This window comes from Peromyscus californicus, unplaced genomic scaffold (assembly GCF_007827085.1).
Source record: "Peromyscus californicus insignis strain IS unplaced genomic scaffold, ASM782708v3 Scaffold_5__1_contigs__length_169319896, whole genome shotgun sequence".
In the NCBI taxonomy this organism is placed as follows: Eukaryota; Metazoa; Chordata; class Mammalia; order Rodentia; family Cricetidae; genus Peromyscus; species Peromyscus californicus.
The window spans coordinates 70310349-70382437 of NW_026294573.1; the positions used below are offsets into that span (position 1 = coordinate 70310349).

The 72089-nt window shown below is 40.1% G+C and overlaps 1 protein-coding gene across 1 annotated transcript; it reads right to left on the reverse strand.

Moving 5' to 3' along the window:
• Positions 1-17204: 17204 nt before the first annotated feature.
• On the reverse strand, positions 17205-59882 carry Lurap1l (leucine rich adaptor protein 1 like). The gene is made up of 2 exons (XM_052717519.1): positions 58770-59882; positions 17205-17948 (listed from the first exon to the last, which is right to left on the reverse strand). The coding sequence occupies exons 1-2, from the start codon at positions 59058-59060 to the stop codon at positions 17574-17576; spliced, it is 666 nt and encodes a 221-aa protein (XP_052573479.1). The 5' UTR covers positions 59061-59882; the 3' UTR covers positions 17205-17573.
• Between the last annotated feature and the right edge of the window lie 12207 nt (positions 59883-72089).

Genomic DNA, 72089 nt, shown 5'->3' on the forward strand with positions numbered 1-72089 from the left:
CACAATGAAACCTAATGGATTGGATGTAATTGAAGACCTTAATTTTTCAAAAGGGAAAAAGATAGTTAAATGAAATAAATGTAGCATGTGTCATTTGGTTTCTAATACCTAATTAGAGTCAGTTCAATAATCTAGCTGCTCAAGAGGTACACAGTTTCTTGGCAGAGCACAGGACTTCAAACTGACCTGTGTCCTACGGCTAGAGAAAGTGCAGGAAGCGATGTTTGGAGTGGTGTTTGGAGTGGTGATACTGTCTGAGTGATACCGTCTGAGTCTAGTCATCCTGTCAATTTTGTCATTATTCTCTGATAATACACTCTCTGCATTCACAGCCTATTTTTAAATCAATTTAATTTTAGATGTAAACCAGTTGCTTTTATGTTTTTAAGCTGTGTATTAAGTTTGTCTCAAGGAAAGTTTAGATAGAACAAACATAATTCATCTCCTTTTTCCCCTGTATCCATTTGCAGAATGTCTGTTTGTAGAAGGGCATGTGGGATGTTTGCTACACACTGTTGCTACAGCAAACGCAGAGCTATCAAAGGAAGATCATGCTTACAATATAACAGGAACAGTTTGTGTTATTGGCAATTTATTACAGTGCTCACTACTGATAACATGTCATAGGTACTTTTTATTTGCTTAAAATAAAAACATGGCTCATAGACAATAGCTGTTGGATTATTTACAAATATTTACTAATTTACATTAGGACATAAATTTCACTCCCTGTTTCTGTTTCAGTCAAGCTGTATTACATAATGTTTTGGCTTCTGCAGACCTCTTAGTGAACTCGAGTTGCGGCACAAATTGCTTTTCCATTGTCTGTTGGACAGTGTTCCTTGTTAGAATGTAGGAAATGGACACAAGTCAGTGTGTTGGGGAAATTACTTCTCTGGGGGAGACATAAACAACACCTACACCCTCTCCTAATGTCCTAAAAACAAACCCAGATACAATTGCACCGAAGTTGACTCTGGGGAGCCAATGAGTTTATTCTTCTTGCTTATGGAGCAATAGATGACCTGTTTATGGTCAGGAGCACAACTGTAATGCAGCCATACTTGAAGGTCTGCATGCAGCATGATGATGAATACTCAGGGTTCTATCAATAGAGCCCATTCTCCTAATTCTTTCCTGTCTGTCTACATACTCTGGCTTTCACTGAGGCTCTTACAGGGGCCTTAGGGTGAAGAATGGTCATATAGCCGATCAGCTGAGATCATTCCATGGGAAAAATAAAGGATCAGTCTTGGACAAAGCCAGAAATGTGTAAGCAGCAACAGCAGCAGGTGCCAAGAAAGTAAAAAGAGCATAATAGACTGAGCAGGAACAGAAGACCCACCTACAGGTCTGGGGAACTTGAAGGAGAAAATATAGGCCTACCTGGTGCCTTGCAGTTCCAGGCAGATAGGCACTATTATGGTAAGCAAATGTATGGTGTGTTATGGAAGAGAGAGACAGATGGTTCATGTCCTGTGTACAGAGACATAACTGAAGAGGTGAAAATGGTGAGGAGTGGGCTGATAAGGCAGGCTTGACTAACCACCCAGGGCTAGGGTGATGTCTGGGCCTGAGCTATCTGGGTTCATCATGGTCCAGATGCAGCTGCAGTCTGTGTTGATGTCCAAGGCTCCTGATACCATGGAGGATAGGAGGGCTGTACAGAGTTGGCCCTGCCTCTCACCTGCAACACAAGGGAGAACTGGTCCTGCCCCTTATTGGCTGAAGCACTCAGGAGAGAAGTTCCACCTCACCTAGGAAGCACAATAGAGCTGACCCTGTTCACAGTGGCATGGGTGAGCTGGCCCGAGGGTGTGAGAATGGGAGAGCAGGTTGCACCTCTCTCGTCTGCGATGTGGTGGCACGGATGAGGGAAAGATGCCCTCCTCCCCTCATCCCTCACTACACTAGCAGGTGGGGTATCTGACCCAACCCCTCACCAGCTGCAACATTCAGGAGAACAAGACCTGCTCCTTGCCTAGGCCACACAGTAGAGTTGATCCTACAGACAAGGGCACAGGTAGGTCAGCCCTGAGGGCATAAGAGGGCATAGCTGCTGCCACCTCCCTCATCTGTGATGTGGTGGTGGAGGCAAGGGAAAGATGCCCTCCCCCTTGCCCCTACTACCTTCAGCTGGCAAGGGAGTTGACCCTCCCCTCTACTTGCTGCAACACAGGGAAAGCAGGCCCTGCACTTTGTCTGCGTAGCACAGTAGAGCTGACCCTGTTGATGTGCAGGTGAGCCAGCACAGAGAATGTGAGTGTGGGAGATTGGTCTCGGCCCCTCATCTGCCATATATCGGCATGGGTAGGGGAGAGATACCCTCCCTCAGCCCCTCTATACCTGAGACAGGTGGGAGAACTGGCCCTGAAATTTTAAGAGTGGGAGAGTATTGATTAAAATATTAAGGCAACTCCACGTAAAAGGGGGGTTTATTTTGTGAGGTAACTTACAAGTGAAGGGATAGGTTACAGGGTCTGGGAAAGGTGTAGCACAGTCCAGCGGTGTTCTCTGGAGAACTCTGCTCAGTCTAACTCCAACGTCCAGGGTCCAGGAACCAAGAGAGCTCCCCCATCCGGATCCCGGGTCTTCAGGGGTCCTTTCTCGGCTCTGCCTTGTAGGCATGACTGTTATCAAAGCCTCAAAGGGGGTGGTATTTTCAGGTCAAAGCTGGAATGTCTAGCCACTATATCTCCCCCTTTTGTCTAAATAAGAAGATTCTAACCTAATACAAGACTATATACAATAGGAATGATTATCAAATATTGTCCTGGAGTAATAAGGGATAATGACCTAGATAGATTGGAACTACAACCAACGCGAACAATATCAAACAAGAGAAGTCTGAAACATAGGTAAATGGTATGTTGCAAAGATCATTCCAAAAGGTGTCCTATCCTAAAGAACCTAAATTTAACACTTAATAAGTTCTATCTAAGATATTATATATATATATATATACTAAGTTGTAACTATAACTGCTAGTCTTCAATCCCATCAAAGACCTGAGAAGGAATATAATGGTACCTGAGAAATGGGAGAAGGACACAAGCAACTTTCGGCAGTCTTGCAAGAGTAGACAGAGACAGCTGGCATCCTGGACAGTCACCTAATGTTTCTCAGCATTGTTGGTGCATCCAAATTGGCTACAGGCCTAGCGTATCTGACAGACCATTTTCAGAAGCAGCAATTCTGAGAGACCATCTTACAGAAGTCACTTTTCCTTGTGTCCCGCTTGTCCAGAAGGACAGCATTTGTGCTGTCAGCAGTTGAGGCAAGGGCAATTCTTTGCCCAATAGGCCATTTTGTGCTGAGAAGACAAACCCAAATGGAAATGCCTCAGAAGCAAGAACGTTGGTTCTCTCAGTATCAAATTGGTGCTGCCAGGAGCAATTGTGTCTCACATCAACAGAATTCTAAGTTATTTAAGTGCCATATTCTCTAGGTCTATAAAGTGTTTGAAGATTACCTGTCTGTCTGACCTGTGTATCTGTAAATCTGGATAACCTAACTAACATAACTACAGAGATGACAAGCATAGGTGACTATAAATCTATAAGTCTTATCTACCTAAATAACCTAAGGTCTAAGGCTTCATGTAAACACCGTAAACAGTCTATAAGCAAATGTACAGTAAAGAGTTGCCCCAGCAGCTAATCAGCGGCAGCACTTGGGAGAACAGGCTCTGTACCACCTTGCCCAGGAAGCCCAGTAAAGCCAACCCTGTCGGCAAAGGAGTGGGTGAGCCAGCCCCCAATTTGTGAGCATGGAGCACTGCCCCCACTACTCGTCTGTCATTCAGTGGTGTGGGCAGGGAAAAGATGTACCCCCTTACCCCTCACCCTTCTCTGCCTGTGACAGACAAGAGAGTTGTCCCTCCCCCTTGTCAGCTGCAGCCCTCAGGAAAGTGGGCCCTGCTCCTCGCCTGTGCAGCACAGGAGAGCCGACCCTGTTAGCAGAAGCCTGGGTGAGCTGGCCCTAAGGGTGTGAGAGTGGGATAGCTGGCCACGCCCCCCTCATCTGCCATGTGATAGTGAGGGTAAGGGAAAGATGCCCTCCCCGCCTTGCTCCTGCCACATATGGTAGGTGAGGAACTCTCTCTCTCTCTCTCTCTCTCTCTCTCTCTCTCTCTCTCTCTCTCTCTCTCTCTCTCTCTCTCACACACACACACACACACACACACACACACACACCCGCCAACTGCAGCACTCTGTGAATCCTAAACCTATGACCTTTCACTTAATTTTTTTTGGTACTCATCATATATGAGATGTATTCAAATGTCCTTAGTTGTCTCAAGAAAAGTTTCCATTTCTCCAGAGTGCTTCTTGAAGGTATCCCTCCCTACATTTCTTTTACTGGGGCTGGAACCCAGTGGGTAGAGTGCTGGCGTAGCATGCATGAAACCCTGGATTCAGTCTCCAACACCACCCAAGACTGGATGTTGTGGCACACACTTATAATCCCAGCACGTGCAGAGACATAGGTAGGAAATTCAGAAACTCAAGACCAGCTTTGGATGCTTAGGATTCTCAAAAATAACTTGTGTGTCATATTTGTCTGTGGTACCTTAAGTCACCCTGCTCCTCTTTGGCAATTCCTTCTCTTAACCAGGGAATCTAGCCATTTGTCCTACAGAGTTCTGATATGGTTCTGCGTGGTTGTACTTTCATTTGCTTTGAAGTATCTTTCTAATCCACATATGCTTTTTGCAGAAGTCGTTGAATGGATGCTTGGTGAGAACACAGGGTTCCGACTTTTGTAGGAACTAAAATTTTGGTGAGGTTGACAGCCTACTTCACCTCACCATCATACTTTTAAAATAAAATTACCCCAACACAGGCTCTCTTTTCAAAGACTGCATATGTGAGGCTGTTCCCATGTTCTAGTCACTCATTTACAGAATAAGTGACTCCTTCATCTTTACACATGACATTGAGGGTATCATCCACACCAGTGTTGTGGACTGTGTGGGCCAGTCAGCTGCAATTAAGTCTAACCTCATATGTAGATGGATCTTGGAAGACAGATACACAAATGCAGCCAAAAGAGTAAGTGAAACTCAACTTTCCTTTTTACAGAATGTCACAGGGGAGACCATGCAAGCCTGTAACCCAGCGAAATGTCCAATGTCTGAGTTTGAGTTCCTCTTTCTTTACCAGACAGTCATCATTTGCTCTTTATGACACCTTCCTCTCAGAATCTGACTCTGGACTTCTGTATAACACCCAATTTTGACTCTTCTTTTCCAGATTCTGACTTTTGGTCATTGTCCCAACTGTCAAACTTTCTCACGTTTCCTCTCCTGAAGCTTCTATCCTAATTTCAAAGCTAGTCAATGTCTTGGGGCTCACTGACTCTCATAGTCCAATGACAACTTTTCCTAGCAAAATAATCATTATTTAATCTGGTTTTGATTACAAATACACAGTGTGCCAGCCTGAGAGAACAGTGGACACCTGGATCCCTTTCAGTACTGGCACTGTCATTTCCACCAAAGTCACTTTAGTCTGTACACCTCCTTACAAGAGAGCAAGCTGTTTGAAACAAGAGTCAGCTGTTTCCTTTTTAACTCCAACAAAGCATTCATGCAGTTAAAGGAATACCATAAGGATGATTGTAGGGAATGACTGCTTGTAAAGGTGAGACATACCATCATAAAACTATTTCTTTTTCACATACTCTGTCACTCTTCTTTTACGAAAAAAAATTATTTCTTTGTTTCATATGCATGTGTTGAATATGGGAGTAATTCTTGCCACAGTGTGTGTGTGGAGGTCAGAGGACAACTTGGAGAAGTTAGTTCTCTCCTACCGTGTAGGTACCAGAAACTGAAATAAGAGGATCACACTTGGTCAAAGGCACATTAACCACTGAGCCGTTTCACAAGCCTCCTGTCACTATTCTTACCAAAACAGGAATACAATAGTTTTGTGATACTCAGTGTTTATTCAGAAATTTTTAAATAATGAAACTCTTTAATTTATAAAACCACATGCAGATAGCTCTCTATAGCGCCTCTTTTATTTGTGTATAAATGTATTTCTTTTCTTCTCAAATTAAAAAGATCCTAGTGGTATCCTTGCATTAAACCAAGGTTTTCCTGGGTTTTTGTTTTGTTTTCTTTTGTTTCGTTTTGATTTTGGTTTTTGTTTTTTTGGGTTTTTTTTTGGGGGGGGGGGGGAGGTAATTGGAGACAGGGTTTCTCTGTGTAGTTTTAGAGCCTGTCCTGGAACTTGCTCTGTAGACCAGGCTGGGGTTTTCCTGTCTTTTGTCAGAATTTAAGTCAGATTAAATAAGGATGTCAAAGTGACAAATATTAATAATCTTTCAGTTAAGCTAGCAGACAGAATCATCCATCCATGAACAGCCATGAATGGATGTTCTCAAAAGAGTGGGATGAGACACATTTCATTCAGAGTTTCCTTCTGAAATCAAGCAGAACCCTACATATGTAATGGTCAGGTCACAGACTCATCTTAAAAGATTGCAAAGTAAAAAATCTGACTCCAAACTCAGGTGATAAAACACATTATAAATTTCATTGAAAACTATTTAAAGAATGTTGGAAGGCCTCCTGGGAAATAACTTATTAGTGGGCAATCTTTCTGGTACTGGTCATATAATCCATATGTTCTTCAGTGTCAAGTCCAGAACCTAAAACCAAAGCTCAGGAGCTAAGTCTCAAGAGCAGCTAAGAACCGTATCCACATTTCTTATCCACATTTTTTTTATTATGATGCCTTTTTTATAGAATAGTTTACTTGAAAGCCTTTTGGATTAGTCATTAATAAACATCACAGTAAGCAAACAGTACCAAATAATTACCAGAACTTTCATACAGAGCTGTCTTCTATGCAGGGCTCCAGGTCACATCACAAGTGAAGAAAGAGGTGCCTTGTAAAAGTCTGCAGTTTGTAATGCTGTCTAATCTGTTCCTTCCTCCATCTTGAAAGCTACGTTTTCCATTTTATCCATGAAACAAACAAACAAACAAACAAATCAACAAGCCAGGCTTGCTGATGATTCTCAGCTCAGAAGCAGAACTGCTTTAATCCTAGTAGAGTTAATCATGAGTGTAAAAATTTTTCAGGTTGGAGAGATGGCTCAGTGGTTAAGAACACTGGCTGCTCTTCCAGAGGTCCTGAGTTCAGTTCCCAACAACCACATGGCGGCTCACAACCATCCGTAGTGAGATCTGGTGCCCTCTTCTGGTCTGCAGGCAGACATACAGGCAGAACACTGTATACACAATAAATAAATAAATCTTAAAAAAAAAAGAATTTTTTATTAGAGTGAATCTCAAGCTTCAAATAAGAGAAGTTGAACATTTCCAATAATAAACTATCTAAAATTTAATCTGTTAAAATGGTGTGTAAAAATAAAAATTTGAGTATCTTAAGTCAAAGTAACTAAGAAGTAACTAATGAAGATATGTATTTGCATGTTCCAAGCAAAGATCAAAGAATCAACAGATAACACTAAGTCTTAGAGCCTTTCCACTTCAAAGAGCATTTTAGAAGCAAGTGATAGGGCTCAGTTTGGAGACTGCTTTCTTAGCATGCATGAAACTGTGGGGTGGGAGGTGCATACTGTATTCCCAACACTTGGGTGGTGGTGTCTGAAGTACCAGATGTTCAAGGTCATCCTAATCTATACAAAGAGTTTGAGGGTAACCTGAGATAACACGAGACTGTCCAAAAAAAAAATCACATTATTAACGATACATGTTATTTTTTTAGCCATTGTATATAAATGTATTCATATAATTGTGAAAGCATCCCTTAAAAACCGGCTAAGGAAGGGCTGGGAAGACGATTCAACAGGTACACTGACCACCACCCTTGCATATGCTGAGTATGAAAGCCTGCCTGTAATTCCAGTGCTCGATTGGGAAGTAGGAATTCTAGGGAGAGAGGATACCCTTATTTGTGTGCTCTAAGTTCAATTGAGAGACCCTGTCTCAATGAATAAGGTGGAGAGGGGCATAGGAAAATTCCTGAGGACAGTCTCTGACTCGCACATGTGCACATGCACGTGCGTGCACGTGCACACACACACACATACACACACATGCACACACGCACACACACAAATGCAAGCATAAAGATACACATGTGTGCAAACCACACAAACACAAATTAAAAATTAATTAATAGCAAAAGGGAGTCTATTCATAGAATACTGAAGGGTGAATAAGGAAGGACAAATGCTCGATATTACCAACTGGGAAAGAAAATACAAGGTAACAATAGGAATTAATTTGTAATTAAATTAGCAAAGTTAAAGGGATATATAATATTTAGAAATCATGATAGTACTAAAAACTGGTTCTCTACTCAGTATGGACAGACTGCTACAGCATAATTAGAAGGCAGTTGGCAGTATGTTTTAAAATTATCTTTTTAAGATTACTTAGTTGTATCATTATTGTGAGCATATGGGGTGTGTGTGTGTGGATTAAGGTCCGACAACTTTTGGAAGTCAGTTCTATCTTCCCACCGTGGAGCCTGGGGATTGAACTGAGGCTTCTAGGCTTGCCCTGGAGTACCTTTTCCCCCTGAACCATCTTGTCAGCCCTAAAGTTATCTTAAATTCAATGTATGTATACAATGCTCCAGTATTTCATAAAAAATGAGCAAAATATCTCAATCTGCACTTAATTTAAAATCCTGCGCTGTAGAGATAGTTACATGGTTAAACATGCACAGTGCTCTTGGAGGGGACCTGAGTTTGATTCTCAACACCTACATTATGCAGCAGTTCACAGTTGCCTGTAACTCCAGCTCCCAGAGGGTCAGACATCTCTGCCTTCCATAGCCACCTGAACTCAGTGCACATACCTATAACACAGACACACATGCATACACTTAATTAAAAATGACAAGTCTTTTTTACAGTTCACACAATATGCATTTATTTCCATAATTATAATAATTTTACATAAAATATAAATACTTATTTTATATTTAATCAAGCATTTCTATCTTATTAATATTCATGCTTATATGGATTTAATTTATTCCTGGGCACATAGTATAGTTAAATAACATTCTCTCTCTCAGTAAATATTTCCATGATTTCTGGCTTTGTAGTTTAATGTGGTAAACACCCAGGAGCTTTTGTTTTCCAAAATTTTAAATTTAGATTTTTTTAAATTATAGAGAATAATACATATTTACTACAGCGCTAGGAATTTATACATACTATATGTTTTGGAAGGTTTAGAGAATTTGAGAAAAATGGAACTTACTGTAGTCAATATTCAATACCAGGGTTTTGTTGAGATGTTTTATATTTCAAACTTTTCACATTTTTTGTTCATTTAGTTATGGGCATACTAACAATATTCTTTCCAATGATATTCTATTCACTTAATTTTTCATAACCTATTTTCTAAACGTCATTTTCTAAACGTCTTTGACTTTTACAAAAACATTTTTTTGGTGATGTGGCATAGAATCCATGACGCTCCTTCTTGAGTCACTGAAGCCCTGGGACTGCAGACATAGTATAATGGCTGTAGAACTATTCAGTTTGTGTTTGATACTAACACTGGGTTATCTGGGTTTTGCTGTGTATTGGAGGTATATGTGTTAGTTTGTTTTCCATTGCTGTGATAAAAGAGCACGACCCAGTGTCAGTTGGGAAGGAACGAATGTGTTTGACTTATGAATCCCAATCACTGTCCATCATGAAAAGAAGTCAAAGTAGGAACACAAGGAGAAAACTGGAGGCTGAAACGGAAGCAGAGGCCATGAAGGAATGCTGTCTGCTACTTGCTCCTCATAGCTTGCTCAGCCTGCTCTCTTATGCAACTTAGGACCATCTGCCCAGGCTGGCACTGCTCACAATGGGCTGGGTCCTCCCTCGCCAATTAATAATCAAGGAATTCCCTACACAAGATTCACAGGGCTTGCGCAAGTCCGATCCACATGGGTTTCCCGCGCTGAGATGGCAAAATTAACATATATGAACTCCTAAACCCAACCAAGAAGCTATTTCCAGTTGATAACTGGCTCACAAAGGAACACTTTGTTTCTTTAACTTTCTTTTTTACTGTGTATTAAAAAAGACACACCTAAAGATAGACCCCACACCCAGCAGTAGATGGCCAACACAAAACAAACGCAAAGGTATTTTTAGAGATTTTTCTGTCTTATGTGTTATGATTCCCAATTTTGTATTTTAAAGAGTTTTTTTTTGTGTGTGTTTACTGTTCTCTCTTTGTTTCATTTTTTGTTTGTCTTGTTTTATTCTTGTTTGTCTATTTGCCTTTTTGTTTTCTTAAGAGAAAGAGAGAAAGAAGACACGGAGTTGGAAAGGTGGGGAGGTGGGGAGGTGGGGAGGACCTGAGGAAGGGAAAAACCATGATTACAATATATCGCATGAAATGAACTTATTTTTAATTACAAAAGCAAAAACAAAACAAAACAAACAAACAAGCAAAAAGAAAAGAAAAAAGAAAAGGCATACCCTCACAGACTTGCCTACTGGTTATCTAATAAAGGCACTTCTTCTGTTAAGTTCCCCTCTTCCCAGACAACTCGGTTTGTTTGTCAGGAAGACGAACACCAACTCGCACAGTGTACAATACACTGATTTCAATTTCCTAACATATTCTTGGTGCTCTTGAGCAAATGACTATTTTCTCCATTTTTTTTTTTTTTTACATTTTTCAAGACAGGGTTTCTCTGTGTAGCTTTGCACCTTTCCTGGAACTCACTTGGTAGCCCAGGCTGGCCTCGAACTCACAGAGATCCGCCTGGCTCTGCCTCCCGAGTGCTGGGATTAAAGGTGTGCGCCACCACCGCCCGGCTCCATTGTTTTAATCCATTAAGTATGTCTATGTGTGCTTTTACCAGCATGTTCTTTCAGGTCTCTTGTTTCACTAGAAATGTGTTCTGAAAATCAGTTATCCAGTAGAGGATTTTTCCTCTTTTCTAATTTTTGCTAAACAAATTAAATTTTTGTTTAAAAAAGTTTAATTTAGAATATAATTACATCACTTCCTCCCTTCCCTGTCCTCTCTCAAACCCATCCCTTGTCACCTCCCTCACTCCCTCGCAAATTGATGACATATTTTAGTTATTACTGTTATAAATACATAAATGCATAGATATATAAATATAACTTGCTTAGTTCATTTAGTTTTGTTTTTGTGTATGTGATTTTAGAGTTGACCATTTTGTATTAGATAACAAATTAGACAGATTTTTGCTAAGTCATTTGGTGAACATTTAAAGAACAGAATGATTCCCATGATAAACACTAAATATGACTATAAATGATGTCACCAGTCCTTATTTCTTTGCCTATAATTTTTTCACAGATTCATTTTATAAAACTAATAGGAAAAAAGAACTCCATTTGTGTTTTAATTACTTCATTTTAATCTATATAAATATAAAAATATGTCATTATAATTTATTTATTGCCATATCTGGAAGAGAATGAAAGAAGTTGACACATAAATGTGTACCCATTTTTAACATAAATTAAAATAAAATTTGATACAGCAAATTGACAATACTTTAGAAAGTAGTAATTTCTAAATTTTATCTGTACATTTGTTGGTTTCTAGAAAACAAATTCAAGAAAACACAATCTAAGTTTAGTGCTTTCCTCTGAGGTTGATTACTCAAGTTTTTTTTTAAGCCCAGTTATATTAGTTGTTTTATAGTGGTCTCAAAGACAGAATGGAAAAAAACTTCATTCAGTTTTTTGTTTTTTTTTTTTAATTTACTACTGGCACTGTCTTCAAGAGTTTTATAACTTCCATAGAAAGTTAGGATGTGAAAACTACAAAATATTGAGTTCAAGAATAGTTTATGTAAACAGCTCAAAGACAGCAAGAGTTTTTCCAGAAGCCTGTTTCATGTCTGCCCACAGCTTGCTGGCCATAACTTTGTCCCGTGGTCATGGCTAGTTACAAAGAAAGCTACAAGGATGACTTACTTCTGTGGTATTTGCAGAGGATGTCAAGTGATAACTTGGTTAAATAATTCCTGGATTGAGCTCTCTATACCCTATGTTGTTAAAGTGTATGAAATTTGATGACCAACCAACCAGGATATCTTAGATGTAAAATCTCCCTTTATGTAGATGATAGTCACATCATTCATTAAGCCTTTGTGTGTGCCAAGGGTTACACCGAGCACATTGTTAGTTGTCCAACAATTCTGTATCAGGGTTCATTACACTCATTCTACAGACAAGAAAACTGACATACAAAGAAGTAAGGTTCCTTTTCCTTAAGTTCACAATCTAGTATAGGAGAAATAGAGACACTTTCAAATCAGTCTTTGTGTTTTATACCACCTTTAGTTGTAAGTTATTCTGCTACTTAATTCCTTAAATATTTTATTTTTACATTTCATTATTTGAATTTTAAAATAATTTCATTTATTTGCTTTATTTTGCTTTGCATTATTCTTTCAACCAGTCATGCTGTTCTGTAAGTGTGGATCAGATAATTTTCTGAAGAGTGATCTACAAAGACAATTTAGCTTGTGTCCATCAGATAGTAATAGTTGCTTTTTTTTTGTTTGTTTCATTATTTATTATGTATACAGTGTTTCTGTATGCCTGCAGGCCAGAAGAGGGCACCAGATCTCATTACAGATGGTTGGGAGCCACCATGTGGTTGCTGGGAATTGAACTCAGGACCTCTGGAAGAGCAGTCAGCACTCTTAACCTCTGAGCCATCTCTCCAGCCCATAATAGTTGCTCTTAAATGTCTTATCCTTCTTGATTTTCAGAAGGATATTAGTCCAGAAGGTCCTTAAGCGACCTTCTCTGACTTAATGCCACATAGTTTCAGAACTTTTTTAAAAAAGGTTTTGAGAGTTGAAGCAGAATATACACCATTATATCCTCTATCTTTTTTACAATGGAAACAACTTTCAGGGAGTTTTTAAAAAACAATATATACTAATAATTTTTCATATAATGTTCAATAAAAACCACAGTGAAAGTGATTTGGAGAAAAACCAAGGGACAACAACCTGAAATGCTTTATGGGTAAAGGAAAGGAGGATCTTCCAACTTCTCAGACCCTCCTCTGCATCAGGGGGAAAGTGCAGAGCTCAGTGCCAGAAGTCTATTTGACTTATACGTGGATTTGGTTGACGTAAAAATAATTGTTAAAAATTACTCTGAGAACAATCTAAAATCAAGAATGCATGCATTGCCCTAGTAGTGCAGGCTGCTCATGGGTAAATCATGAAATGTCACAAAGTTCCTCCCACATTGGATAAACAGATTCTGCACATGCTATTAAGAACTTGAATAAATGCCAACTTTGGGAAATGTTCAGAATTTAATTCGTGGTCAAATACAGATAGATGCGATTCCAGTGCTGGCTCTGGTTTGGCTCAACTAGACCTTGGGCTAATCATGCTACACGAAACAGTTCATAGTGATAGGTGAGAATATTAAAATGTTGGTTGGTGTTTAAGTGTTTAATGGAAATGATTTACCGAACATCAAACAATGGTCACTGTAATTATAAAGAGATACTGTAAGGCTGATGCACCAATCAATACAATTGGCACTGCAGAAAAGAAACTGTTCTTTGTTGAACATTCTTTGGTTCACGGCCACTTTGGGCCTCCCAGCTATCAGCATAATATTTTAAAGTACTTCTAATCTCTTTCTCATCTACCCTCCCTTTTTAAAAGCCCCATTTAGATCAACCAGGACGATTGTTCATCTTCTCATGGTCTTCAACTTCATAGTATCTTCAGAATTCCTTTGGCATGCAAGGTTTCCCACTCAGAGGCTTCACAGATTAAGACATAAATGTTTTTAGGGATAGGAGTAAGGACATTTTTCTTCACTGCAGAGAAACATACTAGATGGGTGGTTTCGTTGATAGCAGTATTACATCTTATTTATCTTCTCATCACTCCAACAGAGCATAGTCATTGTGTGGTGCTTCCAGAACACAACAAGCAAACATGTAAAAGTGCTTCAATTAAAGTATTTACTGAGTATCTACTATGTGAAAGACACTCTTGTAGGTGGTGGGAAACATGACAGTGAATAAAATATCATTCATGTTCTCATAATCCTTATCTTTGGTTTAGAAAAGCAAAGAATGCACACAAAAATGAGAATTATGTGATGGAAAGGACTATGAGTAAGAAATGCAACGTGTTCTGGACTGCTACAGAAGAGGCCCTTTTATGAAAAGGGCCATTTGATTAGAGACCACAGGGAACTATGGAAGTAGAAGAAGATGCACACACACACAAAAAAAAGAATTGAGAAGTACAAAGATTCTGAGATTGAAATATATTTTGAAACTATTCAGGGAAGAAAAGTGATGCCTGTGAGGTTTTGCAATGAAAGATAAGCTCTAAGAAGATGAGGTCAGGGAACAGAAGAGTGGCATGGCTCACTTCATAGTATTTTATAGTCCTTGGTAAGGATTTGGATTAGACCCCAGGTGTCTAGATGGAGCTTATACAATCTGGATCCTGTGTGAGGAAAGAGAGTAACTAAGATTGACTAGAAGGATTTGGGCTGAGAATTTTCGCTGAGAATTTGACAAGAAGGAAGTACCACTTACTTAACTTGGGAAGATTGTGAAAGGTTCTGGATATGTTCAGAATGAGTTACATATCAGAAATTAAGTATAAAACCTATGCAGGCAAATGGACATGGGAGAATAGGGTTCTAGAAAGAGACTGGGGAATGTGGTATTTGTTTAGAAATCTCAGCATGTAGAGGTCATGTAAAACTGTGGCGTTGAATAAAACTCCCAGAGTGATCTCTGAAAAAAACAGCCCAGTGCACTGGGGTTTGGAGACCGGGAAAGGAGAAGAAGGATTAACAGCAATGGAATCTGAAGAAGCAGGCAGTGTAGAAAAGGGGGAAAGTAGCATTCTAGATCCAGGCAAAGACAGACTTCCAAAAAAAGTGACCAAGTGTGTCAACTACTGCTGACATGTTAGTAGGTTCGGTATCTCCAAACTGTCATTTGTTTTATCATCATGGATATGACTGTATTTTGCTGGAGTTGTGGGAGCAAATGCTTTAAGGGAAGTTATTAGTGGTGATCCAAATGTCTTATAATCCAGTCAACTGCAAGGAGTCTATGCTGCACCTCTGAGCATTAAAGAATATTTAGAACTCTAAACTCTGACCTTATGCAGTGGAAAATAGTACCAAAAACATATCAGTATTGGTTTGTCTGAATTGCTTTTGTTCAACTATTTCACTTTTATTAAAAGACTAACAAACTCATAAAAATAGACTAACATAACTCAGGCACATTTCAATTTCTGTGGCAAACTCAGTGTAGGCAGAATGGTTTGGAAAACATTGTTACTTTAATTTCTTAGCCCATTTCCTCATGGTGCTAACAAAGACCAAATATCAAAGGCTCAGGATCAGAGATTGGTAACAGGAACTCCTTTGTTGAAAAGGAGACTTCTATGCATTCATTCTGGAAAACAGTTGGTTACATTTTTATAATTGTGGGCTTATATTGTCTCTCTCATCTACATTTTATTATTTAATGTCAGCAAACAGTAAAAGTACAGGGGGAGATTGTTAGTGAGTGTAGTCTTTAAGAGCAGCAGAGACCTCAGCTCAATTCAAGCCCTAGGCTTGATACTGGGGGAATCTGACACCCCCTTTCATCACTTATGTTCTATGTGCCTCAGTTTCCTAAACATAAGTTGGCATTGGTCCTTACATCCTTAGACTGCTGTGATGATACTATAAGCATTACATGGGGAAAATTTATAGTGCAAAATATAAGACCTGACAGACTTGAATTGGAAATATAGTGATATGTCTTCGAAAGAAACAATAAATTTGACAAGTATGCAATGAGCATGTACAGAGAGAAAATATTTCTTGAAGGGGGACATTCCTTGGGTGCAATGCAAGGTCTTGTTGACTTATGTTGTCAAATGTTTAGTGCACAAACATGTATTATTTTTTAGGATACTTTTAAATCTTAATAAATCTGCCTCACTAGAAATCATAAAGAAAAAATGTATAGAAATAATAATATGTATATGAATAGTATGTATAAGAATAACAACACAACATCAAAATTAACTGGGGTACAGAGATGGCTCAGCTCTTAAGAGCTTGGGCTGCTCCTTTAGTGGACCAGAATTTGATTCCCAGCACCCATGTTAGATGGGTCATAGTTGCCTGTATTTCCAACTCCAGAGAACCTAACATAGCTGACCACCACAGGCACAGGTATCCATGTGCACATACCACACCAAACCCACACATATAAAGTAAAAAAAAATAAGTATCAAAAGGAAAACCAAATGTTTTAATTCATTACACAAATGAAAATATATCCAGGTATTATTTCAGAAAATATTTTTCCATCCCAGGAGGAAAAAAATAACATGTTGGGCTTTATAGTTATAGCATAATATTTCTGCTCCTGTCTGTCTGTCTATCTGACTGTACATGTTTATACCTTCTACTAGCATGTCAAAATATATACAAGAAAATATTAATAAATCTCAAACTATCTTTAATATAGGGCATTTTTAAGTTTCCTGTTGAAATGCTATACTTCTCAGCTTCTTTGCAACCAGGCAAGGCAACTCCTGAAGGGAGAGGACTTTGAGACGGACCTTACTATACACGTGGTAGTCATTTCTGCCCCTATAAAGGTTGTAACCATCTTTGTCCTGTGGAAGGTTTCTCATCTGCCTACCTGACTCCACCATCTATGACCCTGAGACGGTGCCCCTCACTGTGTGTCTACCAACAAACATGGTCCTGCCTTAGATCAGACTCACTTCTCTTTCAGTCTTCCCATCTCTCTTTTAAGCCACTCAGGGAAATCTGTCTGCGCCTGTACTCATCTTGAAAACTACTGCCCATTCTTCTTTGAAATCTAGCAGTGTAAAACACATTGTAACTCAAATAAACTTAAGATTTGAGTTAAACTCATTGATTATAAAATGGTAATCTACAATGTTAACAGCAGAGTGGACTTAATCAAGTCTACGGTGGTTAGTCTTCCAAATGTTAATCGTGTTGATGAATGTGACCAAGAGTGCTGCTCATTATGCACTAACATGTCCTGCCTTTGAATTAATGTCTAACTTGAACCAAATATTTTGTTCAACTTATTATACAAACAGTAAAATGTCTTCATATCTTCTGGCACATAGAAATATCAAATCACTTAAGAACACAAGCAACAAAAATGTAGTTATCAGACTTTGGTTTATTGTAAAATTTAGCAAAGTTTTCCTTATAATCCCTGACCGACCCCTTGCTCTGAAAACATAAGCGGAAACAATTATTGCTTATTCTTTCCCCTCTACTTGTCTGTGCTACTATGAAAGAGGGGAGGAAGCTTATTATAATAAATAAAAATAAAAATGTAACAGAGAAAAATAAATCAGTCTAGATGAGAAATATTAGGAGCAAAAGAAATATCATTAAGCAGTTTAAAAATAAGCTTCTTTAAAAAGGTTGCCTTATTAAAATAAATCACACCAAAAATATAGCAGCAGAGAAGAAGGATACATACAAGTTAATTGCACACCAGTCCCATGCAAAAAACTGGGTCATTAGCCAAAGCAGTAGTACTCAGAATCCAACTTGGGATGCTTGTGCAGAGCCTGGGAGTCCTCTATGATGGAGCTGTCACTGAACTGATCCAAGTCCGAAGGGGTCTGATGGCCCGGTACATCATCTGCCAGAGTGTCCAGATAGCTCCCCACAGAGATGCCATCCAGCCCGTCACTGCCATCGTGGAGGCTGTTGTAGCTGCCATGTAAGGAGGTACCCTGACTCTCCAGCAGACTGCACAGGCTGCCACTGAGACTGCTGCCTCGGCTGGTGATGGTGGCCTTTTCCTCAATCATCCACTTGATGGACTCGATGCTCTCATTGATGAGGAGCAACTGGCGCATGAGCCTCACATCTGTGGCTCTGAGGTTAACCTATGGCAGAGAGGAGGAGAAGAAATACATGCCAGTTATTTCACATTCTAGAAAAATCTCAAATTTGCTTATCCTGTGTACTTCAGTCCACAATTTCAAATTCATAGAATTTTTAAAAAATACTCTTGTATCACTCTCTTTGAAAACTGTTGACTCCTGATAGGAGTCAGACTCAAGAACTTACTTCCTGGCATATACATCAGCCTCCTAATTGGCCAATAAAAGCTTCATTGTGTTTCCAACCCCAATCAAGCTCCTTGAATACACCCATCAAATGGCAAGTTGTCTGTTAAGAAATGTATTCTCTTTCTGGGTAAACTAATAACTTATCTATATTTATATGGTACTGGGCTAACAAAAAAGTGGAGAAATGAAAGAATCTTCATTAGTTTTATAGAAACCTCTGCTTATTAAATGATAACATGCCAAGCAACATTATAAAAAAAAAATCAACATTCATTTGAAAAACCTAATTACACTGCACTGCAGGCTGTATCACTTTCTTCTTCTTTTATAAACACCTGAAAACTTCAGGGAAAAATTTAAGAATACAGTAGAAACGGGCAATCCTGACTGTTTCTCCATAAGGAATGCTCGATAATACATTTGCTTCCAAGGAAAACCAAACTGGGAGGCAGGGACCTGTCTGGCCACAAGGGGGCCTACTCACATTGATTACAGTTTGAAAATGGATACCCATTCTCCCACTTGGAATAGTAAGCCAAAAACGCTGGCCATGTCAAGTCTCTCTTTAAGAAACAGGACTAATTCAGATATGTAGGTTTCTAGACTTCTCAAAAGCATTCCTTCTTGAGTGGCTCAAACCACAAAGAAAAAGAAGTCTATTGTCATCAGAAATGTGCTTTCATCCAAAAGGACTTCCTGCTCGGGAGTTCATCCATAACTGAAGGTGAACTTCAGCTGTTGAGTGTGTAGACAAACAGGGAGGGATAAAATCTCCACCAGAAAGCAGCTGGGGATAGTGCTCCATGAACAGAGCACTTGCCTAATAAGTGCCCTGGGTTCAACCCAAAGAGACAGACAGACGGAGACACAGAAAGAAGAGAAAGAGACAACGAGAAGAAAGAAAAAGTTTCATTCTAGAGTACAATTTTCAAAACATAATGAAAATATAAGTGTAAATACAGGAAGTACAAAGTGCACTTTTAAAATACCATGGAATCACTAAGATATTAAAGCAACCTCTGCATCTTCTCAGTGAAAGGCATAAACAGACAGTAACAGGTTGAAATTAGTCTCCCATGGTATTTTCAAATAGAAGGATGTGAACTCAGTAGGCCTCAAACTGCTTTTTTTTTTAATGGTGTTTCAATAACTTTGCAATGACTGTGACCAAGAAGGAGGCTTTCTGAAAGTCTTTGTGTTCCAGTTCACCCACATACCTTAAAGGCCATCAAGACATAGTTCAAATTACAAATAATACAAATATTTACAAAGCACCAACAATGTACATGGGTTCACTGGTGAGCACAGAAAATCAGTGGGTAAAACTTCTACAAAATTCTTCAGTAAGTCCCGGAAGCTGAAGACATTTCCCATGCCTACTAGAGGCATGGGGCAAGATCTGTGTGGCCATTTCCCAAACAGTCCCCAAATGGACAATAAATAGATGCCCGTTCCCACGAGCATGCTTCATCCCAGGAAAACACACAACTGGGTCCAGCAGTGGACCATCACTGCTCTTCATTTCTCCTTCCTTCAGGTGCACTGGGCCCAGCTTACTGACTACTTATTCTCTTCTGCTGATCCACGAGCCTCTATGGCACTTTCGTGTTTCTATCTCACAACATTGCTGAATTTTGTGCAGTTGCATACTATGACTGATTGGAGATACATATCACAAATAAATATGTATATATTGATCTTCTCAATTTAGCAATAAGTCCCTTAAAGAACTAATTCTTACCATTCTCCTACATTGTAAAATCTTTCCTAAGCACTTTTTTTAAAATTTTAGTCATATTTTTAGATCTTTGAAATACCTTAAGATATTAATAAATTCACACTTAACAGAAATTACGTCACTCAAGGGTTAATATGTACTAAGAATATATTTTCTTTCAGCAATTATGGTCTTGTATAGTGGTAACATCTAATAGACATTTTATCATTTTCAATTTTATAAGCAGTAAGAATAAAAAGAAAGTAGGCTATGTAGAAACAAAAGTTTCCTTTGACCGTGAAATGATTTAAATAAGGAAATCATTGGCTTCTAAAAGCAAAACATTCAGATGTTATTGAGTCATTGTTGGGGGGTGGGTTATGAAAGTAACGTGGTTAAAGCCTGTAGATGCAGATAATGATTATAGATGTAAGTGCGTGTAACCCCATGTCCTCTAGGACAGTAAACAGTGTCTGCCAGATTGCTGGGTGTGCTGGCTTCTATGACTGACTGCTGCTAGTCTGTTCCAGGAGTTCTTGTCTGTTATGCAGGGCCTTGTCCCAGAACTGAGGTGTGGTTATGGTATTGATGAACCCTGGGTGTATGAGCAATCAACCAAAAACTGAATCACAGTGTTACTCCTGTCTCCAGTGGTTGCCCCACCTTTCCATGCTGTGATTCATCTCAGTCCTTGGGATGGCTGCATCAAGAACAGAGTAGCTTTACCACAGTGGCTGTTGTTCTCTCAGCCAGAGTCTCGTAAGCCCCTTGATTTTTTCTGAGTTTACTGAGAGTTGGGACCCTCCTCAAGCTCTGAGCTTCAATGTTACCATAACCTTAGAGAGCCCATTCCTGATTAATCATGCCCAGTCCTCAAGCCCAGTTACAGATTGAGTTTCATGACTATTGTTTCCTGCATATTTATGACTTGTTAGAATCAATTTGCTTATTACTTGTGCATGAAGGAGTTTCAGAGTACAGGCAACTTTGACTGCCTAATCACCACTGCTTGCTAAGACCTAGAGGAGTGCTTGGCACACAGTATCTACTCAACCAAGATCTGTCCAATGACTGAACACTAGTTATGCTTCAGATTGGACCCTCGGTTCAGCAGCCTGGAGCTTTGTGTAGGCTGGTGGTATAGGACTTGAAAGGAAGGGAAATCATCAGGAAGAAACACCCCAGGACTGAAGCATTCCCAAGCATATACTCCTGTTTCTATTCATTCACAGGACTCTGGCACTGAGTCACTGGCATAAATTCTCCCTTGCTTAAATTTACAGAGTGTAAGATAGCATCTCAAAGGGAAGCGGACTTCAAGCTGTGAGTCACAGTGCACACATGATTTTGTTTGCTTAGGGGTGATAACTTGTTCTAGCACAGCACAGGTGTTCTGCAAACACCCAGTGAAAGGAATTGAACAAAGAGACCAATCAAACCACATATCTTTTTCCCTAATACAAGTGTCCGTACTGACTCATTCAAAGTCACTTCAGTATATTCCCTTTCCTTCCTCACTTCCCACGCCCTATTCTGATCTTTACAATTCCTGCTGTGTGGTTTGCCTTCACCCTGAGTCTGAGTCTTCCAACCTTTAGGTTTGCGCCAAACAGGTTTTTGGCCTGTGGGGAAAGTGCTGAAACTTCATGTCATTTCTGACAAGTGGTGGACTGAGTCTGTACAAAATTTGAAATGAAGGATCTAGAAAGAACAACTATTTTCAAATAGTTGCTAAGAACAAAATTTTCAAGATCTGTTCTCTTATGAGCAATTCCTTCTAAAACCGTTTTTCAAATTACATTTATTTATTTATCTATTTATCTGTGTAGAGGTTGGAGGTGTACAGGTGTCCTAGACATGAATACAAGTCATTGTAGAGTCAGTTCTCTCTCCACTGTGTGGATCTCAGGGATCAAAGTCAGGTCATTGGGCTTGGCCAAAGTAGATTTACTGACATATACCAGAGTCATCTCATTGGCTCCACACAATCCTTTTCATAAGAAAGAATGCAACAGTTATGAATTAGCATGATGGAATCGAAGGAAGAATACAGTTAAATTTTTAATTAACCAAAGAACTGAGGCAGCTGGAGAGATGGTTCAGTGACTGAGAGCACGGGCTTCTCTTCCAGAGGACTAGAGTTCAATTTCCAGCATCCACAGGGTGATTTACAATCATCTCCAACTCCTATTCCAGGGCCTCTGAGGGGATTGGGCCAAAAAGTGGTGCACAGACATTCATGCAGGTAAAACACCCATTCACATAGATAAAAATAAATAATTTTTTTTTAAATCAGAGAACTGATATTCAAGATGGTGTTGTATGAGGAACATAGTACACTGTACAAGTCTGACCTTGACATGTTCTGCTTGTGATCTGTGGATAAACAAGCTTGGTGTGTAGGACTTCAGATTCCCCCAAAGAAAAATCATGAAGTTCTGTTAAGTTCTCCATGAACCATGGGGCTTAATAAGGACAGCAAAGTGAGTTCTATGAAATAAAGAAGAATCCTCATCACTGAGACTGAATTGAGCCTGCCTCATGTACTTGTCTCCATCCCCACCAAGGTTTCATTTTAGGTATTACTTTATAAGAAAGCATTACTGATCAGATGCTCCCTGGTTTTCCTTCCGTTCTGACATAGTCTCTGTCTTCTTTGAGGCCGTGTGATCACTAAGTCACTTTTGCTATGAGGAAATCATATGGGCCATAAGGAGACAGACAATTCCTGCTCAACAGCTTCAGCATGAAATGTTAGAAAAAAAAAACCTTGTGGTTAAAACTGAAATTCTATGTCACCATGAATTATAATTAGCTTATCAGAAATTGTGTGATAATCTGTACAATTGTGTAATTGAGAATAATTTGTATTCTCACCATTTGAGTTTAATAAAAATCATATTTATGTTCCAAGGCAAACATGTTTTTTTATTTACTATTGTCTTGTCAGTGTGTATGTCTGATGCATACATATAAGTAAAGCCATGTGCTTGTCACAGCATACATGTGGAAATCAGAGGGTAACTTTCTGGAATCAATTCTTTCCTCCCACAAAGGGATCCAGGGATTCAACTCAGGTTTTAAGGCCTGCACAGCAGTATTTTTACCAGCTAAGCCTCTTGCCACCCAAATAATGTCTTTAAATTAATCAACATGCACATGAGCTATTGAATGTGTCTTCCAACAGCTGTTTCTCATGTTGTCTTGTTGTACTTGAGGACCAGGTAAGATACTTCTCACAAAGTCCTCTATGTTTTTACCCTTTTATTTACTAATGTCAAGTTGAGTAAACAAATAAAGCATGCCATGTCCAAGTTACACATTCCGACTATAAACCCACAATATAAATCCCAAATGTGCCGAAAGCAATAATAGGAATTTGGAAAAGGAAAGTTCTTGGCAAGTCCATCATGAAGTTCATGGGATAAGAGAAAGAGGTTACATATGCCTCTTAGTGCTGTGCTCTATGCCTAGTTTCCAACCAGAAGAAACAATGAACATCTATTTCTTTTTTTTCCCCTCCCAATTACAGTTAGAGAAAGTCTTTGATGCTGGACAACCCTCTTTTATAGTCATATTTATTTCCAACGTTCTTACCATACTTATTTTACAGGTATTTAAATTTCAAACATGAATTGGAGGGATATTGGAAAGGTGCCTGAAATATTACTTTTTCAGCAGCTTATCTTAGTTTATACATTGTCTTTGTTAAGGTTTCTATTACTGTGATTAAACGCCATGACCAAATATCTTGGTGAGGAAAGGGTGTGTTTTTGCCTTACACTTACACATCACATCCTTACACAAAGGAAGTCAGGGCAGGAATCAGAAGGCAGAAACAGAAGCAGAAGTCATGGGGGAGGCTTACTGGCTTGCTGCTCATGGCATGTTCCTTCTTATACTCCCCACCCCAGGACCACCTGCCCAGGGGTGGCAGCCTCCACAATGGCCTGGGCCCACCTACATCAGTCATTTTTTGATTATGGTCCCGTTGTACCAAATTACTCTAGGTTATGTCAAGTTGACATAAAAGTATCCAGAGAATGCACATCCCCATTGTGTAACCTCCTGGTATCCAATTCTGTTTCTTCTCTGAATTCACCACATAACCATTTGATGATCACAAGACATTTTCTGCCTACTCATGGTTGGATCCTTCACAAGTTTTATTGATAGCTGTATTATACAGCATGTCTCTCTCTATTTGCCTTTCTCAGCAGATCCATGAGGACACTGCTGTCTCTCTGTCATCTGGGAAGACATTATATGATGTTTCTATTCACTGACTTCGATATAGAACCTTCAGGAAAAAAGCCTGTGATCACACACATCTTTCTCATTTGGTTGAAATTTTAGAGCAAAGTTAGTTTCTAACTAAGAAATGGAGGGTTTAATTTTTATATCAGTCAGCTTTGACATCCTTCATTATGTTGCTTACTGGTAGAACTGAACAGTAACTGCAACAGTTTGCTCTTTTCCCAAAGCCTTATGGCTATGTAATTTCCCCAATAACCACATTACTGACAAAAACACTGCCATCAGTACAGCTGACCAATAATCCTTTTGATGACGCAGAAAGCAGAATTCAGTTATTTGAAAGAGGTACATGTGACTTCACTGACTCTGAATCCAGTTCCAGCATGAAAGCAGCTTGTGAGTACATATCAGCTCCTTCCAGTGAGTCTTCCCATGGCTAAAGTGAGCGACACAGCTTGCTTTTCTTTCTTATCCCATCAAGTTGTACCCAAACTGGTACCTTTTTCATGTTCTAATGGACTGACTGAAAGTCAACTTTTTCTATGTCTGAAGCATAACTGACATTAATACAACCAAACTGAAAATTACCTGAGCCAAGATTTATTTAGAGTGAGTTAACAAACATGTCTCACATTCCCAACAGAGGAGCTGGTCCACAGAGAACATAGACCAGAAGTTTGACCACTAACATAAATTATTCTGCATATCTATCTCTCCAAGTTAGACCTTAAAGCAGTATTTCCAGATTAGGTTGAGGTCACAGCATGTGCTTCTCTGTGGCTGTAGTGATCAGGTTTCTGTTTTAAGAGGAGGATGAAGGGAAGTATAATGCCAAGTGTTCAACAGCCAATCACTAGTCAATGCATACACACTTATTTACTGCTTCATTGTTGACTAGTTTATGTCAACTTGACACAGGCTATAGTTATCTGAAAGGAGGAACCCTCAACTGAGAAAATGTCTCTATAACAACCTGCTGTAGGGCATTTTCTTAATTGGTAACTGATGGGTAAGGTCCCACACAATTGTGTTTGGTGCTACCCTGGGCTGATGGTCCTGGGTTCTATAAGAAAGCAGGCTGTGTACAGGACCAACCTAGGCCCTCTGCATGTGTGTGACAGTTGTGTAGCTTGGTCTGTTCGTGGGGCTCCTAGCAGTGGGATCAGGACCTGTCCCTGGCACTTGAGCTGGCTTTTGGGAACCTGCTCCCCAAGCTGGGTTGCCTTGCCTAACCTTGATGCAGGGGGAGGAGCTTGATCCTGCCTCAACTTGATATGCCATGCTGTGTTGACTCCCATGGGCGTCCTGCCCCTTTCAGAATGGAGATGGAGGAGTGGATGGGGGGGCGAGTAGGAGCAAGGTGGGGGGAGAGGACGAGAGGAGAGGAGGGAGAAGAAACTGTGATAGGTATGTAAAATAAATGAAAAAAAAAAATGAAAAAAAAAAGCTACAGGGAGCAAGCCAGTAAGCAGCACCCTGCCAAGGCCTCTGCATCAGCTCCTGCCTCCAGTTCTCTGCCTTGTTTGAGTTCCTGCCCTAATTTCCTTCAAGGATGGACTGTGATGTGAGAGTACAAGCCAGTAAACCTTTTCCTCCCCAAGTTGCTTTTGATCATCATACTTCATCACAGCAATGAAGCAGTGACTGAAACATCCCACCACTGTGTTGAAATAACTGAGCTAATCAATTTATAAGGTATAAAGATTTATTTTGGCTCATGTCTTCACACAGCACACTTTGAGCATGTGGTAGAATAGTACCTCACAGGGAGAATGCGTGTGAAGGGGGCCTGTTTAACCTGCAATGAGTGAGAAATAGAGAGACAGGCTGGAATCCCACCATCAAGACATAATGTCCAGCAACTCAATTTCCTTCCAGAAAGGTGTACATCTGAAATGTTTTAGCACCTTCCAGTTCTGTCCCAAAGTCAGAAATCAAGCCTTGGACACATGGGCCTTTGCAAGGCATTTAAGAGCCAAACTCTACCATATAAATAAATGCAATATAAATTGGGCTAGTAAGGAAAGTGTGTGATAGATACACTTTCTTTTTTTGTTGTTGTTTTTTGTTTTTTTCGAGATAGGGTTTCTTTGTGTAGTTTTGGTGCCTGCCCTAGATCTTACTCTGTAGACCATGCTGTCCTCAAACTCACAGAGTTCCACCTGGCTCCCGAGTGCTGGGATGAAAGGTGTGTGCCACCACCACCCAGTTTAGATACACTTTCAATAACATATAAAGTAGCCTTTACTATAAACTTCTGATAACCAATTGATTCTCAAAGAATGCCTTATTCATTCTTGCTGAACTCTTGGATGTATGGCAACAGATAAAATTGCTCCCACCTCACTGATTCTTCTTGATAATTATTTATCCATAAAAACACAGTTACATGTGGTTAAACTTTCTCATATAATACAAATTATGTGTATTAAACTGAAGCCTGTGTTAGCCTTACATTGTTTGTTACTGGTTTATCGATGGTGTCAGCAATTTCTTTGATGAACTGTATAACTGATTTTGAATACACAACAAAGATTTCATTTCCCTTTTCACTGTAAGCAGAGTAACAGGGACATTTCAAAATGTACTTATTTTGGATTTTATGTGTACAGATTTTTTTATCTGCATGTATATTTGTTCACCACTTGCGTGCTGGGGGCCTACAGAGTTACAAGTGGTTGGTTATGAGCTGCCATGTAGGTGCTGGGAATTGAACAATGTCTTCTAGAAGAACAACCAGTGTTCTTAACCATTGGGCCAACTCTCCAGCCCTATAGAGACATTTTAAAGTTTAGTCTTCAGTATTAAAATCATCTCTGACTCTTTAAAGTCTAGAATCAATGAATTAAAACATAGGATTTATTTATAGAGTTTTCCAGTTTCTGTGTATGAATTCTTCTATCATGGCTAATTTCTAGTTAGCAATGTGATCTCAGCAAACACAACTGATAAGTGTTTAGAACATCTCATATACAGTATTTTCATCTCTTAGATACAAACAGAAATTTTTTATTTTTGGGGAGGATTTCATGAGTACTATATTTACATCATTTATACATTTTGTCTCCAACTCCTCTGGCATCTGTACCCTCACCTTCTCAAATTCATGGATTCTCATTCTTTAATTATTAGTATATATATATATATATATATATATACACACACACACAAACACACACATACATATACACATACATATAAATTTATATATACAGCCTGCTGAGTCTATTTAGTGTTAGTGTTGTCACATGTAATCTGTTAAGGGCTGATCATTTGGGATTAGATAACATATCAGAGAACTCATCCCTGGGGAAGGCTTGTTCTTTTTCTCTCAACATCCACTGACTGTTCTTCATCTAGAGAATGGGGCCTGGTGAGTTTCCCCTATCCACGTTGGCATGCCAACTGATCTTTTCATTTTTTAGGTCTTATTTAGGTAACCAAATTATTGAAATTTCATGGGTACAGCTTCCCTGTCGTGTATAGAAGACAGTTGCCTTAAAACCAAACAAACAAACAAAAAGACTGTAACTGATAGTAAAACAGTAAAATCATCAAGAAGTGGTTGAGTACTTGCTACCTTTGAGTATTGATTTGTAGGCTTACATATAAACCTAAAGTTTTAATAGTGAGTCTGACAAGATGTTCCCAAAGCCCCTGAAAGTTTAATAAGCAGCTCATGCATCTCAATAGGTGTTGGTTTCCAAACCACTGGGAAGATATAGAAGAAGGCTTTGCCTACTCTATTGTATTTTGTGCTAAGAATATTTAGGGACTTTCATTTTATACCTTAGGATTTTTATCTCTCTGTATATATGTTTTAAAAACAGAATGTTCCTGTCTCAGAAACAGAAGAAGAAGAAGAAGAAGAAGAAGAAGAAGAAGAAGAAGAAGAAGAAGAAGAAGAAGAAGAAGAATGTACCTTTATCTTTCCCACTAATCAGAACTTTAGATAAATGTAAAACATAGTGAAATGATTAATATCAAGGTAGGCATGGTACTGAATGCTATAATCCAGGCATTTTGGAGGCTGAGGCGAGATGATGGTGTCACCTGAGTTACACAGCAAGACACTGCCTCAAATATAAGAAGTCATTTATGGAAATGGTCAAGTTCAGTATGTAGACTATTGTTTTAGTGTTGTTGGGACATAAAGTAGATGAGAAGGGATAATCAAGGTCCTGAAACTCAGTTGAGCATTTAATTTTTATACTGTGATGATTTAATGGCTATATTTTTAAAATATGCTCAGCACTTCTGTGTCTTGGGAGGGTAGAATCAAATAAATCCAAGAATAAGGGTTGGTTACCATTATAAATAATATGCTGCATGTTGTAGAGTCATTCAAGAATGGATTTAAGCGGTGTCAAAAAAAAACAGGACTATAATGGAAGCATTTTATAGTTAATCTTTTTAATTTTTAACATTGCTTTTACATTTATTTGTTTGTTTGTGTATTTATTGTTTTTGGTATGTCAATGCTTTGCCTGTTTGTATTTTTGTGTACCATGTGCATGACTGGTGCCCATTGAGGTCAGAAGAGGGTGTCAGATCCCCTGAGACTGGAGTTACAAACGCCGTGAGCCAGCCACCATGTGGATCCTGGGAATTGAGCCCAGATCCTCTACAAGAGCAAAAAGTGCTCTTAACCACTGTGAGCTGGCTCTCTAGCTACCTCTTTAATATCTTAATGCCACCCATCATTACATCTTTTGGTCTCAGTCCTTATATCCTCTATACATCTTTCTTATTCCACCAACACTATCCTCAGTCTGATAACTTTGTCCAAATCATGAGTGCTCTAATGACATTTGCTTTTCCTATACTTGTTGAATAAGGGAGGAGGAAATTATCAGAAAAATTGATCTTTGAGTTTAATAGAGTAACCAGTAAGTAAGTAAAACTGAGAAAACAGCTTCTACAACAGAATAAAGCAAGTTGGCCACGCTCATGGGGAAGGCTCTTGGATGGCAGGTGTTAATGGTCAACTTGACAGAATCTAAATTTAGCTGGGAGATGGGCCTCAGGCATGGGGCCAATTACCTGAGGATAACTGAGTTGGGAAGATTAGCCCATTGTGATACTACCATTCCCTGGACTGTGGACCTCTGACTATAAAAAGTAAAGAAAGTGAAGCGAGCCACAACATGCATTTGTTGCTCCGTGCCTCTTGACTGCCAGCTCCAGTAAGCTCCTGTTCTTGTGACTTCTCTGCCATGACAGACTATAACCTGGAACCATATATGAGCAAAATAAGCCTTTTCTCCCTCAAGCTGCTTTTTCAGTGTATTTTATCACAGCATTGGAAAAAGAAAGACAGCAAGCTTGGATATGTACACGGACCTCCCAAGAATCTTGCTAATATATAGATTTGGCTTACTAGTTCCATGATTCTGCATTTCAAACATGGTCTCAGTTGATATTAACTCCTAGGAAGCCTGTAAAGTATATCTCCATTATTCCTCCTCTTGATGTATATCCTTTGGTAGTCCTTGCCATGCACTGTAGATCAAGCCTATTGCCTGGTTTCTAAAGAGTGCTGGAACAACCCTTCTGAGAAAGGTTGCAAAGAGCACGGCTTCTGCTCAAATATAGCCCCCTTCCAAGCTGTAGAATGCCCTAATCTGAGATCCACACGGTAAATAAGTGAGTGCCAGGCAATAGCCAGCAAGGGGGAGGACCTATCCACCATCCCCAGGCATCTCAGTGAGCCTGGAAGCACGTTCTTGCAAAACTGAGCCTAGAGATGACTGCAGCCCTCACCCTCACCCCTGCCCTGCACCTTGATGGGAGTCTGCTAGAATCTCTGAGCCAGGGTCACTCAGTTAAAATGCACACAGACCCCTGACTCACAGGAACTCTGAATCAGTTTGCTTTTTGATGATGCTGATTTTGGAGGAGCACAGATCGCTCATAAATAATTGCTGTGACAACCCAGCCACACTTTGATCAGCAAGGGCCTGAAGGTCTTTCAGCTTCTGGATAATTTGGGAGAATGGCAGACCACTGTGTCAATGGAATGTTACTCATCTAATATCTAACAGGTTGGTGTTTAACAACGAGTAAGTAGTTAAGTATTTATTGGTGGGAACAAAGAATATTCTAGGTAAGACAAAGTCAATATTTAAATAGCTATCTTGATTTCCCATGAGGCATACTTTCTTCACCAGAGAATGCTGTTTCTTACACTGAGGAATGATAGTAGGAGAAATGTTTGATAAGTAGTATCAGAGTAGATACACTCAATGGAGATAACTCACATAACTCTTGAGGGAAAATAAAATGTAAATAATTACACTGATTAGCAGATCTAAACTTAACATCATAACATTCAGACACAATGTGAAGAAGAATTTGGAACAAACTGAAAGATTAACAGTGACATTATTGAAGTTTCGATATTTATAATTTTCTTCTATTGCAATTTTTCTTTTCAAAATTGTGCATTTAAGTTGAAAATATGCTTTGAGTTGTCCTCAAAAGAGGAAAAATGGAAGGAGCATAGGATGGGAATAACAGTTCTCTGTTGAGAAGCTTACTATAAACCAGAATGTATTTATATGTTAATTCATTGTCTTTACAATGGGTCCCCTGTAAAATGATCCCTTTGGATAGGAAACATAACTGAGCCACTGGCATCTTATTGTGATACTCATTTTCAACTGCTGTTAGTGATTTGGCCACATCTGCCATCCGTTATGGAACATGAGTCTCAGCCTTGTCCTATTTTCCCTACAGTGCCCAACACTGACTAAGTATTGTCACTTGAGATTTCAGGCAAGACTCTCCAGACAGGAGCAGTGATGTAAGCCACTGGGTGGAGGCAATGATGAGAAGAGCAGCCCATAAACAACACCTGCAATATTCCAACACTCACTGCAGTACCTCAGCTTTCTGCTCTCGTGATTTATTCAGTCTCAGCTTCTAAAAGCAGCTTTGGGAATACTAAAAAAAAAAAAAAAAAAAAAAAGTATGCCATTCATTTATCATAAGCTTCCTATGCCCTGTACTTAGGTAGCTGCCGTAAATATCAATTTGTCAGTATGTCGTCACACACACACACACACACACACACACACACACACCCCAATTGCTGAAGCTGATTATTCTCATGGTGGTTCCAATCTGACAAGTAACAAAGGTCTTTACAATAAGAAAACAACTGAACAAACTGCATGTCAACAACATCCTTAGAGAACTGAGGTCACAAGGCCAACTGCAGCCTGGGACACAGGTCAATAAAATCAATGCGGCCAGGAGTCCAGACGCAGAAAGCCCTGAGCTAGGCCCAATGTCAGTTAGAACTGTTTCAAAGGGCAATTTGTGAGTTGGTGGAGGTTGCGTGGCACCGGCCTGGGAGCTAGGAATGGCTTCAACACTCCCCACTTTCAGTTTCACCTCCAGGAGTGCTGCTGTGTTCTGATCTCCTGGGTTTCTGGCAGGAAGAGGGATGCTCTGAAGTATGTACTCGCACACCTTTCTGGTCTTCTTATGCAGGACTCTCCTTACAGGAGGTTGTTTTACAAAGACTAGTAAAGTTAGGTTTTCCCTAAAGCATATCCTAGTTGAGAGAGGGAAACCATTCAGTCAGGCTCACTAGAGAACACTCTAACTTGGGCCGCCATCCAGCAAACCAGCTACTCCTGTGTGACGTGGGGAAAGTTAAGACGGAAAGTGCTTCAGGCCTTTGATCCTAGTGAAGATTGCCCGAGAAAAGTGAGAGATCATCGAGTGCCAAAACAGGAGTCCTGGAGGAAATTTCTGTCGATGAAATCCATGGCTAGATAAACAGTAAACAGCCCACCGCTGACTAATGCTAACAGGGAGCCGCACTTAAAGGCCTCGAAACCCAGCTCCTTTTTCATACCCAACAGCCACAGAAGACCAGAGAAAAGTCTAGAAACTGCCTAGAATAGCATAAAAACAGAGACAGACAAACAAAAAACTAACCAAACAGACAAACAAAAACAAAACAAAACAAAAAAACCAACTCCACAGAGAACAAGTATAAGAAACTACTTCTTTGCACACTATTTAAACTACATAAATACTTTTAAGTCCTGAAGGGAAAGGGGGAATCAAATCTATCACAGGAACTGCATATCCACAGCATCACAGTGAAGGAGAATCAGGCTGAAGTTTAGTCAAGTATGGCCTGTTCTTCCTTCCCTTCAAGCTGTATGGAAAGACCTTCACAGTCCAGGTCCACACAGTGATCCCCTCCCACAATCCTCTGGTAGTAGACCACCTCTCCGACTTTGGTTGTTGATAGGAGTGGCATAGTGTGGTTGAATAGTAGCCAAAACAGCAAGCTTTTTTGTTTAGTTTAGTTTTGTTTTGTTTTTTTAAGAGCTATTAACAAGCTTTCCATCAGTATTGCTGAGAGAGTGGGTGTGTGACACTCTGGTAATACCCATAGAGAGAGTAGAAATTATCTCCCCAACGGAATAACTTCACACTCAAGAAACAAACTTCATTTCCTTAATTTTTGTTCTCTGGGCCTATCAGAAAAGATTAAAAACAAATTAATATGATAATTTTTACCATAAACATCTAACTTTTGTTGAAAATAGACTTCTGAATCTAAACATAAAATTTTGTAAAATCAGCCGGCGGTGGTGGCGCACGCCTTTAATCCCAGCACTTGGGAGGCAGAGCCAGGCGGATCTCTGTGAGTTCGAGGCCAGCCTGGGCTACCAGGTGAGTTCTAGGAAAGGCGCAAAGCTACACAGAGAAACCCTGTCTCGAAAAACAAAAAAACAAAAAAAAAAAAAAAAAATTTGTAAAATCAATATATCCTCAATGATACCCTAAAAGAGATTAAGGGTATGACCTGATGACCTAGGCTGATTTTTTTTTTTCAGGTAATCTGCTATTTACTACCAATTTGGCTCAGACTTACAAAGTCATAAGTGAACTTGGAAATTTGTGCCTCAAAGATGTGCAAACAAATGGCTTATGTTAGGTTGAGGTAAAAATGATAATCTCAAAAACTTAAGTTTTATTGTTCTAACAGCTGTTTAACAGTTTGAACTCTAAATTAGGAGTTTGATCTTACATTTTTCCTGAGAAAATATATAGCCACAGCACATTTATCTATTGGTTTTCTAACTAAATGCTCCATCAATTTTCGACATATTCCTTCTAAATTTCTTGTGAAAGTCGAGGTTTCAGCTTGCTGGTGTCACCGTCAGAGCCCTCCCTGAGGAAGCACCATGGACTCACCACAAGACCTGCTCATACACAATGGCTTAAGCTGTTCCTGGGCCAAGGAAAGCATAGGAAGGGGACTTCACCTTCCAGGAACTTGGTTTCTTCTCTTTGTTTCTGGTTTGTTTGCTTTGCTGTTCCCAATCCTGACTATGTAGCTCCATGTTTTATTTAACTCTGTGATCATATCATGTCCATTTCACAACTAGATAATGGCAGGTTTTAATTACACAGCCAAGTATGCCTCAAAAACAAAACGTGTGTAAACAGCCACCTCCAGTAGCTAATGAACATTGAGTCTCACCTTCTATACATCTTTGGGGGTGCCTAAAACTGACAATCTGGTTTCATGATGGGATGACTTCATGGTCCCTGTGAAAAGTTGGAAATCTGTCCGTATAATCTGGGAGGCAACAGTGGATATAGCCAGCTGCTCTCTATTGTCTGCTTGTCAACTTGCTAAGGTCTGTGAAGAAAACATTCCTTTTCCACTAAAGTGGAAAATAACCCTTTGAAATTGGTAGCCTGTGTTTTCTATTGTCCTATGTTCAAGATCATGAAACTGGGGTTTCAATTCCTGTAGGTGGCTATGGACTAAAATGAAATATCTTTTACCACTCACAACTAAAATTATCACATGCAGGAGCAGCAAGATGGATTAGCTGGTAAAGTCCCTTGTTACATAACAACTGACCCCAAACCCACATGAAAGCGTGGATACATGTACACACACATACAATAATGATGATGATGGTGATGATGATGATAATGATCACAATAAATGTTTATGGAAAAATATGAGGGGGCTGGAGAGATGCCTCAGTAGTTAAGAACACTGGCTGCTTCTCCAGAGCTCCTGACTTCTATTCCCAGCACCCACATGGCAGCTCACAACTATCTGTTACCCTAAAATCAGGGGATCCAAGACTGTCTTCTTCTGACCTTCAAGAGCGCCAGGCACACATGTGGTGCATTTACACACATACTGGCAAAACACTCATGCACATAAAATCAAACAATAAGCACACTTTTTTTTTAAGTGTCCTAACTTCAAACTATAGCTATTTATTGTTTTCAAGTACACATGGCAGTGTTTTAATAAAATGACTAAATCTACTTCAAGAATCCTTCCAATTTTCCCTTCTAAATATAAGCCCAAACTGGGGGGGGGGATAGATTAAAAATGTCTTTCATAGCCAAATACTTCTTGCGTTCTCTACAAGGCTCTGGGTAAATGACCCTCCATAAAGACAGCTAGACCGCAGCCATAGAAAAATCATGCTGTGATCCAACAAAAGTATTTGCAAATAACAAGAGAGCTAGATGTAGGTACTGGGTTGCCCAAAGCTTCCATGAATTAAAAGAAGAAGCAAAAAAATAAATAAAATAAAAATTTAAAGACAAGACACTTCCTGGAGAATTTTGCTGCGAGCTTTTCTTCTGGATCATTGGAAGTCTGGCCTCCTTTCTTCATGCACCCTTTCCATCCCAATGGCTGCCCGAACTGAACTGTAGAAGTCCTCAGCAAAGGCTTGTTTTATGTCTGTGTTTCCTGTCCTTTGCCTCTTTTGAAGAAACACGTTCTTCCATGGTACCAGCTGATAACCACCGAGAGGAATCTTCTGAGAACCGACACAAACGCAGGTGGTTTCAGGACCGTCTAGATAACGCAGCGGAAGCAGATACCGAGGAATCGTGGCAGCAGCGTGGCAAGTGTCCACTAAGTTAGTGTCTCTAGGCCTTCAATTCATTGTTAATATTAATTGACTCATTCCTCACCCTTTATTCCACATAAAAAAACATTTCATTTGCCCAGCACAGGCATACACTGAATTTAACATTTCAAGAGTAACTAAGTAAACACATCTTTTAGGTAAGAACAAGATGAATTCCATGTGGAAAAAGTGGATTGCTTTTACCTTTTTTGGATTTATGTCTGACTGTCTCTAAGAATACAGAGAAAATGTCAGAACAAAGTGCCTTTCTTTACAACCAACACAGGGGACAAAAAGGTGTGAAGTGGAAGATTTTCCACGTAGGTTCAAGCAAGCAGGGCAGTCTGAAATACATCCCGCTGCGTATACTCAGTTTAGCTCAGTTCAGGTGCTGTGTCTGAGCAGATGTCACCAGATCCCCCAGGTTAAGGGTTTAGCCTCACTTCTCATGTGAGCTCCAGGCTGTTTTCCCATGCTTCTTACCAACCAGCTCCATATAAACCAGGTTCCTGGGATTCCCCTCCTTGGGTGCATAGTTTGCTAGCGCCTCGCACAGAAGTCAGGGTACCACCTTCCTTAGATTGACCTGTGTTTTATAAAGGATACCACAAAGGATGCAAGGCAAGAAAGAAGGTCCATAACTTCCCATGCCCTTTCTAGTACTCCACTGTCCAGGAGGTGTCACAGGCACAGCTAACTGAAGCTTTCCAAGCCCTGTCCTTTTGTGTTTTCTGGAGGCTTCCACACACATAGACTTCATCAATTATATCACTGACCAACCTAATCTTCATCCCCTTTACTGGTCCCAGAGTTGGGTGGTTTGGGCTGAGGTTAGCAATCTTCTAATCATGCTGTTTATTGTCTTGCCATGGTGACAAGTCCCCATGTGGAAACCACCAGTGGACTGATAGTCTTCAGTCAGCTCAGTGCTGTACAAAACACATTTGTTACTGAGGAGGTTGCAAGGATTTTGGGAGCTTAATGCCAGAATACATAAAGGAAGACCAACCATAGATTTCACAACAATGTACTGTGACTCAACATCTATCACGTATTAAGTGTTGTGATGGTTCTGCAATAATCTTCCTTAGCTGCTTACATTATATTTCTACAAATAGCTTAATGGCACCTAAAGCACAGAATATCAATGACCCCAGTCATATACTCCCACCTCATCTTTTAGATGTATTTAAGCAATACTTTTGCATGGTTCCATTTTGGATAGTTATGCTAATTCTAAATGAATTTGGAGTCACTGAACTAGTTGTGCCCCAAATACATTCTTTCTTTCTAATTTAGTTTTCTTCAAGAATTTCACATTTGTTCATTAAAACATGGTTATTGGGACACGTAAGAGATTGCTCATTTTTAAATTGGATAGAATGTGGCATGTGGCTATCTAGGCAGATGCATTTCCAGTATAAATAACATGTAAATAGATTTAAAATGCAAGTGATAGATGCTTTGCTATTTATTTACTGCTATGATGCTTTGCAACCCAAACATCCACTGATAGTGTAGTTGAGGGATTTGCTGTGAGAATACAACCTTGTTTTAGCTTTGTTGCCACTAGTGGCATACTCTCGACTTAAATCAGCTGGTCTTCTCATGCTTTCGTTGTCTTCTTTGATAGATGAGAATATGGAAAATCATTCTTAAGATTCCCTCTAGCCCGGCAATGCCTTGGCTCTCAAAAAAAAAAAAAGCTTGTTAGAAGTACATGCCCACTGTAGAGTTTACAAAGAAAACTCCAGTCGCTAAAGACATCAGAATGAACTGCCATTGCTTCTTGAAGAGACTGCATTGGAAGAAAATTGATACATGAATAACGATTTTCGGAGGTATGAATTCTCTAGATAGGAGAAGCAAAAACAGCGAGGACGGTCATTCACAGAGAAGTGAAAAAGTGAACTTGCAGCATGTGTTCACCCTGTCGGTTGATCCCAGGGTAGGACACAGACAGCAACCCGTGCTAAAGACGTGGGTGAGAAAGAGCAGAAAGGCAGCATGCGGGCGTGTGCCGAGAGTAGTAGACTCGCTGTCCTTGGGCAAAGAACTCACGCAGCCGTGAAATCATTTGAGTTGAGAATAAGGAAAAGAACCATTTGCCCAGAAATAAAAATATCCCTTTGTGCTTAAAGCTGACAATCCACCTGGAAGGGCTAGGCTGCAGAGTGTGGGAAGGTGTGTCATGGAGGGGCTGAGGTGGGGAAGGCCCCTAACCGCACATTTACATGGAGAAGCTCCGTGCATTTTCTTAGACAGTTCTTGAGCAGAGATTTGACTTCGCTGGGCTGCAAACTGCTGAGTGAACTTCCTCAGCAAGTGCGTTTCACTGTGCAGGGTTTTATGAGCATCCGAAGCCCATTCTTTCTTATGGGCAAATATGCACCAGTAACAATAGCTGAGGATATTAGAGTAAACTGATTGGGTCATGTAAGAAGCCGATTTAAGGACTTCTGTTTAAATTGACACGGGCCTAATTTAGTCATGTCTCTATAGAGGGGGTGCAGACTCTTCAAGCGTTGTCTTCCAAACTGCATGTAATTACCTCAGTCTCCCGAGTTCAAAGCGGCAGGTCTACTCTGGAGGAATTGTGATGGGGATGAAAAGAGGGCTAATTTGCACATGAGAAGCACAAGCAGGCGGCTTCCCCTTTCTCAGTCTGAGTTTTAAAACCAGGGCAAAGAGCTTTTGGAGGATGACACCAAAGGCCTAGACCACTGACACCAAATTCTTCTTCTGATCTCCGTTTCCTCCCCATAAACTCAGTTTTGCTGTTCCTACATTCTCATGGAAAATGTTTGTCCTCTGGGGTTTTGAGTCTTCCTCCCTTAGTGGGGGGCCGTTCTTAAGTTGCTCCAGCTTACATCTTAAAAAAAAAAAAAAGACACAAAGGAAATTGTCAAGACTTCAAATGCGTTGTTCCCACTTTTAATTTCCAATTACATTTTGTGCTTTAATTTTTGAAAGCTCTTCTTTGTTGGGCACGGTTATGCACGCCTATAACCCCAGTTACTTAGTCGGTTGAGGTAAAAGATGCTGATTTGAGGACAGTCTTGGTACTACAGCAAGATCTAGTTTCAAACAAAAAGGTAAAAGTAAGATGTCCTTGGGGCTGGAGAGGTGGTTCAATGGTGCTGGGTTCAATTCCTAGCAACCACATGGTAGCTCACAACCATCTGTAATGGGATCAGATTCCTCTCTCTGGTCTGCATGAAAACAGAGCACTCATATACATAAAATACATGAATAAATAAATCTTTAAAAGAAAAGATTTGCGATTTGCTCTTAATGTGGCATCCTTATGGCAGTCTAATTAAATGGATACAGAAAAACGTTTTTAAATCATCAGAGGTGAATTTAGGAACACATTTTCTTTTGAGAGGGGTGGGGGGTGTTAAGTACCTATGCTGGCACTCCTCTAGAAGCCATGGGGGCGCGGAGTGCTCTGTAAGCTTAGGAACGGTTAATTCACCAATGCCTATGGGCATGATTCTCAATATTCTCAACCACATTTGAAGTCATAGCCTGATGTGAGGTTTCCTCCAGGAGCACAGCTGTTACAGCTTGTGGAGTTGTTCAAAGTTTTTGGATGAATGGGCCAACGGGGATGGCTATGCAATAATTGTAATTAAGAGACTACATTTTCTACTTAAGCAACTCATTAGAAAAATATTTTAGTGCTAAAGATAAGAATTATGATCTTTATCAAGATGTAAAAAGCTTTAAAATTTTTCTGTTGCTTTATGCCTTAGAAGTCACAATTAACTTTATGCCTAGAAATTATCTAAAATAAGAGGTTTTAATTTCTCTTTGAACTTGACAAGAGAGACAGCTACCGACATTATTTAACTGTGGAAATTACTAACATATCAAATATTCCAATGATTTTACTAAGGCATCGTTTCCACATTTTTTAGGAATATACATAAACACATCCTCAAAATCTAAACTCAGTAAGGGGCAATAGATGATTTTTTTACTTTTGGATTCCATGATTTGCTATTATTATTATTATTATTATTATTATTATTATTATTATTATTATTGCTAAATCCTTGTGAGTTTCCAAATGTAGATGAGCTAAAACATAACCTCAGACAGCTTTACATCATATTAAAACAAATGGACATGCCTAGTTTTGACTTCAAAGGACAGGTTAAAATATCATTCTTCCATGAAGTGGTTTTTGCATTTCTGTCCATTGAACAGGTTACTTAATACTTTCTCTACATTAGCTCTCTAACCCACAAAATGACGGCATGGTGGTGGAACTGCATGAAATATTGTATGCAGCCTGTGCTCAATGGAATTTAGATAACTCTTTTACTTTTGAAATAGGTCAAACTGTACTGAGTTGCAGTTATGTGGGACCAATAAACCCACATATTTAATGTACACAAAGACTACAGTTAATAATGCAAGATGGCTTACTAGAAATTTGCCAAGAGTAGTTTTAGATGATCTTGCCACAAAAATATCAAAAAGGGTAGCATATGAAATATGTTAACTTGCATAACTATGTAGTTACTTAACTATATAGGTACAGCATCCTGTTCACCTTAAATGTAAACAATAAAAATTGTTATGGCAGCCGGGCGGTGGTGGCGCATGCCTTTAATCCCAGCACTTGGGAGGCAGAGCCAGGCGGATCTCTGTGAGTTCGAGGCCAGCCTGGGCTACCAAGTGAGTTCCAGGAAAAGGCGCAAAGCTACACAGAGAAACCCTGTCTCGAAAAACCAAAAAAAAAAAAAAAAAAAAAAAAAATTGTTATGGCATAAAATTTTAAAATGCTCGCCATATTCAAGGAAGTTAGAAAGTATGCATTTATTTATTTAAAGACTGGCTCTGGGTAGACCGAGCTAGCCTTCTGTGATTAATGGTCCACACCATCGCATCTGGCATGAAAACAAATGTGCTAAATTTTATTTCTGACCAAAATTTGGTTATTCATTTGATCAAAAGTGTTATTTAAACTGACTTTAGCAATAGTAAATGTATCCCATCAGCTGTGCATCACCACACCTTTAATCCCAGCACTTGGCAGGCAGAGGCCAGTGGATCTCTACGAGTTTGAGGCCAGCCTGGTCTACATATCAAGATCAGGTCAACCAGGTTACATTGTGGGACCCCATCTCCAGAGAGAGAGAGAGAGAAGAAACAAAAAAGAAAGAGGGGAGAAAGAGAAGGAGGAAGAGAGGAAGGAGGTGAGAAAAAAATGCCTAATCCACATACTTAAGTGACTATAATTTTCATTTATAACATTTGAATCTAAATGTCTGGTACCAGTGACACTATATTACTCTGAAGGTTTTTATGTTTGAACTGGGTTGATAAATTCCTGAGTGTTTCAATGAAACAATGAAAAGATAGCCTACAGCTAGGCATAAAAATTATAGATTACTAATGTTAAAAGAAAGCACAGGCTGGGCAGTGGTGGCACACGCCATTAATCCCAGCACTCGGGAGGCAGAGCCAGATGGATCTCTGTGAGTTCGAGGCCAGCCTGGTCTACAGAGCTAGATCCAGGACAGGCACCAAAACTACATGGAGAAACCCTGCCTTGAAAATCCAAAAAAAAAAAGAAAGAAAGAACGAACTCAGGATTGACTATACACTGGCAAGGTAGCTTAAATTTCTCCAATATATTCTGATGATACCTTAATATTGGATAAAGACAATATATTCTTCAAAGAGAAACAACTCTACAGCTTGAACGTAGAACATTCTTGTACGATCCTACCCTGTCATATTATGCTGTGCTGGCTTTAAAGGAAACTCAACAAATAACAAGCAAATAACAAGGACTCACTCCTCACATTTTAATGATAAAAAGGGTAAGGACAAAGGCTTTAGAATTACTGACTCAAAAAAAAAAAAAGGTGGCTGAGAATACAAATATACTTCTGCTTTCTATTCTTAGCCTCTAATATTGCAATTTCTGAAAATTGCTACTGCCAGATTAAATGCCTTGCAAATAGCTGTTCTAGCACTACAAATTAGCATATATTCAATGTTAATTCATTGCCTCTAGTTTTGAAGGACCACAGATGAGGATGATAAAAGCAGATGTCTGACATATGGCAACAGATGGGTCAACACATTTGAAAGAGCTGCTGGGAACAGAGTGATTCACTTTTCTCAATTCCTATCAAAAAAGGTGAATGGAATGGAGCAGAAGCAATCCAAGCAAGACGGGCTGAGCAGGCTCCTAATTTACCCACAGCTTTTATGTGTCCTACAAAAATACGAGACTCTCAGTTGGCAAGGGTGTTTCATGTCATAGTGTTGGTCTTCTCCAGGTAGAAAATTCATAAACAAACATCAGAGAACTGTAGACAGGAACCTGCTACACTACTGCAGAATATGTCAGTTGGTGGCAAGAATTATTAGAGCAGATGGCACATAATGTATTCATCAAGACATGTCCAGACCTCAGTTCCTAATTCCAAGTATACAATTCTTGCTCCTGTGATTCCCTAGTCTAATGTGACCTGAAATTTTTCATTTGCAATTTTATATTTTTACATGCCTGTTATTATAATGCAGACATAGGGGAAATAACTAACGTGTAAAACTCTGACTCAACTATGAGACTGCAGAGACACCTTTAGATCCAAGTCTGCTCATTTCTGTGGGCATTAGTAACATTAAATTACTGCTCTGGAGTAATGGGAATTCCACTATCACATGGAGGTGGTTCCACAATAGATAAAACAGGTGCCCACACAGTGAAAACTGAATGGCTGGATTTTGTTATGTAGCGTTCTTCATCACATAGTGTTCTTCATCACAAAATTATATGTTTTCTCTAGGGTATACATTAAAAAAAAAATTTGTTAGGTTGATTTGATTTCTCTCTGCTAAGTCAAATAAAAACTCTTACACAAAAGTCCTTACACAAATTCCTAATTTAAAACAAAACCACCACACTTCCCCTCCATTTGAACACAGGAACGAAAAGACAAAGTCCAACAACAAAAGCTCATCTTTCACACAGCTGCTCACAGGAATAGGAGTTGCATTTATGCCAATTAAGATCTTGGAGGACACAGTTTTGGAAAAAAATCTAATCTGTATTGCATCTAGACTCCTCTAATGTCAGTAAAACAACCTGGTTCTGTGGCCAGGGTCTTCGCCTCTGCTTCAGGAGCATGATTACAAACTGAATGTGGAACTTGTCTTGGTTTTGGCTGTGCTGCATCTATACGGCAATCAGACTATGATTCCCATTGCTTTTTTTTTTCTCTCCAGTAACAGCAGGCTCAGCTTCCTTGCTGATTTGCAATTATCGGAGTCCACTGCCAGGGAAGCAGGGTAAAGGAGCACCCGCAGCGATGTACTGAATTCTGCAGAGGCATAGTTCCCTTCAGTACAGCTCCAGCTGATGCCAGCCATGCACTGCAAAGACAGTGGAGGGTTGGGCTGTCTTCCTAGTAGTTTTGTTTTATAATGTCACCGAGAAATTTCTTTAATTTTCAAGGTGGCTTTCATGCTGACTGGGATATATCCCAACAACAATAAACAACAGGACAGACAAAACAAGTTGTCTTTAACCAGCTTTAGGATCATAACTACAACTAATACCTCAATGCATTTCCTCCCCCTAATCTTAAATCACTAAATGGTAGAAATTACAACTTGGAAGAAGTCATTCTCCTGTGCATCAGTGGGAATGAGACTCAGGTCTTATTCTCGGTGGCTCTGAAGCTTAACCTGCTACTCTGCCCTATGAAAGAACTCTGGAAACATGCTGTACATGCATGTACTCTTTTATAGAAAAGATTCGATGTGACAAGAGAAAACTCCAAGAATTTGAAAATCATGTAGAAGCGGTGACATTGATTCCTTGAGCTAGGAATTATTTGAACATATGAAATTTAAAAACTATTCATCAAAATGAAAATCTAAGAAACAAGTTAAATATGTAGTATTATAGGAATGCACACACAAGAGACAATTTTTCAGGTCACACAAACGATAATGTTTAAGACAGTCACATAGAGAGGCCGGAGAGATGGCTTGGAGCTTAAGAGCACTGGCTGCTCTTCCAGAGGACCCAGGTTCAATTCCTAGTATCCATAGGATGGCTCACAACCATCTGTAACTACGGCTCCAGATCACCCAAACCCACTCTTGACCTCTGTAGCCACCAGGCATGCCAGTACTGCATAGACATATGTGCAGGCAAAACATTTGTACACATAAAATAAATCTTTTTTTAAAGGACAGTTACATGGGGAAAACTTGTAAAAAAAAAAAAAATCAAGCAAAGGACTTGGCTCCCAAAAAGGTAAAGATAGACATGACGAAACATATCTTCTACAATAAAAACAACTACAGAGGAAAAACACCCAAATAAAATGAAAATGCCACTAATAAAATGATGCAGTCTGAGCAGCATAATCATCTTTTTGCTCCCGCTATTAGTGGAGAATTATGAATCTACATCATTAGGATGATTGAAACATTTAATTTTTCTCTAGAAAACTTTAATAAGGTAACCTGGGCAACTTTAATTTATTGACATCATATTATGAAACTACAAAATCATTATAATAGTGGGATTATAGTCAATAGGAAGAAAACAAATATTTTTGAAATATTTGTATCATATAAAAGTTTAATAGTCCTATTTTGCTTCTATTCTTGTTCCAAAAATATGCTGTCATGTTTTACTTTACTGCACATTTTATTCCTCAATAATCAACAATGTTTTCTTGTTATGGAAAGTTCAAAGGTATGTCTTTTCAAGATACTAGATACAAAACACATGGAAACTGTTTTTCTCTGAAGAAAAGAAATAAAAGAAAATGAGCAAGCATGCAAAAACACCCCATCTGAATTGTATAAATTCTCTAAAACAGCAACTATAATTGGTCATTGTCATCTATTCAGCCATACAAAAACTTCTTAGTCTGGCACTCTCTCATTTAAGATTATCCCACCTTTTTATTAATCTCATTTTCATTAACTCTTAACACAGCCATACATCTGTCTCGGTCATTAAGGTTTCACAGTTAATTCATGCTTCCCCCTACCTCCAATTTGCTCAAGCTATTTAAACAATCACACCTCTGAATCAGCTGTTACCCTTCCAAGCTCCTCCTCAGAGGGGTAATCTAGCAAATGAGCTATTTTATTATTAATCTGTTTCTAATACTGAACTCTTGTACTCTGTTAAATTCTAAAGGTGAATAAACTAAATGTGGTTCTAGCTGTGAGAGAATGTGTCATCTATTGAGAGATCCAAAAAGGAAGAAAAATCAAAAGCAATACTAAGTAAAATGTATTGAATCATCTGACCGTCATTATAATAAGTTGGAATTAACTACCTGTAAGGTGGGAGTTAAGATGGGAAGGGAGTGAAGAGCCAGCCAGGCAAAGGGAGCTAAGCCTGCAGATGACAAGAGGATAGAACACTTGGAAGGGGCTGAAGAAGAGAAATGGGGCTCCAGTTGCAAATTAAGATACAGATGTATAGCTCCTGGGCCCAGCATCAGATAAACAGCTATGAAATAATTTTCTTTATAAAAAACATACACTTTATTACAAATCATGAGACCTTTGAGCTTTGACACAAATTTTCAATACCATAGAAATTAAATTGTTTAATAGTAGCCCCACGCCTTATTACCTGATTCACTTGTAAATTACTTGAACCTTATGTCTCCAGTGTTACCTGTATTGCTTATGGGGCTTATCACAGGAAATGATACTGCCAATACCTAAAAATATGTGCTGTGTTTACTTCATGCCTTCTATTGAAACATTTCCTGAGGTGGAGATACAAAGCCCCATCTAGGGAACATATTTACACTGTTAAATGGTGTGCTGGTGAGTTTTCATCTGTGTCTGATCCAACAAGAAGTGAGGATTTGGAAATACAAGTTGCTTCATTTTACTGCAACAAAACCGAGTCAGTGATAAAAAAAAAAAAAAAGTCCTAACAGTACATTCCTCTGTAAGAATTGGGTGAAATCCAAATGGAATCCGTTTGTCTCGAGACTGAATGCAAACAAACATGACCCAACACTTCATGTGGTGAAACTGCAGAGCATTCCCAGTAGTGATGCTGGACTTTTGGAATCAGAGTGTAAATGGAAATGCATTTCCTCTATTTATATTGGCCAAGCCCTTACACCTGGAACAACCAGTTCTGGAAGTGGGAAAGCTGGCCTGTCTTTATCAGTGTGAACTCTCTCCATTTCTGTATCTCCATTTCCAACTCAGCAACTTGAGCCTTTGCTATTGCTCCTAAGAGAGTTGACTAACTGTGAATGGCTATGTGTAACAGTCACAGAGCAGAGCAGGCAAGAGTCCCTTTGGCCCACTTGATTACTGGCGCCAAGGAAGACATGGAAAGCTCTGACAGCCATACTCAGAACTCGTAACAGGAACCTAAATCAATGCAGACATCTGAGCAAATAGTTTCATCTAGGTCCCAGCACAGCAATGGAGAATAGAGATTTCATTTTCCCTTGGTATGAATTACTACGACATGTATAGGTTGATATGGTGATGGCTTATAATCAAGCAAGTTGCTTCTTTGGTTTGAGTACCTCCCTCTCTGTAACTTGCCTAACAAAACAGCTCACAGACTACTCATTCTGTTTAAACACAAGGGGATGATGTTGTTCCTTTATCTTTCATTCAAATGATAATTACTGAATACCTTCTGTAGAGCAAAATCTTCCCATTAGCCTTTCAAGATTTCACATGGATTGAATGCTTTAGTGAAGATTGGACTTTCTGGGACAGAACTGGCACAAACCAAGCAGGAAGAGAAATTTCTGGCATGCTGTTCTGAGGCCATTCTCATGCTTTAGGCAGACCAACTTGTATCATCTAACTCAGGAGTGCTCAACCTTCCTAATGCTGTGACCCTTTAATACAGTCTTTTTACGTTGTGGTGCCCCCAACCATAAAATTATTTTCCTTGCTATTTCATAACTGTAATTTTACTACTGCTATAAATTATAATGTAAATATCTGATATGCAACCCATTTGGGTGTGGCAACCTACAGGTTGAGAACCATTGATTGAACACTGGTCTCTGGTAGCCTTCTGTGAGGCAGGTCCTAGAGGTGTTCCATCACAAAAACTTCTAAGGGCAAATTTGAATTCAGTGGAAAAGAGTTAAATAAGCCAGCAATTGTTTCATTATTGTGCAACAGACACAGGAGAGAAAAAAAGACACCCACCCCAACCCCCTTGCAAATGAATGTCTGCCTTGGGAAGTACTCACTAAGTTATTGAGAATCATAGCAGCACAGCAATATCAATCATACTTGCAGTCTTTAGGGATTTAAAAATGTTTACGTGCGTGTGCACGCGCACATGTGGTATGTGTAGAAAGTGGGAGAAGGAAGAGAATGAGAAGGTTTAAGGGACACAGGGTAAGTACAATGCATTGGTTTGGGCCCAGTTTTTCACAACTCTTATGAGAAGACTAAAATATTAAAAAAAAAACATTATTTTTAAATGCATGCTGCATATTTAGAATTTTTCCTGTAGAGGATTTGAATTAGAAAGACTGATTATAGGCAGGAAAATTCCAGGCAGTGGTACTTCTCAAAAGGCAGAGACTGATGGGAAAGGCAGTATTCACACAGCTGTGTGCAGACAAAAATATCCAGAAGGGAATATACAGTTCCCGCTTTAGTTACAACACTACATTATGTGATGACCATTTAAAATCTTTCTAATTAATACAGTTTTAAATGAAGACACACATACACAAATAGATTGATTCATCGAAACTTGTACCAATATTATGATCCTATAGAGAACATTCAAGAAATCTAGTGTTCCTCTTTCTATTCACTCATCTTTCCCATGTGGACCTTACTTATGTGAAGGTCACTACCAGTTTGTTGTTTTAAACACCTCAGATACAATGTGCCCCAGCCACACTGCCCTTGTAATGTCCTAGTTCCAGACTGACCACCAAGCCAAGGACAGTCAGAGAATTCATACTCTAATGCTACCTAGCTCTCAAGTGAGGCTATCAAATTAAATGATTACTCATTTTCAGTTAAAAATGTGCAAAAATTTGCACAGTACATCTGTATTTGTCTATGTGTACCAAATTATATGAATTCTAATCTTTGTGTGAGTGTTGGGGGGGGGTAATGTGTATAGTGTGTGGTATGTTAAATTGTCTCTTTACCCTGAAACCTCAAAATATCATTACAGAGCATGATACGACGGCAGAACTGGATGCATGTGCTCTCTGTACACAGGCAAGGAAGAGCAACTCCGTTCCATGCTGTGCTCTGTGAACACTCTTAGGCACATGGCTGCTGAGATTGGCTGCAGGTGAGGACAGCGTGGGACCTACAACCAAGTACAAATTCCCTAACACTCTTTCAAAGCAGGTAGGAAATAGTCATTTTAGTGTCTTATGCCTATTACCACAATCACAGACAGCAGAAAGATGTTGTGCTCTCTAATCGAAAGCCTCGTTCCAAATGCCTGGGTCTGGCTGGTGTCAGCCAAAGGAGGTAGGCGAAGGAGGCAGTGCTGGTGCACTCCACACATGAAAGCTGGAAACCGACTGAGGTAGACTTGAATTCACATTTAGCCCTAAGTAAATGGCTAGGCCTTTGGGAAACACAAGCATCAAACTGATTGGTCATAGCGGTGACCTAGAATTGACTATACTGTAGGATACAGGATCTGACACTGCCACACCAGGAGCGTGTCACATGAAGTCACATCTGTGTAATTTTGTCAGACTTTCACCCCATGGAAACCTTTTTACCAGAGGTTCATGAACCTTTTGAACAATAACTTTATTTCCCACTAGAAAGATTTTCGTCAGTTCAGACTTTATCTGCCTATAACTCATTAAGTTTTAAGTGTGACTAAAATCACGGATCTAAGTGTGTTATCTCTGCAGTTCGATTTTAGAGTCACATGGTAGCGACAGAGGACCAAAGTGCAGGTTCTGATTCTCGTCCATGAGTCATGTATCAGCCTAAAAAGAAGCTTTTCTGTGCCCTTAATTATTTCTAATCCTCTAGTCTTGACAAGGACTATTTTTCTCTCTAAAAGCCTTTATTCAATCGTTTTCAGTGGGACTAATGCTTTTTCCTCAACTACTCAAGCCAGCAGTACTCAGGCTATCGTGAGCACTGGGTGGAATGTTTTGCTACTACCTCAGAGTACTTATTAATCCCATCATTACTCACTCAGAGTGGCCCGGATGCTGGCCACAGAGTTGTTTTATTTACACTTTTTGACTTTTGCTTTGCTTGCATTTGTTTATGACTGTCCCTGGTTCTTCCCTCTTATTTTTTTTTTTTCGGTTTTTTCGAGACAGGGTTTCTCTGTGTAACTTTGCATCTTTCCTGGAACTCATTCGGTAGCCCAGGCTGGCCTCAAACTCAGAGATCTGCCTGCCTCTGCCTCCCAAGTACTGGGATTAAGGGTGTGCGCCACCACCGCCTGACTAGGTTCTTCCCACTTGAAGGAAGAAATTATTTAATTTCTTTGTTGTTGTTGTTTTAATTTTATAGGAGCCCACAGTTGAGAGACTTTAGGTATTTTAAAGAGACTGCACTTTTAAATTTTTGTGTTTGAATTTTAAAGATTGTGGGACTTTTGATGGTTTATAGTATGATGTTAACATCATATCTTGGGGATAAACAGGCAAGGATTATGATTTAATAGAGATATGTTTGTGTGTCAGGTTGACAGGGTTCAGTTGTGCCGTATGTTTGTTTGTTGTCAATTTGACACAAGCTAGGAAGAAAGGATTTCAATTGAGGAGTTGCCTCCCCATCAGACTGGCCTATAAATCCGGGGGCACTTTCTTGATTCAGGATTGATGTGGGAGGGCCCAGCTCACTCTGGGTGATTCCAGCCCTGGGTAGGTGGTCCTGGATTGTATAAAAAAGAAAGCTGAGCAAGCTGTGGAGACGAAGGAATGCTTCTCCATGGCCTCTGCTTCAGTTCCTGCCTTCAGGTTCCTGCCTTGAGTTCCTGCCCTGACTTCTCATGATGGACTACAAGCTGTGAGAAGAAACAACCCCTTCCCTCCCTAAGTTGCTTTTGATCATGTGTCTTTTCTTTTTTTTTTTAAAGATTTTATTTATTATGTATACAGAAGAGGGTGCCAGATCTCATTACAGATGGTTGTGAGCCACCATGTGGGTGCTGGGAATTGAACTCAGGACCTCTGAACGAGCAGTCGGTGCTCTTAACCTCTGAGCCATCTCTCCAGCCCGTCATGTGTCTTTTCATAGCAACAGAAAGCAAGCGAGTACAGTATATATTCATTCTATTGGTTCTGCTCCTCTAGAAAACTCTAACCAATATAATATGTGTATATAATCAACTTCTCTAGTCCATAAATTTAGAACATATTAATAATATTAAATGTCAACAATACTCACTATATTAATAATAGCTCAAAATTTCTATCTTGTGTACATATATAACCTACTTGTCACTATTGATGATTTAGATTATTCAGCTCTCTTTTTTAATGTACACGTTTGTATGAGGGTATACATGTTGCACGTGTTTTCATAGGCAAGGGCATGTGTGTTGTGCAGACATATGGAGGAAAACCAACCTCTGTCATCCTCGAGAATGCCATATGCTTCCTTTAACACAGGGCTTCTCAGTGTCCAGGAAATGGTGAAGTAAGTTAGACTGGCTAGCCAGGATCCTCCTTGGTCTTTCTTTCTAGCTCTGGGATTACAATCATGCACCATCATGCCAGGCATTTTTATGTGCGTTCTTGGGATTTAACTCTGGTTCATTAGGCAAATGCTAAACAAATTGAACTATCTCTGTTTTGTTGGGATTTTAGTAATGACACACAGTGATAAATGTACACACCAATTTAGGTACTTTTACACAAATTTATGATGATTTCTTTTGGATAAATTTCTGCAGCACTGCTGATGCCAGAATTAGTAGGTTATAAAGGGAGTACATTTTGTTTTTTTTTTTTTAAATAATAATATCAAGCTCATCAAGGTACTTTTACACCCCACCCACAGCAAAGCATCAGTGACCATTTCTTCCAGTGTACAAGGCAGCACATTGGCACTCTCTTCTCTTTCCAAACAAGCATCAAATTTTGTTGCTATTAGTCTCTAATGGCACAACATAATCACAACACCCTAAGTATCCTTTAAAGCAACATGTATGTATGATAGATGATAGGTAGATAGACGATAGACAGATGAACAGATATAGATGAGACAGACAGACAAACAGATGATTGATAGATTATTGATTGGTTGAACCTAGAAAAATAGCTGCATCATGAGCTGCTAAGAGTCATGAATATAGCTGAGCATGATGGCACATGCCTTTAACCCCAGTTCTCTGGATGCAGAGTCAGGTGGATCCCTGTGAGTTCAATGGCAGTCTTGTCTGCATAGACATTTACACACCAGCTAGGGCTGTATAGTAAGACTCTGATGTATTAAAAATCTCTTCACGCTGGTACTCCTGGTATCAAAACTTGCTTTAGATTCGTCTGGAGCTCCAGTTTGTGTTCAATTCATTCACTCATTCATCCATTTCTCTCTCTCTCTCTCTCCTCTCTCTCCAACAGAGATCAATATTGAGTGATTTTCTCTATTGTTCTCCACCATATTTGGGGAACAGGGTCCTGCAGAGAACCTGGAATTCACTAACTTAACTAGACTATGGGGCCAGCAAACTGCATGGATGCTCCTCTCTCTGTCCTACACCCCACCCCGCCCGAGGGTGGGCTTTACTGGGGAAGCTCTAAACTCAGGTCCTCAGGCTTGCTCAGAAAGCACTTTATGGATTGTGCCACCTTCCCAGATCCTGCCTGTGTTTAAAAGCCCCTTCTGAAATCTACCAAGGCTCTGCCAAAGTAGAGGGCAAAAGTCAATAGCAAAAGTGTGGAATTGAAAGAAAAAACAAGGGTCTGGGAGACAGCTCTGCTGTTATGAGTAATTATTGCTCTTTCAGAGATTTGGTTCCCATCACCTACATGATGGCTCACAACTCTCTGTACCTCCAGTTCCAGTGGGTCCAGGAGACCCAATGCCTCTGACTGACACTAACTATTGTTAAGGAATTCCAAAGACTTTCCCCAGGAACCCCAGTTCCACAGTTGTGTCTTTAAAAACTCAAGTCTTGATGCAGGAAAACATCTTTTAAAGGTGACTCACTTCAATGGAAGATGATAGGAGGTTTATTTTTTTTTTATTTATTTATTTTTTTTTTTGGTTTTTTCGAGACAGGGTTTCTCTGTGTAGCTTTGCGCCTTTCCTGGGACTCACTTGGCAGCCCAGGCTGGCCTCGAACTCACAGAGATCCGCCTGGCTCTGCCTCCCGAGTGCTGGGATCAAAGGCGTGCGCCACCACCGCCCAGCAGGAGGTTTATTTTTATGTCAGCACAGGATGGGCAGGCACTATGAGTTTCAGATCCCCACACAATTTGTAGTATCTTTTAAACAATGCAGCATGCTTCTGTTATGCAACCAGAAAGGAAGAAAGTTCTTTTCTTCCAGAAAATGTTCTTAGGAGAGGTGTGGTAGTACATTCCTTTAACTAGAGCACTTGAGAGGCACAAGTAGTTGTGACTCCGTGAGTTTGAGGCTAGCCAGGGTTACACAGTGAGACTCTGTCTCAAAAAAAGGGAGGGAGAGAGAGAGAGAAGAAGAAGAAGAAGAAGAAGAAGAAGAAGAAGAAGAAGAAGAAGAAGAAGAAGAAGAAGAAGAAGAAGAAGAAGGAAAGAAAAAAGAAAAAAGAAAAAAGAAAGAAAGAAAGAAAGAAAGAAAGAAAGAAAGAAAGAAAGAAAGAAAGAAAGAAAGAAAGAAAGAAAGGTGCATTTTGGATGAGCAAGATAGCCCAGCAGCAGCTTTGATAACCTGAGTTAAATCTCCAGGACCTACTTGGTAGAAAATTGATTCCTACAAGTTGTCCTCTATCACACACACACACACACACACACACACACACACACACACACACACACACACACACTACACGTAATTTTTTTAAAATTTAAGAAAATGTTCTTTATCTGTGTCAATAATTCCAAAGCACATTCTTCAGTTTTGGGTAGGACATTAGTTTGTGGAAATGTGATGGTTTTCAAGTTATATATTTACCTTCTATGAACTTATAGCAAAATGGCATTTGGGCTAACGTCAACCTTAGTGCCACTCCTTAAGGAAGCATATCTCAGAAGATTTACTTATTACATTAAGAATGCTAACATTCTGTGGCAAAATGACAGAAGCAGCTGACTCCAATAAAGAAATAAAAACAAAAGGACATGACTGCCTCTAGGTATGGTAGAGGAGAAAGTTTATTGTAGATTAAAGGGAGAGTATAACCAGATTCAGGGACATCTGGGAGAGTCCAGGGTGAGCCTGACCCTGAGCCATGTGAGGAGAGGTGGGAAGGGGAGAGTCAGATCAAGAGCCCAGGAGGTTAAAGGGTAGACAAAAGACCAAGTAAACAAAATGGTTGGATTATATAGGGAAGGGCAGCTGGAATAAGGCATTCCAGCCTCTGGACTGGAGAAGTTCAGGATAGGTGCTGGGTATTCCAGCCATACCCTATGACAGGTAGGGCCTGGGGGATGCAGGGAGAACCTGGCATCCAGGTCCACTTTGATATGTTAAATTGGCACCTCAACTCTTTGTCCCATGTTTGAGACCTAACAACAGCTACTGCTGGGAACTAGCTGTCCTTCAGGTCTTTATCCCTAGGTTACACCCTTAATTTGCATGGTTGCCACCTGAGGGGCTCATCCTCATGAGTCACCTCCACAGCCAGGCTCCCTGGTCTCCAGTGTGGCATCTGGCACCGGCTGACATGTTGGTTTGTGATCTTTTTCAGACCAAATTATTTTCCCACTTTATCTTTCCAACCATCTTGAGAACTCATTAAAGAAAACACCTTCCACTTCCCAGCATCTACCTGAAGGGATCTAAGTGATAAAAGTCTCCTTGCCCACACTGAAGTGTACCCGAAGCAAATTCGAAGTTAATTTAATGAAATTAAAGTCTACTTTTCAGGGAATTTTGAAGTTTTTGTTTTGTTTTTTGTTTTTTAAGTTACAAAAGCAAAGAAGCCATTTAAAATGGCAGGAACATAGCAAAACTCAGTAAGAAAAGTCTCCATAAAAGTCAAATACAAATCTGTTTTCAAGATTTTTTTTCAAACACTTTTAAATTGTGTTCCAGTACCATTTATGAATTTGTTTTTCAAAAAATTTTAGCTTTATTTATTTTATTTGATGTGTTTGAATGTTTTGCCTGCATGTACATATGTACATGGGTGCTAGTAACCCGAAACTGAGTTCTCTGCAGAAGTAGCAATTGCTCTTAACTGCTGGGGTGCTTCTTGAGCCCCATTTTTCTTTATATGTGTATTTGTGTCGAGTCCAAGGTATTGCTCTGAAAACTTTATTAAAACAAAAGTTGACAATCAGTTGCAGCATCTGACTGTGTTATAGTAAGAAAGTCTAAGTTAACTACCTTCAGATTTCTATGCTCACAGATATTGAAATCTGCAAACTATGGCCCCAGATATGGAAATCAGGACACAGTGTTTTCAAGTCAGCTTTCACAATGGCACCACCCTACATAAAGACTGCAAAGTGTCTCCACTTGAGATGGCCCTGACTGGGATCCAGATTGTCACTTCCACAGTCAGTGCATGTCCTAGTCCACGAAACACTTTGATTTTCCAGCTCCTCTAGATAGGCAAGCTTAGGAATATACATTAGACCCCTTGTAACTTCTATTTCCTACCCTTTGCTGATTGCCACCATTATCTTCTGTGTTTTAAACTCACTACAGGGTACATCAATGGAAATGGTTTTTGTTCTCAAGTTAGATGTATGACACAGACATTTTGAAACAGTACAACAATCTCTTGAATAACTTGTAAAGAAAGAGTATGGTATACACTAGATTACTAAGTGCTCGAAAAATGATAGACATTATTTATATTTATTGGAAGAAGATTTCAGATATTATGAGATTATAAAGTGTAGTCATATTTAATAACCAGTGAAGCCCTCATTTTTAAACTCTTCAAAATGAGTCTTTTTGTATACTGTGGAAAGAAAGCTCCAAAACAGAATCCAAACAAAGTCCACAGTCTCTCAAAACTTACTTTAAAAACAAACAGACAGATAAAAATAAAACATATTATTGTATATGTATACGTACATGATGTGTATGAGGGTCATGGCATGTACCCTGGTGTGTGTGTGTGTGTGTGTGTGTGTGTGTGTGTGTGTGTGTGGTGGGTGGGTGTGTGTTGTGTGTGTGTGTGGTGTGTGTGTGTGTGTGTGTGTGTGTGTGTGTGTGTGTGTGTGCAGGTCAGAAGACAACTATTAGAGATAGTCAGCTCCTTCTCCATGTAGGTTCCAAGCTTGAGCTCAGGTCGTCAGACTGAGAGCCAAGGGCCCTTACACACTGAGCCGTCTCAAGGGCCCCAAGACTGAGTGTTTAAGGATGGCATTTTGTTCTAGATCCCTAAGGCCAAAGGCAGGAGTAACACAGACGTAATTGCTAATTGATAAAAGAATCCATCCTTCCAACAACCCTACCATATATCCTCAGGGCTTGTTTTGTGGCTTTATCATTTCATGAGGTACTGAGATATCACAGATTTACAGAGCTAAACCATTTTTTAAAAGAAATTTCTGGAATACAGACTAGTGTAGGGAAAAAGACTACATGGAATCAGCTACCGTGAGTCCAAGTGATGGTACTGGTCACTAGTTAACCGTGTGACCTTAGTCTGTGTCCTCAACCCATCTCTATGCCAAGAAAAAAAAATTGTTTTCAAACTGTGGATGAGAATATTTCCTTTGTTATAGTCTAACCTGAGGTACAAATGCTATGACACACACTAAAATGAACTGAAAAGTAGTGAACAAATACTATTGGGCAGATGTTGTTCATTCATCTATTTATTTTGTGGTGTTTCACTTTTGTTTTTGTTTTTGTTTTTTATGACAAGGTCTCACTGCTACCCAATGGCTGGCCTGGACCTCACAGATATCTGCCTGCCTCTGTGGTAGAATATTATTTTAACTGGGTGGCCCAAAAGAGAAAGCCGGTTTCATGCCTCTGCCTCCCAAATGCTGCCAGCATTCACAGGCTTATTGAGTAGATTATGTATCAGAGGCCCAGCACCTACCTCTAGTTTCATAAGAAATTTCATGTGTAATTTTACATTCCTTTCTTATATTGTCAATGCCTTAATCTCTAAATTCAAAATAAGAACTATTCTCATTGAAATCTTGGTTCCTTCCCCTGCAAAAGAAATCCTGAAATGACTTAGAATTGGTCTATTGTATCCAATTATGCTTGCCAGTGTCTTCACCAATATTTTCCTTACATGTGGCAACATGTGTATTGCTAAGAACGGTTTCAACTTCAAGGAGTTTGGCCGGAAACAGCTTCCTACCCTTCTTCAGTCTCTTCACTCGATTTTCTGCTTCATAAACTACCTCCCTGATCTCTGAGAGCAGTGGCTACAATGTTTAAAGACCAGAATGAAAGATGTTATCCATGGAGGAATAAAAAGAGGTGACAGAGATGAAGAGATAGTTCAGAGGCGTTCAATGGGAAATGTGCTTGCTGCACAAGTGTAAGGACCAGCATCTGGATCCTTAACATCCACACAAACGCCAGATGCATTCATGTAATCGAGTGAACAAGCTGGCTAGCTAGACTAGCCAAATGGGCTAGCACTGCCTCCATATCAAAGGTGAAGACCTATGGAGGAAGACGTATGGTGTCAACCTACACATGCACTTGCATACATACACACATACCCAGACACATGCAATCATGCTCAGATATAAATATATATATGTATATATATATATATATATATATATATATATATATATATATATATATATATATATGGGGGTTTAAAGAAAATAACAGAGATAATGATGGGATCATATGTATATAAAACCTTAGGTGTTGAAACTAACTGCAAGTGTCTGCTGCTGCACTGTGTCCTTGAGGGTACACTCACATATTCTAATAGGAAAAGAAGAAATGCCTAATTCTGGGAGATCCCTGGAAAGGCTTGTGCATCGCTAGTGTGTTTTGAGGAAGGAATGGTGAGGACAAGCAAAATAAAAACCTGATAATTATACACCATCCAATCTATAAATAACTCAAAATAAGAGGTGGGGTTGAGCCTACTACTAAGGAGGTTGACTCAGTGCTAGGTGATAGGATGGGAAGGTTGAGCCCAGGCTAGTTGTCTACCTCCTGTACTTTGGGATGCTAGGAGGAGACAAAACGGACTGCAGAGCTGTATCCATCCCATCTTCACAGCAAAACTACTAACCAGCTCTACATAAGACAAGTTAGTCACTTTGCAATTATACCTAAGTAAGGATTTTGGATACCCACAAGAACAGCATAGAAATAGAGGGAAATGATGGCCTTGTTGACAAAGAAATATACCTCCACTGCCTTCTAAATTTCTGAACCCACTGAAAGATTTACTCAGTGGTGATCTTCATTAGAACACAAAGTATATCACAAAGCATCTTTCTGACATGAATTTTTCTCAGTCCCCAGACACTGAGACATCATAGAGAAAATATAAAGAAGTTTCATCAATCTGCTGTTGCTGTCCACTCGCCTTTTCAAAAATTAATGCCAGAGTGCTGGAGAGATGGCTCAGCAGTTAAGAGCACTTGTCCTTTCAGAGAACCAGTGTTCAGTTCTCAGTACCCAGATGGTGACTTACAACCATCTGTAATTCCAGTTTCGGGGTGTCAAACATCCTTTTCTGGCCTTTGAGAACACCATGTATGAATGCAGTGCAGACATTCATGAAGGCTAAACATCTATACGTATAACAAAAATAAATCCTTTTTAAAAAACTGATACACCATGGCCATCCGAAATAGCAAGATATAGCTGAAAGAAAAGGATTTTTATCAACTTGGAAATTTCCATTAGAAAAAATAGATGTCTGGCAGATATTCTTAGTTGAAAATGATCAGTTTTATTCATCCTACAGAATTCGATACTACAAATAAAAGGCAAATAAGCACAAGGAATTTGAAAGCCCTTGGTAGACAAACTCATTGAAAAAAATTGTTCTTACAACTATGATTAATTTGTGAGAGTGTACATACGTGTGCATGTGACACCATAGTGCTAGTGTGGAGGTCAGAGTGCGGCTTGCAGGAGCTGATTCGCCCAGTGAGTCCTGGGTATCAGGTCATCAGGCTCAGGGGCAAGAATCTTTACACCCTCTAATGTCCAGAGTTTCCCAACCTTCTGAATGCTGTGACCCTTACTTCTGTATTTTATATTTCAGAACTCATTGCTTAGTAAGATATGGTAACTACTTAATAAATATTTGGAGAGATTAATAAGCATAACTTGTATATGTGTATTTAAACATATTTAGTGTAATATGAATAGCAATAAAATAATTTGTGATGCAAAGATATATATTCTTACAAGCAGAAATGTATCATATATTTCAATATTGGGAACATCTCAAGTGGTAAGCGAGTATTTTAAGACATGAAGTCCTTAAGCAGACCATGTTTAGAGATTTAGTGAGGGTCTTTGGAGTGATGTTCTGTAGTGTTTTAAAAGGTCATGACCTCTGAAGACTGTCTTTTTGCTTGTTTTTTTTTTTTTTTTGTTTTTTTTTTTTTTTTTTTTTTTTTTTTTTAACTAGTGTCTTCCAAACACAGAAAATGAGACTGGAAGGAAGATGAGATGTGAGCTTAGACAGATAGGCTGCCTCTGTAAGAAGCCTTTCTCAAACCACTCCCCCTCCTCCGCCCCCAGGACTGAGGGTCACTGTTGGAACCTTCCTCCCCTGCAAGTTGGTAGAAAATGCTGTTGGTTGTGGACATTTTCTTCAGAAGGCTTAGAAAGAGATAATTTCCTCCAATCAGCTCATCACTGTAAAGATAAAGTGAGATCTGCAGAGCCTAAGACTCGCCCAGAAGCTCAAGGCCAACAAATGAATGAATGCCTTAGTCTAACTAAGTACATCCGGAATAACGAGTCTTAGATCTACTTGACCCATTGTCCTAATCCGAGGTTAACAGAAATGGCAGAGAAAACAAGTGCTGATTGAGGACTAGAGGAAAGGGTAGGAGGCAGTCATTAACAAATCCCTGGGCTCGGGTCACCTGCTCTCCAGGATCAAAACAGTGAAACAAGCCATTCATAGGCACATCAAGGGCGAGTAGCCATTGTTTTCAGAACCAGCTGTGGAGAATCTACTCTACAGTGGCCTTGGGACAGCTGCAGCAGCTGCATCAAGGGGAGGGCGGGGGAGAGCAAACTACCAAGGCAGTCTGCAAGGACCCCGCCGCGCCACCTCCCGGACAACTGGGAGGCATTTCTGCCTTAAGTGCATTGGACTAAACCACCCTTTGAACCGACGCAAAGCATAAACTGCTCACAGCAGGCCCATACCCGCGGAGCAACTGCGGCCCTTCGGCAGGCTGGTGCGGGAGAATCCGCGGCTAGCAGCTGCAGAGTGGTGCGCTGTGAGTGACGCTATTAGAAAGTACAGCCGACTGAGCGTCAAGAGCACCCGGTGACCGAGCAAAGTCCTCAGGGTTCAAGCTTAGCTGTAGTCTAGTCCAGAGGCGAGTTCCCGCTCTCCTCCCGGCCTTTCTCCCGGCTCCTGCGCCACCCTCCCGGGTCTCAGGCCCCCTGGTCCCCAGGTCGCCGCTGACGCATCGCACTCACCATCTCCTGCCTGAGGACGTGCAGTTTGGTCTCCAGCCTCTCCAGGGCGCTAGGGTGGCTACGTCGTGGAGAGCCAGAGGCAGGGGAGGATGAAGAGGAGGAGGACACAGAGGGAGCGAAGCTGCTGCAGCTGCTGCTGCTACTGCAGCTCCCGCCAACCCCGCTGGGGTCCGCAGCCCCTTCTCGGGGCGCCGGCTCCTCCCCGCGCAGCGAGCGCGCTAGGCTCTCGGGCACTTTGCGTCCCAGCTTCAGCTCGATGTCTCTGAGGTCTGGCAGCGGGCCGTCTTCCATGACTCTTTAAGAGGGGCGACACTGACAATCAAGGCAGAGGGCGCAAGGAGGCGGAGGCCTGGCGGACTCTGGAGCTCAGCAGTCGGCTCCCCGGGCCGGGCCTGGGTCCCCGCGGGCGCCGGTGCGCTCCATGCCTCGGGCGCAGTCGGCAGATCTGCACCCGGCCGCAGTTCCAGGTTCTGCCGCGCCGCAGCTAGCAAGATTAGCCAGATCGCTTCATTCTTTCCTCTCTGGCCACTCCACCTCCAAGTTGAGTTAATTGATACTGCAGAGAAGGGCAAAAGCTAGTACGTTATACCAAGAGACAGGAGAGGGCAACGGAACCTGCTCGATGGGGGAAAATTACCATTTCAAACTGTCCATTCACATCTCTGCGCCGTTCACAGTGCCCATCTGGTATTACACCACACAGAAAAACGATGTGGCCACACTCCCGGGTCGTTTCATTTTCCAGCCATATGTCTCCAAGGATCAGACTATCGTGGATCGTCGGGAGAAAAAAAAAATCTCTGGTCAATGGAAGAAGTGGGTTCGTCGTGTTTATATGCCGTATGGACGAATTTAAGAAAGGAAGAGATGGTTAGCTTAGCTGGGGTTTAAGGGCTCCCTGGTTGCGGCAGCAGGGTCCTCCCCATTTAGGCTGTCTCATCCAAGTCATTGTGTTCCTCTGAGCCTCGGAAACTTTAAACTCGGCTGGCAGGTGGACCAAACCAGGGCCAACCCTTGTACCGTATGTCACAGACAAGAAGAGCAGCAAAAAAAAATCTCAATCTTGAAGCTATGGAACTGACTTGCAAGTCCTACTTCAACTGAGTACCCCCATATTAGGTTACTAAGTTAAAAGTTGTCCCACTACAACTACAACCTGTCAAACACATTTTTAAAATTAGGGGCAGAAGGATGGCTATATTTTATGTCATTTTTCCCCCCAAGCTTCCTAAAAGCCAATACGCTTAGCATTAGAAAACTGGCCCAATAATTCCCCAAAGAAGACCGAAAAGGTTTAATCAATCAATAATTCAATGAAGCAGGATGGTGGTGGCCCATGCCTTTAATCCCAGCACTGGGGAGGCAGAGGCAGGAGGATCTCTGTGAGGCCAGCCTGATCTACAGAGTGAGTTCCAGGACAGCCAAGGCTACACAGAGAAACCCTGTCCCGAAAAATAAAATAATAATAATAAATTTAATGAAAATGTACAGTGAAATAATAATTACTCAAGCAATATTCCAGTATACTACCACAAGCCAAAATGAAAAATAGACTAGCCAGATTTTATTATATATATATATATATATATATATATATATATATATATATATATATGCAAACACAGAGGTGGCAGCAAATTGAATTTCAAACAGAGAAGTTGCTGGATCCTTTCTCTTTAATTGTGGAAGAAAAACACTGAGAATAACTAGTGAAATCACACTTGTCTTCTTTGACAATTTCCCTATATTTTTCAGCTATTTAGGAAGACCCACAACTTTGTAAACTATTAATCCGCAATACTTCTGCCAAGTAAATTAGTACAAAGTACATAGGTTACAAGATAGCTTGAACATTGTATTTGTGTCAATGAGGGCTGAAAATACTATTTTCTACCCACTAAACTATAATTTTTGGTTTCTGTTGAAGTATTTCAAAGTTGAGGTTTTTTGTTTTGTTTTGTTTTTTCTGGGACAACTAGATATTTGTGTCCTTGGTTCTTCTGGCCCCGCTTCCCATTCAGCTTCTGCATTCAAAATAACATAGATTAATGAGTTTGGAGTTTGTTTATATCATTCTCTCATCTAAGAAACCTTAAAAGGAGAGAAAACGTAGCCTTCTGAATGAAATATCGCATGTCATGGACAATGTTGTTGAAATTGTTTTGTCAATAAGCCAGAACTTCACGTGTTAACTCTTCTTCCAGAAATGAAAAAAAAAAAAAAAAGTGGTAAGTTAGGTGGCTCGTTTCAAAGTCAAAACCACCATTTATGGAATCAAAGGAGAACCAAATTAAGCCTCAACTCTCCCATAAAACTGCATGCATTGTCTTAAAACTGGCAAACCACAAGCTCATTGCATGAGGATTGCACCGTGGCATGTAATTATGGACGCCTCTCATTTGAGTCATGGACAGCTTTTCATTATAAACTCAAAGTCCAACTCAGAGCTGAGTGCAAAGCAAGCCTCATGTGTTCCATATCCAGCTTGAACTTGGTTCGAAAAGTCGTAAAATTATCAGTGGAGTACCTTTCATACCTCAGACAGTAGTTGACGTTAACAATAACTTTAAAAAAAAAAAGATGTTCTATTCTTGCTTTTTAAGTAAGTCTAAAGGAGAACCTTCTAATACAAAGTGTGTTGTGTATAGTTAACATTTTGTTCCAGTGTAATATAAAGCAAATTTAAGCTTTCAAAGAAAAGCCTAGTTATGTTAAACTTCGAAAGGTTCTGTGTGATGTCTTATGATATTTTTGTTAAAATAGAAATGTTCTGAAGGCCCAGTTTCCTAATTTGGTGAACAACTGAGAACTAAAAACCCTTCCTAGGCCTATAATAGAATATGGTAGGTTTATCTTCCCTAGGGTCTGATATGACGATATTTCTCACTCTAAATTTCTGAAAATTGGATTCTTTTTTAACTTTTGGTCTTGAGCACATTTTCTGTTCATTTTAAAGATGTATCTATGAGAAAATGTGTGAGAGATCTGGCCAGTAGCTCTTGTCATGATGTGGGAAATTAGTCATAAGCAGTAGTAGTGGCTCTAGACGGGCTGTGGGCTGGGAGTGGCATTAGTAACAGTGCAAGAGGAAGTCAAGGAGAAGAAACACAAGGACAGAAGCACTCTGACCCCCACTCTTTTAACAGCTCCCTGCTTCTTTCTACTTAGCCACCTCAATGCTATCCAAAAGTCAGGCTGTTTACCGAAGCCTAAAGTACTGAAAAGCAGAACTGCACAAACAATGAGTTTGGACAGTTTTTCTGCTTTCGTAGGTGATAGGTCTGGGAACAGCTTTGGGTCTGAGCTATATTAGCCTTTCTACTTTATTAAAATGCATCAGCAAACTAAGAATGGACGTTAAACCATAGAAAACAGAGAGACTGAACTTCCTCACCTGTTGGACTGTGTTCACAGAGAAGAACAGAGACCTTTTATTTATTATAGAAAATCCCTGTTGGTTAATTAAATAGGAGTATTTTTGGACTCAGATGACACGTTCTCAAAGAATGCCCTGGTCACAACGGACTGAGGTGAGGCATGCTTCACACATTCCTCACTAAGAACACTTCCTGGTCAGAGCCTGGGACTTAGAGCACAAGCCAACTCAGCAGGACTTGACTTTGTGGCTAGTACCACTCCTTAGTCTGCTGCTACCATTGCGGGTTAAACAAGAACAGCCTACCACCTTTGCTCTGGCACTGACAGAAAGTCCGCCCAGCTCCTGCTGGCACAGAGTTCAAGGACTTGGGCAGTCTCTTCCTGAGACTCCACTCCCCACCGTGCAAAAGAAAATTAAGCTTCCAGCAGGGTCAGATTACCCTTAAGAGTTTTAGGAAGTAGCTATGTAATAGGTATCATGTTCTCTGGATCTTTGATTTAAATGCATAGAACTGCTGTGCCTGTAAATATTTTTGTTCAGCTTCTAGGTGGAACAAGGAAGATGTCATAGCAAAGCTAAAGAATGTTGACCTTACCCATACATAGAAGAATTACATGTCTGCTAAAGCCACTAAAGTTTTATCTGGACCATTTATAACATCATTTAATTTGCCTATGATTTTGTTGAAGGCTTGGAGCTGTTTACCGAGTAACATCATTTAGTTCACTGTCAGTTTGAGCAAGTTGTGCATTTGAATGCCATAGCTATTGTCATCTATCTAAAAATCCATCTGTCTATCTGTCTACCTACCTACCTATCTAGGTTTTGCCTTTTGTGTATCTGAAATGTTTACCGTCTAAAGAGCGCAGTGCCTTTAAATAGTACTCTTTGAAATCTAATTAATATTTATAATCAGAGCTAACCACTTCCTGAAGAGATTTAGTACACAATACAAAAAGTAGGTCACTAGCATCTAAGTCTCCCTTATCCCCTCTTTACAATCCTCGTCAAATCTCACTTGGCCTTCCTTGCTTGTAGTAGTGCATAATTTTCTCTTTCACGCTTTGCTCAGCTTTGTCACACTGGACAGACAGAGAAATCTTGGTACTTTCCTCTGTAGCCATCCCAGTGTGATTTACAGGATGACAATTTTGATTCTGTGTTGATAAATGTTTACAACAAGCTCCATGCAAATATGGAAAGAACTGATGTGCTGCTTTCTATGGTGATTTAAATACCTTCATCAAGCCGGGCGGTGGTGGCGCACGCCTCTAATCCCAGCACTTGGGAGGCAGAGGCAGGCAGATCTCTGTGAGTTCGAGGCCAGCCTGGTCTCCAAAGCGAGTTCCAGGAAAGGCGCAAAGCTACACAGAGAAACCCTGTCTCGAAAAAACCAAAATAAATAAATAAATAAATAAATAAATAAATAAATAAATAAATAAATACCTTCATCATATTAATATCTGATACAGAGTACTCAACATGAGTTGGGGAAAGATGTACAGTAATACACCTCAGTATAGTGTTTCCATTGTCCAGATCAGATAGATGTACATGACTGCACTGTTTATGTAAATAAATAATGGTAAATTACTCATGGAAATAAATATATTCAAGAACATAGAACAATCAGATGTCAAAAATATCAGGAAGTGATAATAAAATTAGAGGTTGCATTGTATTTGTTTTCGTTTTACCTAACCAAAAGTTTATACAATATAATTTTTAAATAATATGTATGGTTAGCAGCAGGTGTGCAAAAATTCCTGAGAATTTAACAATAATCTCTTGCAAAGTGGAATGGGTTGGCTCCTGGACTCCTCTGTTTCGGAGTTTCCAATACTGTGACAGGGGAAGTGAGTGCCTAGGACAGACACCAGACTGCTCAGAAAGCTCATGAAATCGCTTGTGTTTGTTTCCTTGGATTGCCATAACAAAGTTTCCCAGAGTGGGTAGCTTAACACAATAACAATTTAATATTTTCAGTTTTACAGGCTGAATGTCTCAAGCCATGGCCGAGTGGTCAACGTGTCCCCTGGTAAAAATAGCTCCACCCCCTGTTTTCACATTTGCTGGTTCTTTACTCTGTGTCTGTATGTTAAATTGTTTCTTTGAAGGACATGTTATTGGATCACAGGCCCATCCACCATAACCCAGCGTATCTTTCGTAGCGAATTATTACTGAACTGATCTTATTCCCCAGGAATCTCACACTCTGAACACTGCAACTGAAAATTCGCTTCCATAAGCTACTGGCAAGCCTTCTCTCTCTCTCTCTCTCTCTGTCTCTCTCTCTCTCTCTCTCTCTCTCTCTGTCTCTCTCTCTCTGTCTCTGTCTCTCTCTCTTTCTGTGTGTGTGTGTGTGTGTGTGTGTGTGATTTGTAAAAGCAATTTGTGATTCAGTGAGAATATTTTTATGATCATAGTGAGACATGCAGAGTATTTGTATCATATATAAAAGATAAGTACTGTGATTAAGTTCTCAGAAAAATAAAGCAATGGCTAGTGGACATTATGTCTATCATACTGATATCTCTATGATGGATCATCAAGAAACTTTTGTACCAGGAAAATTTTTTAACTCAGAAAATCACAAATTGTTGTGATAATTTGGGAGAAAGTAGAAAAGTACCAGATGGAAGCTGTGACATACTGAGTACAGGACTGATGACCAATCCTTGTAGGTTTTTACTGCCCAATGCTCCAAACAATCCAGAGAACAAATACCACTAACCTTACTCTGTGAGGAGAAACAGTTTAAACTCCAACAAATGAAAAACTCAGTGTTCTGCTCATGGCAAGTCAGGAGGCTGGGACTACTCCTAAACTGTGCTCTACTACCATCTTCACGCTGTTTTCTTTCCGGTTTTTGTTTGTTTCTTTGATTCTGGGTTTCCTGTTTTGTTTTCTTTTTTAATGCATAAGAGTGTTTTGCCTGCATGTATATCTGGGTACTGCTTGTGTGCCTGTGGCCTCAGAGGCCAGAAAGGGGCATTGGATCTCCTGGAACTGGAGTTACAAATGGTTGAGAGGCACCATGTGGATGCTGGGAATTGAATCCAGGTCCTCTGGAAAAGCAACCAGTGTTGTTCTTAACCACTGAGCCATCTCTACAGTCCCCTACACAGTTTTCTTCACCTCCAAATGAATATTAGTCCTTGTTCAGAACACTTAAGGGAGGCTGGGTACAGTGGCACACACCTTTAATACCCGCAATTGACAGGCAGAAGCAGGCAGATTTCTATGAGTGTGAAGCCAGCCTGGTCTATATGGTGAGTTTCAGACCAGCTAGAGATACATAGACAGAGCCTGTCTCAACAACAACAACAAAACAAAACAAAACAGAAACAAACAACAACAAAAGCTGAATTATTAAGGGGTTACTCTTCTGTCCTATACATATATTATACTGAGGCTTTAACTCAGGGCCTCAGACAAGTAATCAAGGTAAGTAATTGACCACTGAATAACATCTTCAACCCTGAACATCTAGATTTTTATGCTGCTATATAGCCTTGGCTGGCTTGGACCTTTCTATGTAGACCAGGTTGGCCTTGAACTCAGAAGAGTTCCACCTCCCTCTATCTCCAAATTTCTGGGATTAAAGGATTGTACCACCATGTCCAGTTAAACATACACTTTTAAGAAATAAAAATAGAAAATCATCTTAAATTATTTTTTTCTGATGAATTAGGGGAGTTCATACACCAACTGAAGCAGAGCTCAAAACTATAAGAGACAGAAAGAAGAAATTAAAAGGGAAGACTAGCTGAGGCTGTTGCAGTCATATGCAGTGGAAGGTAAGGGGTGTGGGAAGGCAGCTCCCATTCTCACCTCCCATTTCTTATGAACTCTCACACTCTTGGGAAGGATAAGGCCAATACTTGTGGCCAGATCTTCATTTGGGAGAACTTAGGTCTGGATAGATATGGAAATTAGTGATTTGGCTCACAAGTGATGGCCCCAAGGGAAGTGTGGAGGTGTGAAACAAAGTGCTGGTGATAAGGTGACCATGAAAATTTGTGCCCTTAGTCCATGCTGGGTAGTGGGATTGTGACCTTTTGGCCAGGGAGACTCCTCCTCTCTGTCTGATGAAGCAAATGCCAAGGGCATGACAGTTCTCAAGGAAAAAAGTCAAGGTGTCCTGACATTCCAGAAAGAGGAAAGGCAACTTCAAGGTGGTTGCTCAACTCCTTCGTTCCTGTGATCTTCCTATATCCAGGCCACCCTATGGCAGCTGACTTTGTGGTGGCTGACCCTTAATTCCATAATAACCTTTGTCTGTGATAGCTCAAACTCTTCAAAGTTTATTTTTTTTATTTATTTTTTTTTTTTTGGTTTTTCGAGACAAGGTTTCTCTGTGTAAGCTTTGCGCCTTTCCTGGAGCTCACTCTGTAGCCCAGGCTGGCCTCGAACTCACGGAGATCCGCCTGCCTCTGCCTCCCGAGTGCTGGGATTAAAGGTGTGCGCCACCACCGCCCGGCCAAAGTTTATTTTAAAAGCATGCCAAATTCTGTTTAAATTACATCATGCAGTACCAGAAAGCATTTCATCTTTGATTTGAATCAAAGATGACTCAGTGTTGTCTCTTAAAGGGCCAATGGAGGGGAGATGATCAGAAATATCTGTGAAGCCACAACCTAGATTTGATCTCAAAGCTGGATTGGGGTCAGGGGACGTATGTGAGCATCTTAAATGGAATGACTGCATTCTTCTGTGAGACCTCTGGTTAACTAACGCAGATATAGCATAGAATTATTCATTTCTTTTGCCTGTGATCAACTCCAGACAGATTCCGTAAGTATTTGGGTCATAGACCATTGCAGGAATGGTTTAGTTGACATATAACCTGACATTACATCACTCCGAATTGAGTGTGAATAAGGATTAGGAAAAAAGAAAAAAAAAAGGATTTCCTAGCTTACTGGAATGTAGCCTCTGTCTTAGAGAACTTGGGTTTCTTGGTGTGATCTGAAACCTTTGCTTTGTGTTATATCTCCTTTTCCACTTACATAAGTTCACTTTAGTTAAAACAGTACGTAAAGGTCAAACCATATCTGACTGAGAAGGCTTGCATTTCACGTATTTTTTTTTCTTCTATTGAAAATAGATTTTTTTCATACAATATATTCTGATTACAGTTTCCCTTCCCTCTACTCCTCTGAGTTCCTCCCCACCTGCCCTCTCATCCAGATCCATCCCCTTTCTATTTCTTATTAGAAATAAACAGGCATCTGAGGGATAATAATAAAACAAAGAAAATAAAATAAGATAAAATGAAAAGATAAAACAAAAGCTAACACACTGGAATAGGACAAACTAAAAGAAGGAAAAGAGTCCTAGAAAAAGGCACAAGAAGCTTAGATACAGAGACGTACTCTTTTACACACTCAGAAATCCCACAAAAGCACAAAACTGGAAAGTCATATTTCATATGCAAAAGACCTACAGAATAAAAACATAAAACATAAAAAAGACAGAATTTTAAAAAAAAGAAGAAAAAACTCTGACACTGCATTATGAGACAAGGAACCTCCAAAGATGCCACTGCTTTCTTTTTCTCTTGGACATCTGTTGCTGGACATACAGTTTACCCTTAAGAATAGTTTGTTTCCTCAGTGAGACTCGCTGGGAGAAAACTAGATTTTCAATTGCAAGTGTTTATCAATTGCAGAGAGATTCTGGGTTAGCGATGGGGGTTACCGCTTCTTCTTTCAGCTCTAGGACCCCATCTGGTACAGACCTGTGCAGACTCTGTGCATGCTGCCTCAGTCTCGGTTGGGTGTAGAAGGCCTTATTTCCTTGGTGTTCTCCATCCCCTCTGGCTTTTACAGTCTTTCTTCCTCCTCTTCCACGGGGTTTCCTCAGCCCCAAGGGGAAGGGATTTGGTGTAGACATACTGTTTAGGGATGAGTGTTCCAAGGTCTCTCACTCTCTGCATAATGTCTGGTTGTAGGTCTCCTCTGTGTGTGTTCCCATCTGCTACAGGAGGAAGCTTCTCTGGCGATGGCTGAGCAAGTCATTGATCTATAAATATAGCAGAATGTATTCAGAATTAGGAGTCATTTTATTGCTCTGTTCCTTTAGTAGAAGAGTAGTATTTCATTTTCCCCTAGGTCCTTGGACTATCTAGTCTCAGGCTCTTAGTCACTCAAGCAGTCTTGGGTATGGTTTCATCTTGTGGAGTGGGCCTGAAGTCAGATCTGATCTTGGTTGGTTACTCCTACAAGCTTTATGCTCCCATTGTCTTAGCACAACTTGCAGACAGGATGCCATTGTAGACAGAAGGGTTTGCATCTAAGTTGGTATTTACTTTCCTTTTTTTTGGTAGCAGCATTTCACATTATTTAAACAAGCATTTCAATACAGTGACAGGCACATAAGGAAAAGACAAAGAAAAGAGAAAGTAATAAATGTTAGCACCCAGAGGCTGAGGTAGGAGAATAGCAGAGTTTGAGGCCACTGTAGGCTACAGAGTAAGACCCTGTCTCAAGAAACAAGCAAATAGAAACAACAATAACAACAACAACAACAACAAAACTTCAGTAAACAGTAAAGGAAGTTTTGAAGTCCTATGTCACACTGTCAATCATTTGTCTATGTCAATACCAAGGCCCTTTCGCCCTTTTCCTTTTGCTCTCAGTGGGTGTTTCCTTAAACATTCTTTTCTGTTTCCATCATGGTAATGATTCACTGTGTTCTTCGGCTGCTCTGAGGAGGAATGAACAACGGTGCAGAGCTTGCAAGCTATAAGCGGTGCACTGCTCTTTCCTCCCAAGTCTCTTCAAGTTTCTTGAGATGTTTTCCCTCATGGCATTCTCCTCCCTTCAGTGCTGTGGACTGAGCCCGGGGTCTTAGGCATGCTATTCCGGTGCCATACAACTAAACTTCATCCTCAGCCCTCTCCCTTATTTTTACTCTCTCTCTTTCTTTCTTTCTTTCTTTCTTTCTTTCTTTCTTTCTTTCTTTCTTTCTTTCTTTCTTTCTTTCTTTCTCTCTCTCTCTCTCTCTCTCTCTCTCTCTCTCTCTCTCTCTCTCTCTCTCTCTTTCTCTTTTTTCCTTCCTTCCTTCCCCTTGTTTCCTGTGTTCTGTCTGTCTCTTGGTCTGTCTCTATCTCTCTTTCTGTTCTTATAGTTCGAGTTTTTGACTAGAAATGTGGGGTGTCCTCATACTGGCTAAAGTAGATTTAACAGTTCACTAGTGTTTATTATCCCGCATCTCGTTGTGTCTTCACAACCACCATGGAAAGGATATCCTCTAAAATAATAATATAAATTAAGTAGGGGCTGGAGAGATGGCTCAGCATTTGAAAGCACGTGCTGCTCTTCCAGAGGACCTGAGCTCACTTCCCAGCACCCACATGGTGACTCACACCATCTATTACTTCAGTCCTAGGGGAATCCGAGGCTTTTTTCTGGCATTTAGGGCCACCAACATGCACATGGTGCATGGACATGCATGCAGGTAAAGTAAGAACAAAAACAACAAATGTACACATAAAATGAATAGTAAATAAAATCCAAGAAGAAAGTCGTTCCCCTTACCATGTCACAGACACAATCAGTGCTCAGTTGACTTCAGCAAAGTTCTCACAGCTGCAGAATTAGGAGGTGCTTTATCTGAAGGTAAACACCCCACTCTGAATCCAGAGACTATATACTTAATTGGTAAGAAATGCTTTCTCCCTCTGTTGGCCAAAACTGCCAGGGAACAGCGCCCTTCCTCCACATGAATGCAACTCTTTACAGTTGTGCTGTGACTGAGAATACCACATAATTCGGGCACCCAGAGCCTTTCCGTCCTTCTTCACCCACTTGGAGTCTCTGTTCTTGTATTTATAAAACCTTGTAGAACACATCTGTTCAGTGGGTAGAGGGAATGTCTTACGATTTTATAGTAATGAATATGAGGGCCGGGAACTCAGGAGACAGAGGCAGGCAGGCAGAAGCTCTGTGAATTCTAGGCTTACCTAGTCTACCTAACAAATTCCAGGTCATCTAGAGTTGCGTGACACACCACCCACCACCACACACACACCCCAGTGCCACACCTCAAATAAAACAAACTAGACAAAGAATCATTGAACTTTGGGCTAGAGAGCTGGATGACTGAGTGACTGAGAGTGCTTGCTACTCTGGAAGAAGACCTGAGTTTTTGTTCCAGCATCCATGTCAGGTAGCTCACAACTGCCTGTCACTCCAACTCTAGGGGATCTCGTACCCTCTCTGGCCTCAGTGGGTGCCTGTACATATATGAGATAGGGACTCACATAGATATACAGTAAATAAAATAAAATTTTAAAAACAGAGAGAAGTACTTAGTTGATAGAAACAAGCTCAACTAATCCTAGAATTTGTTTTGTCTCTGTATCTTTTTTTTCAGAGAAAAAGTCCTGTGTTGTGTGTAGCTTTGTTCTACTCCTTTCCTGATCATTTTTATGCTGCGTTAGGAGTCCTACTCAGTGTCCACACTCTGACACCAAGCTGTACCTCCAGCCTGCTTGGAAAGTAGATATGAGCAAGTATTATTCTTTGTAAGATCTCCTAAAAGACATATACCATCTCTACCTGGGTTAGGCAAATACACACAGCATTTCTGTGATTTCTGAATTCCACTTGCATAAGGTTTGACAATATCCCCAAATTGTAATAATCATCATTTTGTTTCATTCTTATATCATGATAATCATAACAGAAATTAATGTGTCTCATTAATATTTTAGGAAACAAACCACCCAGTGTTGTAAGCAATTTAATGAAAGTGATAATTCAGCATCATTGTCTTCTCCTCATTTGTCCCCATTAGGAACTCGTCTCCATGTTGCTCCCAGGCACCTGGCTTTGGTTCTTTTCTTTGTCTCTGTCTCTGAAATCCACAGCATCATCTGCACTATCTATCACTTCATAAAATCATCTTGTGCGAAACTGAGTTTCTCACTTTTCTCAGCCTGTATCCTGTAATTCCTATTTTAATTGCTGGCCCTGCGATCTGCGAGCTCACTTTCTCCCTATTTTCACTGTATTTAGGAGTTACTCGACTGTACTGATGCTTTCTATTCTGGAGGGGCTACTGTAGCTTAGGCTCATCAGCCTATGATTACATCTGGATACTAACTGCTTTTTCCTTGAGAAATGTGAAATGTTCTTCTCATCTAACTTACAAGATACTGTCTCTAAGTACGTTTTTTGTTGTTGTTTGGTTTTAGAGACAGGGTCTCTCTATATAGCCCTGGCTGTCCTAGAACTCACTCTGTAGACCAGGCTGGCCTTGAACTCATAGAGACTCACCTGCCTCTGCCTTCCAAGTGCTGGGATTAAGGTGTTCGCCACAACTGCCTGACTTCTCTGAGCACTTTATTTAAAAAAATTTTTTTTTATGGTTTTCAAAAGATGTAAGTGGCTCCATTGCCTCTAACCTTAATCCAAAATTACTCCTACCCCCAACACTGTGATAGTTACAGCTTGGATTCCAGAGCATGACACATATTTTAATCATTCAACATAATGGCCAAGGGCACCCTAAGTCAGTTTCTTGTTCCAGGAGAATGGCTCAGGGCCTTGCTGATAATGTCCTCTCGCCCAGAATTCTCACTTCTTACTCATGTATAATCCATTCTTCACTACCCCAGGCCCATTCTTCCTCTTTTCTAGTCTCTCTTCCTCTCTCCCATTTCCCCCTTTCTCCCTTCTTTCCCTCCATTTCTTCTTTCCTTTCCTCCCACCCCAGAGCCCTGTAGGTGTCCTGCGTTGTTCTAGAACAATAACAATAAGAGAAAAAAAAAACGTAAAGAAGAGCTGATTCTTGTGCTTCAAGAATTCACAGTCAAGTGAACTCAACCTGCAACATAACAGCCTCAGGACAGTGCTCCGCTCCAACCTGAGTCCACACTTTGATCACTGTTATCAGAATGTGTGTAGCAACTGGAATGCAGGGGTCAGTAG

What these genes read in the sequence shown, in the direction of transcription:
- Lurap1l (XM_052717519.1), bottom strand. Translation starts at nt 59,060, where the DNA reads ATGGAAGACGGCCCGCTGCCAGACCTCAGAGACATCGAGCTGAAGCTG. An exon ending in ACGTCCTCAGGCAGGAGATG is followed by an intron (nt 17,949 to 58,769) that starts GTGAGTGCGATG and finishes TCTCTGCCATAG; the next exon opens with GTTAACCTCAGAGCCACAGA.